Source organism: Pelobates fuscus, chromosome 7 (genome assembly GCF_036172605.1).
Source record: "Pelobates fuscus isolate aPelFus1 chromosome 7, aPelFus1.pri, whole genome shotgun sequence".
NCBI classification, from domain to species: domain Eukaryota; kingdom Metazoa; phylum Chordata; class Amphibia; order Anura; family Pelobatidae; genus Pelobates; species Pelobates fuscus.
Genome location: NC_086323.1, coordinates 132,854,645 through 132,926,733, shown reverse-complemented (window position 1 = coordinate 132,926,733; position 72,089 = coordinate 132,854,645). Strand labels below are relative to the sequence as shown.

The 72,089-nt window shown below is 45.2% G+C and overlaps 1 protein-coding gene across 2 annotated transcripts; it reads left to right on the top strand.

Moving 5' to 3' along the window:
- The first annotated feature begins 42,720 nt into the window (after positions 1-42,720).
- Positions 42,721-64,257, top strand: CRBN (cereblon). Of its 2 annotated transcripts, none has more exons than XM_063426655.1 (11): positions 42,721-42,813; positions 50,783-50,877; positions 52,388-52,590; positions 53,098-53,247; positions 53,753-53,918; positions 57,466-57,528; positions 58,938-59,022; positions 59,650-59,765; positions 59,842-59,906; positions 62,607-62,738; positions 63,423-64,257. In XM_063426655.1, the coding sequence occupies exons 1-11, from the start codon at positions 42,744-42,746 to the stop codon at positions 63,607-63,609; spliced, it is 1,332 nt and encodes a 443-aa protein (XP_063282725.1). In that variant the 5' UTR covers positions 42,721-42,743; the 3' UTR covers positions 63,610-64,257. The 2 variants fall into 2 exon arrangements, with proteins under 2 accessions (XP_063282725.1, XP_063282724.1); XM_063426654.1 differs by having other exon boundaries at positions 50,780-50,877.
- Positions 64,258-72,089: the final 7,832 nt, after the last annotated feature.

The window sequence follows — 72,089 nt, the reverse complement described above, 5'->3', positions numbered from 1 at the left end:
GAAGTGCAACTGGGGAGGATGGCAGGACCGTTCTTGGCGCCGCCATTGCCCGATTTGCGAATATCCCCGCTGGGCGTGGTCCCCAAGAAAGAAGTAGGCAAGTTCAGGTTGATTCATCATTTATCTTACCCGAAAGGGGCTTCGGTGAATGATGATATCGACACGGCCCACAGCTCCGTCTCTTATACGTCATTTGACAAGGCAGTCGAGTTGGTCAGGAGGCTGGGGCGTGGGGCGCTGATGGCGAAGGTAGATGTGGAAGCAGCGTTTCGTCTGCTCCCGATACACCCGGACTGCCATCATTTGCTCGGATGCTGTTTCGAAGGGGAAATTTTTGTTGACCTGTGCCTACCAATGGGGTGTTCGATCTCGTGCGCCTATTTCGAGAAGTTTAGTACCTTCTTGGAGTGGGTTGTGCGGACGGAATCGGCAGGGGGCGCTGTGGTGCACTACCTTGACGATTTTCTCTGCGTGGGCCCGCGGGACTCGGACCGTTGTAAGCAGGTGTTGGACGTGTTTCAATGGGTGGCGTACAAATTCGGGGTTCCCCTGGCAGAGGACAAGACGGTTGGGCCCACGACGTGCCTTAGTTTTTTGGGTTTAGAAGTTGATTCCGAAAAATGGGAATGCCGGCTGCCGGGGGACAAATTATCATGGCTGCGGGAGTTGGTTGCCACGGTGGGGAGGGCCAAGAAGGTGACACTGCGGGGGCTCCAATCGCTGGTAGGGAGCCTTAATTTCGCGTGCCGGGTCATACCCATGGGGAGGGTTTTTTGTAGGCGCCTTGCGCAAGCAACGAGCAAAGTGCGGCTGCCGCCACATTACATCAGGGTTTCGGCGGATATGAAGGCGGACTTAATGGTGTGGGACCGGTTCTTACAGGATTTTAATGGGACGGTGATTTTTAGAGAACAGGCGGCGACAGGGGAGGTTGTGGGACTGTATACCGACGCTTCTGTTAGCATAGGCTTTGGGGCTTACTTGGGGGGTCACTGGTGCGCCGAGCCATGGCCTGAGGCTTGGAAGCAGAGCACGCTGAAGCGTTTTTGGAGCTATTCCCGGTGGTGGTGGCGGTAAGTTTGTGGGGGCCGGTGTTAGCAAACAAGCAAATTGTATTTCACTCAGATAACATGGCGGTGGTACAGGCGGTCAATAGTTTGTCGGCGTCATCCCCCCCTGTTTTATGTTTGCTGCAGCGTTTTGTCCTTCTCTGCATGTCTTTCAACTTGGTGTTTAGGGCTAGACACATCCCTGGTATGTTGAACGTGGTGGCTGATGCGCTTTCTCGTTTTCAGTGGGAACGATTTCGGGAAGCGGCGCCGGACGCTATGGAACAGGGGCAGGCCTGCCCGGGCGAGATGTGGCAGCTCGGGACCGCATGCTTGGGGAGTGTATAAGGAATTCTCTGGCGCCGAGCACTTGGTCGGGTTACGTCAAGGTTTGGAAGGAATGGGAAGAGGCGGTACATCAGGTAGGGGGCGACAGTTCGCAGGGGCAGAGGGTGGACGTGCTGTTGTGGGTACTGTGTCGCTTGTTCGCTAAACAGGCGTCACCGGCCGTGATAGATAGGTGCATGTCTGCCCTGGCGTTTTTGTTCAAGTTCAACGGGTGGGAGGACATTACGAAGAATTTCGTAATTCGCCAGGCGTTGAAGGGTTTTAAGAGGGGTAAGAAGCTCACGTACCCGAGGCGGCCAGTGTCGTTCTCGGTTTTGCTAAAACTGTTAGGGGTGTTGATAGAGCTGTGTAATTCCCCTTTCGAAGTAACGCTATTTTCTGGGGCGTTTGTCTGGGCGTTCTTTGGTGCTTTTCGCATTGGCGAGCTGGTGAGTGCCAACAGGTTAGGGAACGGCGGATTAATGTTTGAGGACGTGGTCATATGTAGTGACAGGGTGCAGATATGGCTGCGCTGGTCTAAAACGGACGTTTGCGGCAAAGGATGTGCGGTGGTGTTGTATGAGTTACCAGGGTCAGGGGCTTGCCCGGTGGCTTGCGGCGCGAGGTACAGTGAGGTTCGTCCAGAAGGGAAGGGTTGTTTCTTTTTGCACGCCGATGGCTCGGCGTTGTCACGATTTCAGTTTCTGCGGGTCTTTCGGATGGGATTGCAGAAGCAGGGCCTGGAACCAAGCCAATTTGGGACGCACTCTTTTCGCATTGGGGCAGCGACAGAGGCTGCGCGTTTAGGTTTGGGGGACGAGAGGATCAAACGGATAGGGAGGTGGGAATCCATGCGATTCCGCTCGTACGTAAGGCCGGATAAGTTGGTGTAAATGACTGGGTCCAGGAATTTGGGAAGGGGACGTTGCCTTTTTTCTGCCACTAATTTTGTCTCTTTTCAGGTTTGGAAGTTTGGTTGCTGGGCCACTCGTATGTGTACTGGGCGGAGAAGAGAGCCGCAGTTCGCAGAAGCGGATCACAGCTGGGCTTTCCATTGGAACGAGTGACTCTATATTGGTTTGGTTTTAGGGGCGATAGTTGGCAGAGTTTATGCAGTTTCTTGTTTCAAAAAGTGGTTGGTGGGTCGGTCCCGGATGTGGTGTTGGTTCACGGAGGAGGGAACGACTTAGGTGGGATTCCCCAAAGGGAGTTGGTGAGGAGGATGAAAAGGGATGTGGATCGGCTGAGGGAGCTGGTTCCTGGCGTGGTGGTGGTGTGGTCCGAGATGGTGCCGCGCTTTGCGTGGAGACACGCCAGGGACCCGGCTGCAATGGCTCGATCAAGGGGTAAAGTTAATAAGATTATGGCAGTTTTTATTAGACGTTCTGGGGGCGTAGTGGTGCGTCACAGAGAGTTGGAGGGCATGTTACCTGGGTATTTTAGGAGGGACGGTGTACACCTGTCAGACGTGGGGAATGATTTGTTGAACCTAGGCTTTCACGATGGTATAGAACAATAGGTGTGGTGGGGGTCGCACATGCGCTTAAGGAGGTCAAGCTATGTGCTGTGGCGGAACAGGGCATAGTGAAAATTGGAATTTGGTGTGGAGTTTGAACTGGACAGGCCGAGGTGTAGGCCTGATGGAATTAAGGACTGGTTGGTTCTAGCTCTTCGGTGGCGACGAACCTGGGGGTGTAGGGGTGTCTGAGGTACACCCCTACAGTTAACAGTATGATGTGGGGCCTCTTTGGAAGGCCGGGTTTCAAGTGAATTGTTATTTGGTTATTTATTGTTCAATTGGTAGGGTCATTGTCAGGGGTACTGTGTGGGGGGTATAGTAACTTTATGTATAGTTGGACAATGACCCTAAATTATGTTAATTATGTTAATTTATGATAATGTAAGTAATTTAATTAATAATTGAATTAATAAAAGCTGTGGACTTTGTACTCCAACAGAATTAACTGTGTCTGTGTCTTATTTAGTATAAAGTTATAGTACATGACGAATAACGTCTGTGCAAAGGTTTATATAAGGTTTTAGCACATGCCGAATAACGTCTGTGCAAATGTCATGAAGCCCATGGAACAACGCAGTGGGAGGAGTGGGCCTTGACAGAGCCAGGGAGTGGGCAGGTGCTAGTGTTTGGGGGTTGGGTTAGGGTAATGGTGCTTGGGGGTGGAGACAGGGAGTATAAAGAGCAGCCATTTTAGAATAGGGGCCATTTTAACCAGAGCCTCTCTTACCTGTAAATTGTCCCACCCACCCTCCCTAACTTTAGCAGTTCCGTTTATTCACAGCGGCGGAACAGGGCGTAGTGAAAATTGGAATTTGGTGTGGAGTTTGAACTGGACAGGCCGAGGTGTAGGCCTGATGGAATTAAGGACTGGTTGGTTCTAGCTCTTCGGTGGCGACGAACCTGGGGGTGTAGGGGTGTCTGAGGTACACCCCTACAGTTAACAGTATGATGTGGGGCCTCTTTGGTAGGCCGGGTTTCAAGTGAATTGTTATTTGGTTATTTATTGTTCAATTGGTAGGGTCATTGTCAGGGGTACTGTGTGGGGGGTATAGTAACTTTATGTATAGTTGGACAATGACCCTAAATTATGTTAATTATGTTAATTTATGATAATGTAAGTAATTTAATTAATAATTGAATTAATAAAAGCTGTGGACTTTGTACTCCAACAGAATTAACTGTGTCTGTGTCTTATTTAGTATAAAGTTATAGTACATGACGAATAACGTCTGTGCAAAGGTTTATATAAGGTTTTAGCACATGCCGAATAACGTCTGTGCAAATGTCATGAAGCCCATGGAACAACGCAGTGGGAGGAGTGGGCCTTGACAGAGCCAGGGAGTGGGCAGGTGCTAGTGTTTGGGGGTTGGGTTAGGGTAATGGTGCTTGGGGGTGGAGACAGGGAGTATAAAGAGCAGCCATTTTAGAATAGGGGCCATTTTAACCAGAGCCTCTCTTACCTGTAAATTGTCCCACCCACCCTCCCTAACTTTAGCAGTTCCGTTTATTCACAGCGGCGGAACAGGGCGTAGTGAAAATTGGAATTTGGTGTGGAGTTTGAACTGGACAGGCCGAGGTGTAGGCCTGATGGAATTAAGGACTGGTTGGTTCTAGCTCTTCGGTGGCGACGAACCTGGGGGTGTAGGGGTGTCTGAGGTACACCCCTACAGTTAACAGTATGATGTGGGGCCTCTTTGGTAGGCCGGGTTTCAAGTGAATTGTTATTTGGTTATTTATTGTTCAATTGGTAGGGTCATTGTCAGGGGTACTGTGTGGGGGGTATAGTAACTTTATGTATAGTTGGACAATGACCCTAAATTATGTTAATTATGTTAATTTATGATAATTTAAGTAATAATTTAATTAATAATTTAATTAATAAACGCTGTGGACTTTGTACTCCAACAGAATTAACTGTGTCTGTGTCTTATTTAGTATAAAGTTATAGTACATGACGAATAACGTCTGTGCAAAGGTTTATATAAGGTTTTAGCACATGCCGAATAACGTCTGTGCAAATGTCATGCCAAAAAGACTTCTTTATGAAATGCATGTACAAAGTCTCAGCCCAAATTCACAACCTATCTGCAGACACGTAGACAACTATAAACAGGTAGTGATATAACCTTACTATATGTCTCCTCTCCTTCTAATGCAGGTTGTTTCATAGCTTATATCACTGAGTACTGTCAATGGCTGAGATCTAGTGCATACATTTTTTAAGGAAGTATTTTTGGAATGAGGGGGCTTGGCCAAGGAGGCAGACTTATGGTGTAACATTTTTTTGCAAAGAACCAGGGCTCGAGTCCTGCAGGAACGCGTGGGAACGGCGTTCCTGCACTTTTTTCACAGCAGGAACGCCGTTCCCCCTGCAGGCACTCAGGGGGCGGCAAAAAATGCCGCCCCCAAATGCCCTCTGTTCCCCCTGTCATGGGGGGGCAACCTGATTGCCCCCCCTCCTCACCCCCGGCGGGCGGCTCTCTCCCTGTCACACGCGGCGAGGGAGCTGTGTCCTCTCTGCTCCCTCTCGCCGCGTGGGTTGTCTGCTGATGCCGGGAGCCGGAATATGACGTCATATTCCGGCTCCCTGCATCAGAAAACGGCGCGCGGCGAGAGGGAGCAGAGAGGACACAGCTCCCTCGCCGCGTGTGACAGGGAGAGAGCCGCCCGCCGGGGGGGAGGAGGGGGGCAATCAGGTGGCCCCCCCATGCCAGCCTCACTGCAGCCCCACTGGACCCCAGGGACCCATCCATGCCAGCTTTCCTGAAAGGTAGGGAGGCTGGGTGGGTGGGCAATGTTTATTTGAATAATTTGAATATATGTATGTCTGTTAGTGTATGTGTATGTATGTCTGTTAGTGTATGTGTATGTATGTCTGTTAGTGTATGTGTATGTATGTGTGTGTGTATGTCTGTTAGTGTATGTGTATGTCTGTTAGTGTATGTGTGTTAGTCTATGTATGTGTGTGTGTATGTCTGTTAGTGTATGTGTATGTATGTGTGTATGTCTGTTAGTGTATGTCTGTTAGTGTATGTGTGTGTGTGTATGTCTGTTAGTGTGTGTGTGTGTGTGTATGTCTGTTAGTGTGTGTGTGTGTGTGTGTGTGTATGTCTGTTAGTGTGTGTGTGTGTATGTCTGTTAGTGTGTGTGTGTGTGTGTCTGTTAGTGTGTGTATGTCTGTTAGTGTATGTGTGTATGTCTGTTAGTGTGTGCGTGTGTGTGTGTATGTCTGTTTGTGTGTGTATGTATGTCTGTTAGTCTATGTGTGTGTATGTTAGTTCATGTCTGTTGGTGTATGTATGTGTGTGTTTGTGTCAGTGTGTGTGTGTGTGTATGAGTGTATTTACGTCTGTTATCATATGTACGTGTGTGTGAGTGTATGTGCTTCTGTTAGTGTATGCATGTTTGCGTGTATGTGCTTCTGTTAGTGTATGCATGTGTGTGTGCGTATGAGTGTATGTGCTTCTGTTAGTGTATGCATGTTTGCGTGTATGTGCTTCTGTTAGTGTATGCATGTGTGTGTGCGTATGAGTGTATGTGCTTCTGTTAGTGTATGCACATGTTTGCCTGTATGTGCTTCTGTTAGTGTATGTTTGTAAGTGTCTGTCAAATCAGTGAGAGTCTGTTTGTCATTTAGTGTGTGTGTGACTATTAGTGTGTGTCTGTCAGTGTGTTTGTGTGTCTCTCTGTCAATGAATGAGTGTGTGTCAGTGAATGTGTGTGTGTGTCAAATCAGTGACGTCTGTGTGTTTGTCACGTAGTGTGTGTGTTACTGTCAGTGTGTATCTGCCAGTGTGGGTGTCTGTCAGAGAGTGTGCTTAGAGGGACACTATAGGCACCCAGACAATTTCAGCTCATTGAAGTGGTCTGGGTGCAGTGTCCCAGTCCCCTTAAACCTGCAAGTGTAATTATTGCGGTTTCTCAGAAACTGCAATAATTACCTTGAGGGGTAACTCCACCTCTAGTGGCTGTCTATCAGACACTAGAGGCAGTGGTGTATCCTGGTTTTGTGCTGCCCTAGGAAGGACAAAACTCAGGCGCCCCCCTCCCACCCACGCCACCCTCCCACCCACGCCACCCTCACCCAACCCTCCCCCCCCCACCCGCGCCACCCCCACCGAACCCTTCCCCCGTCCCGCCTTCTAAATACACACACACACACATTCACTGACAAATACGCATACACTAGGTAACAGAAACACACTCACTAGCAGACACACACACAGTCTAACAGACACACACACAGTCTAACAGACACACACTTACAGACACACACACTGACATACACACACACTAACACACACACACACACAGACCCACACACATACAGACATACACACACACACATACAGACATACACACACACACACACATACAGACATACAGACATACACACACACACTAACAGACACACACACAGACCCACTAACAGACATACACACACTTACAGACATACACTTACAGACATACACACACACACACACACTAACAGACATACACACACACACTAACAGACATACACAGACATACAAACACACTCAATCACTCACATATTTAATACATTTTTTTTTTTTTTAATTTAACCCCCCCCAGCCTCCTTACCTTTGGGAAAGCTGGGGGGGGGATATCTGTCTCCCTGGTGGTCCAGTGGCTGCTGGGAAGTGCGGGTAGGTGGGTGGGCGGCCGGCGAGGGAGCACTTCCTCTGAGCTGTCTGCTCAGCTCCCTCGCGCGCCGCACAGTGATGCTGGGAGGCGGAGCCGGAATATGACGTCATATTCCGGCTCCCAGCCTCACTCTGCGGCGCGCGAGGGAGCTGAGCAGACCGCTCAGAGGAAGTGCTCCCTCGCCGGCCGCCCACCCACCTACCCGCACTTCCCAGCAGCCCGCCGGCCGCCCAGCATGCCTTGTTAGCCGCAAGGCTAACAAGGCATTTGCCCTGGGCATTTGGGGGCGGCTTTTTTTGCCGCCCCCTGAAAAATGCCGCCCAAGGCAAATGCCTTGTTTGCCTCGCGGCAAATACACCCCTGACTAGAGGGACTTTCGGGTGGTTAGGTGACCAAAAGTCGCCTAACTGATGCTGGACGTCCTCACCCCTGTGCATGAGGACATCCAGCATCTGCTAAATACCCATAGGATTTTAACCCCATCAGTGTCGAATGAGGGAGGGGGGGCACTACAGGGAATTATAGTGCCAGGAAAACAGCTTTGTTTTCCTGGCACTATAGTATTTCTTTAAAAGGAGCAGGAAAAGGTGGAGTCTAAAGAGGAAGGGGTGGGTTCTTAATCAGGAAGCGGTGCGCCCTTGACAGGAAGGGGTGGTAAATTTAGATTAGGGGGTGCTCCGGTATAGTCATGCCTAGGGCAGCACAAAATTAAAATACACCACTGTGTGAGTGTCTGAGTATGTGTGTGCGTCTGTGAGTGTATGAGTGCATGTGTGTGTCTGTGAGTGTATGTGTGTGCACGCGTTTATATATGCATACGAGTGGGTTTTTTTTTGGTGGGGGAGAGTTCCCACACTTTTTTCCCCAGGACTTGACCCCTGCAAAGAACTATAAATATTTGATCATGCCAAAAAATAAAGAATACAGCACATTAATGAGGTCCCCATTTATCAAATGCATTACGGTTATATCAGTGCTCTGAGTGTCCCTCAAATATAGGCATGCTTTTATTATACAGGGATATGTTGCAAAGCAACCAAAATATAATTGTCTGATCTGTTTTCTGTTTCTAAGACAGCTCTTAACCCCTTAAGGATCAAACTTCTGGAATAAAAGGGAATCATGACATGTCACACATGTCATGTGTCCTTAAGGGGTTAAAGGGATCCTATAGTGCCAGGAAAACAAACCCGTTTTCCGGGCACTAAAGGGTCAATAGGTCCCTCCTTTCTTCTGGGCTAAAGGGGTTAAAACCCCTTCAGCCAATTACCTTAATCCAGCGATGGGCTCCCTCGGTGCTGGTGACCTCTCCTCCCCATGCCGACGTCAGCTCCCGAGTGGAGATGGATGCGCATGTGCGGCCAGAGGTGCGCGCACATTCAAACCTGCCTACTTAATGCTTTCCTATGGGGATCTTATTTGACGCTGGACGTCCAGCGTCATTTCAGTGCAATTTACTCACTGAGAATCGCGGAAGCGGGCTCTAGTCGCTGTCAGGTAGACAGCCACTAGAGGCTGAATTAACTTTGCAATGTAAACATAGCAGTTTCTCTGAAACTGCTATGTTTTCAGCTGCAGGGTTAAAACTAGGGGGACCTGGTACTCAGACCACTTCATTGAGCTGAAGTAGTCTGGGTGCCTATAGTAGTCCTTTAAATCCAGAACAGCTCTTAACAGCTCCTGTAACATTGTGTCAGCATCAAGCAACCAAACTTCTAGATTGTCTCGAACTAAGTTGTCCTACAAATGTCTCTTGTTGATGGATCACAAGGCTTCCCTCATAGTAGACCATATGCTAAATATAGTGTTGGGAGTAAAGTTTAAAATGGAACTATTGCTTCAGATGTTTTAACATTATGCTTACATAGCTCCTGTATTAAGCATGTGTGTTTGTGAGGTATGAAAAATATATTTAAAGGAATAAACCCACACTGCTGTACATACTCTTTATCCTGGAACTGTGTGACTCCATCTTGGCTCCCTGTCAACTGTTACTATTAGCTCTGCCCTTATGTAAATTAGCCTAATATGTGGAGGAGGATACACAGAAACAATTTTTCTATTTCTCCTGCTCCAATGCAACAACGTGCCCTAACTGTGCCTGGGTTTGGCACCCCCCTTCTAAAAAACAAACAACAACAAAAAACACCTACTAAATTTTTAAAATGTGTTCTTTTTTTACATTTTAAAAAAAATGTATTGAACAAATGTGTAAACTTTTTAAAACCCCTGCCCCCTTCTACAAAATCCCTGCACTCCCTCACACACAGTTACAGGCAGACAGTCACACACAGGTACAAGCAGACAGACACAGGCAGACAGTCACACATATAGTCACAGGCAGTCATACACACAGTTACAGGTAGAGAGTTAGAGAGTTACACACACATACAGTCAGTTACAAGCAGTTACAAACAGTCACGCACACTGTTACAGGCAGACAGTCACATATACAGTCACAGGCAGACAGTCATACACATGGTTACAGACACACACACACAGTTACAGACACAGTCACACACACACAGTTACAGACAGACATTCACACACACACACACACACACACACACACAGACAGACATACATTCACACACACAGTTACAGACAGTCACACACACAGTTATCGACAGACATTCACACACACACAGACATTCACACACACACACACACAGACAGTCACACACACACACACACACACACACACAGTTACAGACAGACATTCACACACACACACACACACACACACACAGTCACACACACAGTTACAGAAGACATTCACACTCACACACACACACAGACAGTCACACACACACACACACACACACACACAGTTATAGACAGATATTCACACACAGAGACATTCACACACACACACAGACAGTCACACACACACACACACACACAGTTATAGACAGATATTCACACACAGAGACATTCACACACACAGACAGTCACACACACACACACACACACACAGTTACAGACAGACATTCACACACACACACAGTCACACACACAGTTACAGACAGACATTCACACTCACACACACACACACACACACACACAGACAGTCACACACACACACACACACACACACAGTTACAGACAGACATTCACACACACAAACACACACTCTTACTTACAGACAGTGTGGGCTGGAGATGTGGATTCCCTGAAGTCCTTCCCTGGAGGCTGGAGCTGGTAATTGGAGGAGCAGAGCTTTCTTCTTGCTGCACCACAATGTGCAGCAGTTACAGCAGCTTGTAAGGGCTGTGTTAAGCCCCGCCCCTGCTCATGTTTAGGCTCCGCCTCTAAATGGCAGCAGCTCCGCCCCCTTCTTCCTCCCGTGCGGCCGGTTAAGCTTGCTGGTCTCCGTGTGAGCTGTGTGACACCCCAGCTGCCATGGGGCGCAGCTCACACAGCCCCCATTAGCCCTCAGACCAGGGTCATGGCACCCCCCTACCAGGTGGCACCCGGGGTGGACCGCCCCCCCTTAGTCTGCCACTGAGGGACACTGTAGGCACCCAGACCACTTCAGCTCTTTGAAGTAGTCTGGGTGCTGTGACCCTTTTGCACTTAGTGCTGCAATGTAAAAATTGCAGTTCCAGAGAACTGCAATGTTTGCATTGCAGCTCTGAGTCTGCCCTCTGTGGCTGTCTAACAGACAGCCACTAGAGGGCTTCCGGAATCCAAATCAACCTTTGATCGGTTATCTGACGCTGGACTTCCTCACGGACCTACAGCGTCATATTTTCCCCACAGGACAGCATTGAATAAGGAGGAGGAGCGTGGGCAGAGCCTGACCCGACGCAGAGGGACATCGACTCTGGATTCAGGTAAGTGGCTGAAGGGGTTTTAATCCCTTCAGCTCGCAGGAGGGGGGCAGGAGGAAGGGGGTTGGGGTCCTATTAAACCTTTAGTGCCAAGAAAACGACTTTGTTTTCCTGGCACTATAGGATCCCTTTAATATACATTTAACCCCTTAAGGACACATGACGTGTGTGACACGTCATGATTCCCTTTTATTCCAGAAGTTTGGTCCTTAAGGGGTTAAAGGGTTAATCCAACCACCATGACAACTTTAGTGATTTGAAGTGGTCATGGTGGTAGGAGTGTGTATGTGCATTTATTCTGTTTACAACGCTGCATATACTGAGCTATCTATTATTTTGGCAGTCCAAAACTCCAAATATGTGTGGGTGGCATAGTGCCCAATAGGGCATTTTAAACAGAAAAATGCCTCCTCCCCCCAAACAAAAGGGTTAGAGTAACCCTTTAAAAGAAAATGGAGCCTCACACAAAATATTGAGTATTTTCAGTGTTTTAAACAACATTGTTGTTGCCTTAGTAGTGATAGTTCCCCTTTTATCCGCAAAGCATACCTCACAAAGCATGTGAGGTATGGACAATGGGGGACACTAATTTTATGAGTGTGAGTAAGTGTGTGGCTTAAGGGTAGGACTGATCTGAGAAAGAAGACTTACTAATTGCAAATTTTGGAACAATGTATCTTATTTACACAGACTGATTTTTAAACATAATTATTGCAGTTTAAAGACTGTTGAAAGAGCATTATTGATTATTATTGCTGTGGAGCTCTGTTATATGCTTGGGCAGAAAAGCTATATGGAACTCCTAACAAGGAGAAGCAGAGGAATTTAGGTCCAAAACATGTACTGTTGCTCCAAAATAGGGATAATGTGGAGGTATTAGTGCTAGCTATGGGGAACATGATCACTTCCCCTTTGGAACCCTTTGGAACCATTTTGTCTTTTAATCAATAAAATGAGGGACTTATTGCATGATTTAATGACTAGGGGAAGACATATCGAGAAAAAATAGGCACTTTTCTAGGCAGGGGATTAAATGAGGAGCGAATATCATGGTAATCAACAGAATGTCTTTTAACATTCAGCACTTTGCACCCAAAATAGCACGTTTTGCCTTAAAGGACCACTATAGTGCCAGGAAAACATACTCGTTTTCCTGGCACTATAGTGCCCTGAGGGTGCCCCCACCCTCAGGGTCCCCCTCCCGCCCGGCTCTGGAAAGGGGAAAAGGGGTAAAACTTTTTTCCAGCGCTGGGCGGGGAGCTCTCTGCCTCCGATCCTCCTCCGTTCCGCCCTGTCGGCTGAATGCGCACGCGCGGCAAGAGCTGCGCGCGCATTCAGCCGGTCGCATAGGAAAGCATTATCAATGCTTTCCTATGGACGCTTGCGTGCTCTCACTGTGATTTTCACAGTGAGAATCACGCAAGCGCCTCTAGCGGCTGTCAATGAGACAGCCGCTAGAGGCTTTGGGGGAAGGCTTAACCCATTTATAAACATAGCAGTTTCTCTGAAACTGCTATGTTTATAAAAAAAATGGGTTAACCCTAGATGGACCTGGCACCCAGACCACTTCATTAAGCTGAAGTGGTCTGGGTGCCTAGAGTGGTCCTTTAATAAATCTTCTCCTAGGTGTCTTTTTTGTTTAATATTGAGTCAAATTCTACTTCAAGAGAAGATGTAAATCTAATGTCCGGTTCATAAGACGGTGATAAATGCCATCTTTGTCAGTATTAGTCAGGTATGTGCAGAACAGAGTTTTTCTGTCAGGTGCTATGCAGCTATTTAAGCATTTCAAACATGACTTGGATTCACCTTAGATAACATATAAAATCCTTTCACCCCACCCCTATCTATCTCTCCTTATTTTTTCTATACTTTACTCATTTAAAGCAGGCTTCCCCAAACTCCAGCCCTCCAGATGTGCTGAACTACAACTCCCATGATTCTATGAATGAAACAGGCTGGAGGCCCGGGGTTTGGGGAAGCCTGATTTAAAGAAACGCTTAAAGCACCATAACCACTACATACCGTTTTAGAATGGTTTGACTTCTTACCTGGGATCCATATTTGACATTATTGAATTAATATTTTCTGATATTTATCTTAACATTGCCTTGTGATATAAAAATCTTCAGTAACATTTTAAATACAAACAAACCTCAAAGGGCCTATGAAAGGGCAGCGTGTGTTTAGATAGCATGATCCTAAAAGCCGATAATTCTGTTTTAATAAAAACTGACTCTAAACGCAGTGGACCTAATCATCAATAATATCACAACATCCCAATTATGTTCTATCATAGAAAATATTACAGAATTGTTTCTAGATACACAGGGGAGGATGTACATAAGTGTTTCTTGGAGAAAAGCAGAGCAACTGGGAGGAAATTAGTATCTGTGATTATGTATACAATATTATTGCCACAAATAGGTAACAGTGCTGTAGTCATCAATTAAAAAAATAGAAAAGCAAATTAATTATGATTTAAGAATATATACATATTTGAACGTCACATGTTGTAGGACCTCAGGGCAGTTTCACAACATACAGGCCTATATATGCCTTAGATTAGTGTGAGTTTTTTTGTCAACCTTTATTTACTGAGGTACATTTTGGCGAAAAAAATAAAACCGAATGTGACACAGTAAAACAACCTCTTTTTGAAATATAAAGAGAGGTAATTCAAGCCCAAGAGTATCTAGTTTCTTTCAGCCGATTAAGCTAGGGCTATAATACACGCGTTCAGAGATTAAATAAAATGAAATAACACACTATTTGAAGACTCGGAACTGCTGACAGAGGAAAAATTAATTCCTTGATTGTACACAAAGCGCACAAATAAACATAGAGTAATGTCAACCATAGGACCAAGTGTGGTAAATAACCAGCAGTAAGTAAAGAGCATTAGGCATGTGCATGGGAAAAACTTTCGGTTCGGCATCCCGAAATTCGGAACTTCGACAAATCGGGAATTCGGTACTTCGACACTTCGACACTTCGAAAATTCAGTAATTTCGTAACTTCGGGACCTCGGCAATTTGGCAACTTCGGGACTTCAGAACGTCTCTTGCAGCCGCTTGGTAGATAACTCCCTAATTCCCACGGTATTAGGGAGTTATCTGCCAAAAGGCTGAAAGACCTAAATTGCTATTTCAGCCAAATTTACTAATACTAAGTAAAAATTACTTAGTATTAGTAAAGAGTGCCCCTACTCGCTATACCGCGAGTAGGGGCATGTCTATTAAACAGTGAGCAGCCAGTGGCTGCTCACTGTTAAAAATGTTTTTTTTTTTAAAAACTGGGTCCCCCCTCCCGAGCCCCCACCTTTTAAACTAAAAGGGGGGGCGCAATTGCCCCCCCAGCCCCCACCCCTAAACAGCGGGTGGGGACCCTAAAGTAAAATAATGGGGGGGGACCTATTGTCCTCCCCCCGGCCCCCACCCCTGAGCGGTGGGTGGGGGCCCTAAAATACTAATTAGGGGGGAAGACCTAATGTCCTCCCCCCTGGCCCCCACCCCTGAGTGGTGGGGCCCTAAAATACTAATTAGAGGGGGGGACCTAATTAGGGGGGGGACCTAATGTCCTCCCCCCTGGCCCCCACCCCTGAGCGGTGGATGGGGGCCCTAAAATACTAATTAAGGGGGGAACCTAATGTCCTCCCCCCTGGCCCCCACCCCTGAGTGGTGGGTGGGGGCCCTATATAAAAAAAATAAGCCCCCTCCCCCGGGTAACTAGGGGTCCCCAAACCCCTAGTCACCCCCTCCCCCAAAATATTAACCCCTACCTACCCCCCTCACCCTAAAAATAATGAGGGGGGACCATTTAACTAAGTACCTGAGAAAAACAAAAAACAAACTTACCATTTGATGTTTTCTTTCTTCTAAAATCTTCTTTTTTCAGCCTCAAAAAAGGCCAAATAAAAAAACATAATAACCGCCGAAATAAAAAAATATAAAAAAAAAAAAAAACCGAGTGCAAAAAAAAATAATCCTTCTTCACCCATGGAGGGCTCCGCGCAGACTGGATTAAGTAACCAATCAGAGAGTTATGAGTCAAATTACAGAGCATGGGAAAATTCCAAAGAACTTTCCCACGCTGTGTAAAATGACACAGAGCACTCTGATTGGTGGATTTCAAACCAACCAATCAGAGTGCTGTGACAGGTAAATGTAGAGACTTACCTGTCAGTGTCTTCATTTACCTGTCAGAGCACTCTGATTGGATGGCTTAAACCCACCAATCAGAGTGCTCTGAGCCTAATTGCAGGGCGGGGCAAGGCTGCGCGGAGCCCTCCATGGGTGAAGAAGGATTATATTTTTTGCGCTCGATTTTTTTTTAATTGCGTCGGTTATTATGGTTTTTTATTTGGCCTTTTTTGGGGCTGAAAAGAGAAGATTTTAGAAGAAAGAAAACATCGAATGGTAAGTTTTATTTATTTATTTTCAGGTACTTAATTAAATGGTCCCCCCTCATTATTTTTAGGGTGAGGGGGGTAGGTAGAGGTTAATTTCTTTGGGGAGGGGGGTGACTAGGGGTTTGGGGACCCCTAGTCACCCGGGGGAGGGGGGGTTATTTTTTTTTTTACTTAGGGCCCCCACCCACCGCTCCTGGGTGGGGGCCAGGGGGGAGGACATTAGGTCCCCCCCATTACTTTACTTTAGGGCCCCCACCCACCGCTCAGGGGTGGGGGCCAGGGGGGAGGACATTAGGTCCTCCCCCCTCATTCTAACTTAGGGCCCCCACCCACCGCTCATGGGTGGGGGCCAGGGGGGAGGACATTAGGTCCCCCCCATTACTTTACTTTAAGGCCCCCACCCACCTTTCAGGGGTGGGGGGGGGGTGAATAGGCCCCTCCTTCAGGTTAGGAAGGGGAGGGGGGACGTTTTTTTTTTTTTTTTTTTACTCGCGGTATAGCGAGTAGGGGCATAATTTACTAATACTAAGTAATCTTTAAGTAAACACCTGGTGCAGTCACCGTAGAAACCATGGAATGTTCCTACTGAATGTTCCACTTTTACCACTTTGCACTAGAATTACTTGTTGGTACCTCCACTCTCATATCTCCTATTATCTCACGCCTTATGTATTTCCATGTGAAAATAATTCTAATTAAAAACCATGCTGTGAATTAATTGCAGTGTCACACAGAGAAAGGTAATGTCTCACGATAAAACCTGATATCTCATTATGACTTAATTAAGCACCAGCCAACAGGACAGTGTGCCACTCCGTGCATAACCAGTGCAACCATAAAGGTAACTGTTCTAATTCTACATTTAAATGTAGTTTTTCAAACAAACATGGACTTATGTGTATTGTATGCCTAATCTCTGAGTTATTAAAATGCTTGTGAGGTGGACCTTTTAATTTGAACCACTAAAAGCTTAGATCTTTGTGGGATGTGACACAATATAGGGTAGCTAAGCATTCTGGGAGTTGCTGTTTACCCACACACTGTTGCCTGCCCTGACACTGACTAGGCCTCAGCTTGCATTGAGCCAACGCTTTGCAGACGGACCACGTTTTCCTTCTGAATTATGCTTTGTGATCCTCGGTGGAAAGCTTCGTCTGAAAGCTTCAAATCTGTCTTCACATCTTTCACAGTTGTTTCTTGCTGACAGAGCTTAATGATGTCTCAATTTGTAGCAGTTCCAATCCATAGCTTTATTAATAAAGTCATTTTCCTGAGCTGGCTCACAGACACACATTTAATGCCTAAAGATTGACTTATACTTTGTATACTTAACCTCACTAAGCGAATTCTTCAGAAAGGATGCATATTTAATTACAAGTCAATTGCTTGTATCAAGCATGAAAGTTTGGCTTGTGTGCAGACAGACACTTCAATTTTTTTTCTTATTGTTGCTTGAGAAGTCAGGATTTAATGCTGACACACCTCTCAGTAAACAGTTTTAACAAGTAGATTTAATTTTAATTTCACGGGGGAAGAGGAGTAAAGCTTTAAGAAGTTAACTGAAGGATGCCTAGCCCTTCTGTCTCTTAATGGAATAAGCACTGCATACAATTTCCCACTTCGGAAAGCAGCAAATCTTTAGGTAAACCTGACTCCATCGATTGTCTTGGCAGCTTGTGTGGGGTCAGCGGGTTTAGAAATAGCTGGCACCAGCCTTTGGAAGAAAAACTCAGCATTCTGAAGAATCTCTTGTGACGGCTGATCCAGACAGAGCACAGTAATTAGGGATAATGAGAGGAAAGGAGGCAGTGTTGTGTGCCTGACCAGCATGGAAAAGGATGCAGAGAAAGGAAAGGGGGAGCATTTAGAAGCAGTAATCAAGCTGCGATAGAAGAGAACGAACAGAACGGAGTGTTTGCAATGAGGAGCTGCAAATCTTGCCAGGAGAAATAAGGGTGTAAACAAAAGTGTAGCAAGCGAAGGTTACATTGAATTTAGGTGAATTCAAATTTAAGACCAAAGTAACCGAACTGAAAGAATAGCTGACTTGGAGAACTTTTCCACTTCGACCACTTTAACCTTAAATTTGAAATTCACTCTAAATTGACCTTGAAATGTCACTTTAGTGAATTACCCTGTACATCTTTCATTCAAGGGTAGACTGGGGTGGTGGTGCACAATGTTGCAGCAAAACAGCAGATAATTATGGGAAAGTTAGACAGAGAGAATTTTGGGATGGGGAAAGAGCATCCAGCATGTGCAAGTGTAATAAGTGATGAGCTGTGTATGGTTGGAGGACACGGTTGAGAATCAGTAGCTAATATCCTGGTGGGTAGAAAAGCATGGACAATCAGTTTATTTGACAGCAGGTGATGGGGATGTTTAGCTATTTGTGTTAATTTCTAGACAAGTGCAATTCGTTTTGTTCCAAATGTGAATTCGGACAAGTTTCGGGCAGTTCGGACGATTTCAGTAACAGAGGTGTCGTAACTGTTGGCTGGCTGCATGATTTCTCTAGCCCTGGAGCAAATGAAAGAGAGCTAGGTCTGATAGCCACAAGTGTCTCTGTAAAGACAAGAGCTTTCACATTAAAGGTAGAGGGGCATACCTGCCAGGAAGGAAAGCTGCAGCGGAATAGGCAGAGGGGGCCATACCTACCTGGAAGGAGGGCTGCAGAGGAATAGACAAGAGACAATACCTGCCTGGAAGAGGAGCTGCAGCCTAGTTGGGTGGAAAAGCTCCAGAGAGACCCCAATCAAGTCTTGGCAAATGGGGTTGAAGTGCTCCAGGGTCCCATCAAGTGGCTTGGAAGCAAACTGGGCGGAGGTACTTGGTCAGAGTACAGGAGCCCTGCTACACTGTCAAGTTTTCCCCAGCGGGTGTATCTAGCCTATATTTTCCATAACCAAGACTTCCTCAAGGGATAAAATCCATATAGTATCCTTTGTGCTACAAACACAAAAAATATGTATAACTTAGAAAATGTATAGATGGGGTACTTGGGAGATCCAGTGGAATACACATCTAGGATCTATGAAGTAGTAGAACACACAAGACCTGTAATAATCACCATTTAATGTCAACATAAAAATATTCTTTTGGCGATGAACTGGCCAAGTGAAAACACTCAAAATGTTCCATGTTAAAAGGCTCAAATTGTGTTCTTTTACAAAATCAAATGCATTGATGACGGTAAGGTGGGGGCTACTTTTTTGACTCAAAAGTGACACGGGTACATTAAATCAATGCATGAAATTTGTACATTTGAAAACTAACAGGTTTATTCACTAAAGTGAGAATTCAAAGTGAATTTTAAATTTAGGGCTAAAATGGCCAAAGTGAAAGCATAGCTGACACAGAATTTGTGCAGTTCGGTTATTTTTTTTTTATTCTTTATTTTTGTTGAGGCATGTGATTATAGGGGTACAGAAAAAAGAGAGGGAGACTTTCAAGAGTTGTACAGGATAGGGTCGTCATAACATATTGTCAATACTGTACTCTCTCGCATTTATACTGTTATCTCTCGCTTTAATATTATTATCTCTCGCTTTAATACTGTTATTTCTCGCTTCAATACTGTTATTTCTCGCTTTAAGACTGTTATCTCTAGCTCTAATACTGTTATCTCTAGCCTTCATACTGATATCTCTCGCTTAAATACTGTTGTCTCTCGCTTTAATACTGTTATCATTCGCTGTAATACTGTTATCGCTAAATCTGAAAGTACCAGTGCAAGATATAAGTTGCTTGGACACAAAGCATAACATAAAATCAGTATCAACAATTAGATTTTGCTGCGCTCGTTTACAAAAGTCCACCCCATGTTAACCGGGCAAGGATCCATTTCGGCGTGCTGGTTGGCCCTTCTGTGCATAGTGCCGCCTGTGACAATGGGATGAGAGGTTTGAGGATTCTGGCTGTAGCTTTTGGGCATCTGAGTGGGGAGGCGATGGCTGCGTCTTGGGGCAATTACATTCTCGGCTGGTGTCTGGCTTGGATGAAGGGAAAGTCCCAATATGGTTACCTTAGGCTGTTGGGCCTTCGTTTACTGCTCCCCTGTGGGAGGCTGAGCAGTGTGGCAGGGTGGTTCCAGGCCTTGCTGCCTCGATTCATCTCTGGGCAGAACCCTCAGGTGTTGAGGGTGTTGGTGCTGCTTTTCCCTGGCTTGCCGGGTCCTGCTCAGGCAGGGATTAGTACCTCTCTGTGTGGTATCAGATAGGGATCCAGGTTGCACGCCATGTGGTCTCCGCCATCTTGAAAGCGGGTTCCCGCCGTTGCCGCGGCGCTGCTTTAGATCACAGGGTGGGGGCCGGGATCACCCCCGCCGGCCCACAGGGGGGGGGGAAACAGGGCCGGACCCGCCCAGCCTCACGGTTCTGCCGTTCCGTCGGTGGGCAGGATAGCTGTGCAGCGGCCGTCAGCCCAACTCACCGCCCGGGCGGTCTCCATCTTGCGGGACGGGGATCGCCCCACCGAGGGACTAAAACCTCTCGGCAAGCCTCTCCTCGGGACCGGGGTTGTTGGTTTGCACCGGGGCACCGCTGTTGGTTGTCGGTTAAGCTTTTTGCCGGGTAGTTGGGGCTAAAACGGAGCAGCCTTTCAGGAGCTGCTCCTCCGTGCGTCCGCTCAGCATGGCGATCCGGCCCCGCCCCCGCAGTTCGGTTATTTTTACCTTAAATTTGAAATTCACTTTAAATTCTCACATTAGTGAATAACCCATTTAAACTGGGATGTCTGTAATTTATAACTTCACAAAAATCTGGCAAAGATCTAGCTGATAATATATTGCTCTACTTGAGGGCAGTAGCAGGAATATAAATCTGGGATCTTTACAGCAGGGGGACACATGATCTGAAAATTAACCATGATGTGCGGACTAATAAGTGAATCTATTTTGAAGTCTATTTATTTTAGTTGCACTAATTGTGAAGATACTACCATAATATTGTAAAGTGCTACGGAATCTGTTGGCGCTATATAAATGGCAATAATAATAATAATAATAATCAAGACTATGGAAAAAAAAGTTTTGTCTTTTTTTTCCTTCAATTTTGATGTTCATTGCTTAGAGTAGACTATGATAAATAATTCATATTAACCAATTACTTTTTTTTTTTTTTTCCAAACAGGTGCTTTGAAGGCTGAATGTTTTTGGAGAGGGCACTAAAATATTAGGTGGAGATTTTAATAATGTGATGGACCTGCACTGGACAGCACATTGTCACGGTTCTCACCACAACATCCAGACGAGGTCGCCCCAGAAGTGCCCAATAAGGCATATGAACCTGGGTACTTTGCTGTCCTGGGCCTGCTGTTTCTCCTCTGAGCCACCATACAGCTCATGTAATAGCCTGAAGTCTAATCTTGCCTTGTATCCAGCACGGGGGGTTGGAATTTCCCTGTGACTGCTCCTGTCAATCATGGTCCACCTGTATAGGATGCCTAATTAGACAGGTAAAAGACACTGCCTCTCCCTGAGAGCAGTGTCAGTTCATTGACTCTGGTTATGCTGTCTGGTTCCTGTTTTTGAGTTTCCAGATCGTTTATTCCTGGCTCCTGACCTTGGCTTATTCGCATTGTGTATCTTGATTTCTGGCGTCCTCTGACCTTGGCTTTCTTACCGTGTATTCTGACTTCTGGCATCCTCTGACTTTGGCTTACCCTTGACGATTCTCCTGCTTATGTCCTTACCTGTATTGTGACTTGGAGCAACATCTTGCACAGCCCCCGTGCACAGACTCACAGGCCAGGTGAATTCTTACCTGACCACCTTGGCCTGTGTTTAATTGCAAGGGTGAGCATAAATCTCTGCCTACTGGACTCCCAACTAAGGTAACCCGTGACACACATCTAAAAATAAATTAAATCACTATGATCCATCAACATCTACATGAACACTCCCACCAACTTGTGGGTTGCTAACGCATTCTACATCCTTCAGTTAGGAATTCCACCTTTTCCTGTACATTTCTCTACCATAAGATTCCCCAACAAACGGCGAGCGCCAAACTTAAGTTATGACTCACGTTTGCAATGTTTACGAAGACTAAGGTTTCCGTATGATGGTTTGTAATTTACTTGGCCTCCTTATTAGCCTGACAGCGATTGTATATTTGTTGAGTCGATTGTAAAATGATGTAAATCCTAGAAAGGGGTAATGTGAAGTTGTAAAATTTACAAAATACCTCAATGGCTGGCAGGTGCCAACGGTTTGGAAAAGAGAGTTGGGGCTCATAATGTTTCGATTGTCACACTGTATTATGCCACAATGTCGACAAAGTTGGCTTCTGCGTAAGCCCGTAAGTTGATGTGCACTTGTTATTGCTATTGAGTAAAAAATAAAGAATTAAAAAAAAATAAAGGAATTCCACCTTTTACTCACCCCACTCAGGCCTAAACTAGACTGGAAATGTTTTGTCAGAAATTTTCAAAGATATGGGAACCTTCAGCTAGGTATTTTAAGACTCCTCCGTAAAACTTGGAAAATTAGTTTAGGCTATATTTGGCTTAGTGCTATCCGGTGACCAACGAATATTGCTAACAGTAACCAACTTTTTTTTCCATCCTTTGTTCCATTGTTTTGACATATCTTGTAAAATTATACTCATTATTGCCTTTCATATTATCCATTACTGCATGGGCGTAGGAACCCCCAAAAATCTGGGGGGATAGCATTTTTACTCGCCGGGTATATTCTTATTCCGTAAACTAGAAGTTGTTTATCCCATTGTACAGCGCTACGGAATTTGCAGTCGCTATATAAATGATTAAATAATAACATTAAAGGTTCACTACAGGGAAGGGGTTTTACTTACCCCAATACAGCGCCGGGATCCTCCTGATTAGAACCACCCCTACCCTTCCCATGAATATTAGAACCACCCCTACCCCTTCCATGCACAAAAGAACCCCACCTACCCCTTCCACGCATATTAACCCCCTACCCCTTCCATGCATATTAGTACCCCCCTAACCCCTTCCATGCATATTAGTACCCCCTAACCCCTTCCATGCATATTAGAACCCACCCTACCTCTTCCATTCATATTAGTACTCCCTAACCCCTTCCAATAATTTTTCTACCTCCCCCTCCTTCCATCCATATTAGTAGCCCCCCTAAACCCTTCCAATTATTTTTCTACCTACCCCTCTCCCCCTATCCTTATTAGTAGCCCCCCTAACCCTTTCCAATTATTTTCTGCCATGTTAACTAACGCCAGTGCTGGAGTGCCGCCGTGTTTACATTAAAAGGCAGGGACAGGCTATAGACACCAGAACCACCACATTAAGCTGCAGTGGTTCTGGGGACTATAGTGTTTCTTTAATGTGAGGTAAATTAGAGATTAGTGCCACGAATAATATGCTAGATTGCCTACTTACAACCAGATGATGATGATGATGGGCTCTAGCTGCAGTCTGGCTCCACTGGTCTGGTGTAGAACAGGCTCTTTGGAGGCTGTTTGTAACTGTGGTCACAAAAATCAATGTTCTGGGAGAACGGGAAGCAGCTCCATTTTTGGGGGGCCCTTTACACAGCTCAAGGTCTGGGTCCCAGGGTCCACCTTCATGTTCCACCAATGAGTTTGTTCACAGGGGGTGGAGTGTGTAGGGGATGTCCTGATATGTGTGTAAGGAATGCATTGTGTGAATCTGTGTTTGTATGTGTAAGGGCTGCAATGTGTGTTTTTGTGTATGTACGGGCAGGGCCGGCCTTAGGGGTGTGCGAGCTGTGCGGCCGCACAGGGCGCCATGGAGCAGGGGGCGCCGTGCGGCCGCACAGCCGATTTAAAAAAAAAAAAAAAAAAAAAAAAAAAAAAATTTTTTTTTTTACATTTGCAGCGGGGGCGGAGCTTACCGTGCGGCGGGGGCGGAGCTAAAAGCGCCGGAAAACTGCTGCAGGGGAAGCAGGAAGGAGTCCCTGCTTCCCCACCAAACAGTCACCAGGAGCTGCACTGCCTCCACAATTAACTCCACAGGTAACTGTGTGATTGTCAGGTGAGTGTGACTCTCTGCCTATGTGTATGACTGTCTGCCTCTGTGTGTGTGTGTGTTACTGTCTGTGTGTGTGTGTGTGTTACTGTCTGTGTGTGTGTGTGTGTGTGTGTGTGTGTGTATGACTGTGTGCCTCTGTGTGTCTGTGTGTATGACTGTCTGCCTCTGTGTGTGTGTCTGTGTGTATGACTGTCTGCCTCTGTGTGTATGACTATCTGCCTGTGTGTGTGTGTGTGTGTATATGACTGTCTGCCACTGTGTGTCTGTGTGTATTACTGTCTGCCTCTGTGTGTTTGTCTGTGTGTATTACTCTCTGCCTCTGTGTGTGTGACTATCTGCCTGTGTGTTTGTCTGTGTGTGCGTGTGTGTGTGTATGACTGTCTGCGTGTGTGTGTGTATGACTGTCTGCGTGTGTGTGTGTGTATGACTGTCTGCGTGTGTGTGTATGACTGTCTGCGTGTGTGTGTATGACTGTCTGCGTGTGTGTGTATGACTGTCTGTGTGTGTGTGTGTGTATGACTGTGTGTGTGTGTGTGTATGACTGTCTGCGTGTGTGTGTATGACTGTCTGCATGTGTGTGTGTGTGTGTGTATGACTGTCTGCGTGTGTGTGTGTGTGTATATGACTGTCTGCCACTGTGTGTCTGTGTGTATTACTGTCTGCCTCTGTGTGTTTGTCTGTGTGTATTACTGTCTGCCTCTGTGTGTGTGACTGTGTATGACTGCATCTGTGTGTATGACTGTCTGCCTCTGTGTGTATGACTGTCTGCCTCTGTGTGTATGACTGTCTGCGTGTGTGTGTGTGTGTGTGTGTGTGTATGACTGTCTGCCTCTGTGTGTATGACTGTGTGTGTCTGTGTGTATGACTGTCTGCGTGCGTGTGTGTGTGTGTGTATGACTGTCTGCCTCTGTGTGTGTGTGTCTGTGTGTATTACTGTCTGTGTGTGTATGTGTGTATGACTGACTGTCTGCCTGTGTGTGTCTGTGTGTGTGTGTATGACTATCTGCTTGTGTGTGTGTGTGGATGTCTTCCTGTGTGTGTGTGTGGATGTCTTCCTGTGTGTGTATGGCCGTCTGACTCTGTGTGTGTGTGTGTGTGTGTGTGTGTGTCACATCCAACCAATACACGCATATCACACACTGTTAATATACCCATTACAAATATCACACATAGCATACATATCACACACAGTCATCACACGTACTATTAGATACACAGACAACACAAACATAACAGCATACATGGATGACGGGGGGGGGGGGGGCGCTGTGAAGATTTTTCGCACAGGGTGTCTAAATGCCTAAGGCCGGCCCTGTGTACGGGATGCAGTGTGTGCGTCTGCAAGGGGTGCATTGAGTGTGTGTACACATTGAGTGTGTTCACAGGGGGTGGAGTGTGTAGGGGATGTCCTGATATGTGTGTAAGGAATGCATTGTGTGAATCTGTGTTTGTATGTGTAAGGGCTGCAATGTGTGTTTTTGTGTATGTACAGTACGGGATGCAGTGTGTGCGTCTGCAAGGGGTGCATTGAGTGTGTGTACGGGGAGCATTGAGTGTGTGTAAGGAATGCATTGTGTGTTTCTGTGTGTGTAAGAGTTGCATGATTGTGTGATTGTGTGTGTGTGTGTGCACGGGGTGCATTGAAAGTGTGCAAGGAATGCATTGTGTGTTTCTGTGTGTGTAAGGGTTGCATGATTGTGTGTGTGTGTGATGAATGTCAATCTCTCTCCCTCCCTTGTCACTTTCTTACTCCCCATCCCTCCCTTGATACTCTCTTACTCCCCCTCCTTCCCTCCCTTGTCACTCTCTTTCTCCCCCTCCCTCCTTCCCTCCCTTGTCACTCTCTTTCTCCCCCTCCCTCCTTCCCTCCCTTGTCACTCTCTTTCTCCCCCTCCCTCCTTCCCTCCCTTGTCACTCTCTTTATCCCCCTCCCTCCATCCCTCCCTTGTCACTCTCTTTCTCCCCCTCCCTCCATCCCTCCCTTGTCACTCTCTTTCTCCCCCTCCCTCCTTCCCTCCCTTGTCACTCTCTTTCTCCCCCTCCCTCCTTCCCTCCCTTGTCACTCTCTTTCTCCCCCTCCCTCCTTCCCTCCCTTGTCACTCTCTTTCTCCCCCTCCCTCCTTCCCTCCCTTGTCACTCTCTTTCTCCCCCTCCCTCCTTCCCTCCCTTGTCACTCTCTTTCTCCCCCTCCCTCCTTCCCTCCCTTGTCACTCTCTTTCTCCCCCTCCCTCCTTCCCTCCCTTGTCACTCTCTTTCTCCCCCTCCCTCCTTCCCTCCCTTGTCACTCTCTTTCTCCCCCTCCCTCCTTCCCTCCCTTGTCACTCTCTTTCTCCCCCTCCCTCCTTCCCTCCCTCGTCACTCTCTTTCTCCCCCTCCCTCCTTCCCTCCCTTGTCACTCTCTTTCTCCCCCTCCCTCCTTCCCTCCCCCTCCCTCCTTCCCTCCCCCTCCCTCCTTCCCTCCCTTGTCACTCTCTTTCTCCCCCTCCCTCCTTCCCTCCCTCCTTCTCCCCCTCCCTCCTTCCCTCCCCCCCCTCCTTCCCTCCCTTGTCACTCTCTTTCTCCCCCTCCCTCCCTTGTCACTCTCTTTCTCCCCCTCCCTCCCTTGTCACTCTCTTTCTCCCCCTCCCTCCCTTGTCACTCTCTTTCTCCCCCTCCCTCCCTTGTCACTCTCTTTCTCCCCCTCCCTCCCTTGTCACTCTCTTTCTCCCCCTCCCTCCCTTGTCACTCTCTTTCTCCCCCTCCCTCCCTTGTCACTCTCTTTCTCCCCCTCCCTCCCTTGTCACTCTCTTTCTCCCCCTCCCTCCCTTGTCACTCTCTTTCTCCCCCTCCCTCCCTTGTCACTCTCTTTCTCCCCCTCCCTCCCTTGTCACTCTCTTTCTCCCCCTCCCTCCCTTGTCACTCTCTTTCTCCCCCTCCCTCCCTTGTCATTCTCTTTCTCCCCCTCCCTCCCTTGTCATTCTCTTTCTCCCCCTCCCTCCCTTGTCATTCTCTTCCTCCCCCCTCCCCTACCTCTGTTGTAGCGTGGCCGAGCCCTGTATGGTCCGCGTGTACAGGGAGATTTTGTTTCCTGTACCCGGCCGGACTAAAAGGAAGTGCACACTCACAGGGCTCGGCCACGCTACAGTGAGGGAGTGACAGGAGGGAGCGCTGAGCGCTTTCCTCCTGTCGGCCCCTCTCCTCATGCTGCGCACGAGCGGTGCGCCGTCATGGACGCACCAGCCCGGACAAAGCTGCAGCCGCCTGAGGCTCTCTGCAGAGCGGCTGCAGCATGAGGGGGGCCGGCGGAGCTCGGGGGGATTTCCCCATAACCTGTCCCCCCCACATGATTTGCTGGGGGGGATGCGTCTCCCCCCTCCCCCCCCGGTTCCTACGCCCATGCATAACTATATTACTGGCTTGCACGACAGAGTATGTATTGCAGTACTTTAATAAATGTTATTAAAAAAAATATTTTAAATAGCGAATTGCCCTTGGCTTTAATATGTTAACAAGAGAAGACAGACCTGCTGCAGAGCACATAAATAAGCAACAGGAACACATGATATGAATGTTGTAAACTGCTTTAAGAACAACCTGGCTTATGCAGGTGAAGAATACCCAGTACACAGAAAATGCTCCATAGAATACCAACTCATCAAAACAAGAAGATGCACAGCTGCAAATTTTGCATTCACCTCGAAAGAGCTATAAATAGGGCCAGAGAAAGCATCTATGGTCTCAGTGGGAAAATTAGCACTGCTTGGAGCAAGCAGAAACCACTGTAAGAGAATTACACCTTAATACCAATTCTTCTAGGCAGTTGGCAGATTAACTTAACGGTGAGCTGCGGAAGGGTTGGGTTCACAATCAAGTGGTCAAATTTAGAATGTGCTTTAATTTACAATCTTGCCTGTTTTAATTTACATTTTACAGCTTTGTTGGCAATACACAAGAAATCAGAATATGTTAAATAAACCCCTTGGAGATTGACATACATGATACATTTAAACCAATTTTGGGCTTTTGAGAATAACTAAGCTATAAAAGCTGTACTTCCTAGGCATTTTGTTGTGACATAGGAATGAAGGGATGTAAATCTTAGGGATGGCTCAAGACAACCGGGGTTTTTCATTATATTTAGATAATCTTCTGGGAGAATTGACAATGGAACTGAACTTAAGATTTATTCCTATAGGAAAATACATCCTCTAGAATGCACCCAGGAAAAAGTAGATAAAATAATACAAACAAACAAAACACACTCACTTTGTATCTAGTGCTCCCAGCTGATAAATCTTATTCTTCGGCTCCACAAATTTGCCCCACGTTGATATCCTCTATTCTTCTGCTCCAGTAACCTACCCCCCAAATTGATATCACCCATACCATCATCAGGTCCCTCTTCACCTCTCGTCTCTGTCAACACTACTTTGTATGTTAATACTTGTTGTTTTATATCCCTAATGTATTATAGTAAAGTGCATTATATGTCGGAGCTATATAAATGCTAATAGTAATAGTCATAATAATACCCTTCCCCAGGGCCAGATTAAGAGCCTCGTGCTGACATTTATGAGGGGCCTAAGTACAGAATCCTATTGACCAAAAACACTAAAACAGTCATACCTCTCAAGGGTTATGTATCTGGTGGAGAAGTTGCTGGAGGGAAACTCATAGGATGCAGCTATAAGAAAACTCAGATTTTCTTAAAATAATCTCTCTCTAATTAATGCTTTCATCTTTGAAGTAAATCCATATCCCCTAACAGCAGTGTCCAGTGACGCAGGAAGCCAATGGACGGTATAAAAGGGTGGGCCACTGATGTGGATTATGTAACCAGAACTTCCGAAAGGGACAAACATGCCCAAAAAGGAGGCGTGTCTGCCCAAAGAATTGGAAGGCTAGCCTGGCATGAATGCATGTCAGGCTGCCTGCCAATTATGCATGCTAGCCATCAGCATCCTGAGCTTGGCATAAATGCGTCTAATGATACACTCGCTCCATGCTTTCGAAGGACTGTCCCCTAGCATTCACATGTCCACTTGTCTCCTTACCTTCTTACTAGCAGGTAGAAGCTCCTGGTATACAGTCTGAGACAGAGAAAAGGTGGATGTAGTGAGTGTAGAAGAAAGGGAACATGCCACAGTGTTAGAGAGACCAAATTCAGCATTACCTTAACTAATTTCATTTCAGCTAGTCCACACAAATGTTGTTTCCATATATCCCTCTTAAGTTTCCATACTTAAGCAAAAGTATGTGAAGAGTAGTTACGGTTGCCACCTTTCTTGGAAAAAAATACAGGCTTCACTAATTTGCATAACTAATAATGTAAGCGTGACATCACAAAGGAGTATCATAAGAGAAAATTCTGTAAAATCACCAACAAACTACTTACAGTTTGATTCTGCTGTATAGATGGATTGCTCCCAGTGTCTCCAAGGTCTCCCAGTGTCTCCAAGGTCTCCCAGTGTCCCCATGTCGCCCAGTGTCCCCTAGTGTCTGTGTCCCCACATCACCCAGTGTCCCCATGTCACTAGGGGACACTGTGAGACATGGGGACACTGAACCACTTGGGGACACTGGGAGACTTGGGGACACTGGGACTATGTACCACAGTGACCCTATGCATCACAGTGTCTCAGTGCCCCATGTCTCCCAGTGTCACCAACTCTGTGTCCCCATGTCGCCCAGTGTCCCCTAGTGCCTCTGACCCCATGTCTCCCAGTATCCCCGTGTCACTAGGGGACACAGAGACATGGGGACAATGGGAGACATGAGGACACAGACACTGGAAGACATGTGGACAATGGGAGACGTGGGCATACTGAGACACTAGGGACACTGGGAGACATGGGGACACTGAGAGACATGGGCACACAGACACTAGGGACACTGGGAGACATGGGAACACTGAGACACTAGAACACTGGGATACATGGGGACACTGAGACACCAGGGTCACTGGCTGGGAGACAAGGGGACACTGAGACACTTGGGGACAATGTGTCCCTAGTCTCCCAGTGTCCCCATGTCTCTCAGTGTCCCCATGTGTGTCTGTATCCCCAAGTGTCTGTGTCCCAAAGGTCTTCCAGTGTCCCCTAGTGTCTCAGTGTTCTCAGGTCTCAGTGTCCCCTAGTGTCTCAGTGTCCCCAAGTGTGTCTGTGTCCCTGTGTCCACAAGTGTCTCAGCATCCCCAGAGGTCTCCCTGTGTCTCCATGTCTCACAGTGTCCCCTAGTGTCTCAGTGTCCCCATGTCTCCCTGCAGCCTTTACCCCATCCCTCACTTCCCTGAGCTGTAGGCTGTCTCTGCAGGCTGGGTGCTGCTGTCTGGACTCTCGCGGATCTGCACGTAGAGAGATTCCGGTATATGCTGTAACTTCCTATCCATGCCTCTCTCCACACACACAGTGACTCATACTGGCCGGTGCTGGTATTGCAGAATGATCTCTGTTTATACTGAGAAAAATACTGGCATTTGTATTGTCAGTATTACTGCAATATCGGCACCGGACAGGCAGCCTCAAATCAATAAATTAATAAATACTGGCCAGGTGGCAACCCTAAGAGTAGTGTGTAAAAAAAATAAAAGAAAAAAAAGTAACTGGGCTTAAAAAGTAACTCCTACTGGGCCCCTTTGTTAATCTGGCCTTGCCCTTTCCCAGTAATATATCCCTAGTTAATTCACCCAATTCTTCAGCCCCAGTTAATATTGCTTGAGCTCCTGTCCCCATCCATGAACAGACCTGCTGGAGTGTTCTCTTATTGTCACGGCTCCCGGCTTGCCGCGATGCGCATCTGTGCCCGAGCGGCACGACCACGCCAGCATACTGAGCTTACCTGCTCAGCGGCGAGCTGAGAACCGCTCCTCCACGCCGCTCGGGAAAAACCAAGATTATAATGAAATAAAGGAACACTATAGTCAGGGCCGGCGCTACCATTAAGGCGAATAAGGCATTCGCCTGGGGCGCCGGCCTCTGGGGGGCGCCCACCGGGAGGTTTTCTGGTGGGCTGCTGCTGTCTGGGGATGCTGTGCTGGGCGAGCGGCTTCTTAGCCACCCCCCAGCGCAGCCATTCAACTGCTTGCCTGCTCGGGAGAGGGGTATGCTGTAAACCCAGCAGAGCTCGTTGCTTCCTGCAGGCAGGGGAAGCGGGACATGACTTAATATCCCAGCTGCCCCCTGCCTGTGAACACCGGAAGCACTCTGAGGGGAACAGGAAGTAGCCTGTGCTCACAGTGCACGGCTCTCCTGCTCCCCCACCAGGAACAGCACCAGCTACCTGCAGGATGGACCCCTCTGCTCCATTCACAGCACTTATGAATGATCCATCTGAAGGTAAGTGGAACTGATTATGAGTATGAGTGTATGATGGTAAATTGGTCTGTGTGTATTGAATTGCTGTGTTTGTGGGTGTAAATACATTGTGACTATATGTAAAGTGGTATGAGTTTGTGCTTGAGTGACAGTGTGTGTGTGTGTGTGTGATACTGTGTGTGTTAGTGACTGTGTAAATGACACTGTGCATGTCAGTGAGAATGTGTGAGTGACACTGTATGTCAGTCAGTGTGTGTGTGTGTGTAAGTGAAGCTGTGTGTATGTCAGTGACAGTGTGTATGTCAGTGAATGTGTAAGTGACACTGTATGTCAGTGAGAGTGTGTGTTAGTGAAAGTGTGTAAGCAACACTGTGTATGTCAGTGAGAGTGTGTGTTAGTGAGAATGTGTATGTGACATTGCATGTCAGTGAAAGTGTTGGTGAAAATGTGTATGTATGTCAGAGTGACCATGTAATTAGATACTTGTATATTAAATTATATTTAAAATATATATTAATAGAATTCTATATTAAACCGAAAAAATGTTTGTAGTAACATAAATTAAATCTCAATATTATTAAAAATTAAACAGCACCAAATACATTGAAAAAGAGTGTGTGGATATATTTATTAGGCAGTATGTGTCTATTGATGTATGCATTAGGCAGTACATGTGTACTGATCTATGCATTCGGCAGTATGAGTGTATGAATGTATTTATTAGGCGGTGTGTGTGTGTGAGGATTTATGAAATGTGCATATGGTTGATTGTATGTATTAGGCAGTGTGCTTATATGGATGCATATACTGGATGAGTGTTTCTATGCAGTGTGTTCATTGCAATTCAGAATTTAGTGAATAAACATGTGATAGAATGTAGTTGCCTTTATGAGGGGGCGGCAAAATGGATGGCTGCCTAGGGCGGCAAGAATCCTTGCACCGGCCCTGACTATAGTGATATTAATACTAACATGTAATCCTATTGCTACAGTGTCCTGAGACTTATATAGCAATATAGGTGCCTCCCTGCTGACGTGAGGGCTTCAAAGGTCGCTTTTAAATGCCTTTCTGTCCTTGCCATGATGCTCTCCTTCATGCCACTATGCCTTTTTCGCTAAGTTAATCAATGTTGATGATCTCCGCTCCGCCAATCCAGTGCTTCCCCATTAAGATACATTGGGAGACTAGTGCACCTGTGTGGCAAAATGCTGCACTGTGCCAATCAAATACTGCTCTATTAGCAGCATAAGTTCTATAAGTTTTACTCAGTTGCAGCAAAGGAAGAGCCTCTAGTGGGTCTCTTCCTGACAAACAAGTGTGTTAACCCTATAATATAAACATTGTCAATCCTACAGGATGGCAATGTTTTACAGTGCAGGCTTCAAAAGACAGGGGCACCGCAACCAGACCACTTCATTTCAACAAAGGTGACCTTTGAATGCCTTTAGTGTAACACCAGCTACTTTAGCAAGTAAAGGCTGGTCGATAAAAATTACCAACTACATTGCAAACAAGCCCAGAATCTTTTATTTTAAATTATAATTAGAAATGATGGTTTTCCTTTAATTGCTTTAGGAGATTTTAATTATATACTTCCTTCTCTAACATTGACCTTCGGTAATCATTTTAGCTTACACGACTCTGTATTTTTATTTAATGTAAACTTGTATTGACAACTACAGATACTGTTTAAGGCTGGAAAACCATTGTGGGAGTTGTGGTTGTGCAGGAACTAGTGATCAACATTTTGGGGGTCCCTGTATACTTTTGTAGAAGCCAGATACATTTACAAACTCATTTACACTATGAGTCTTGAGGCAGAGCACACCATCTGGTGGACATCTGTGTCAAGTGCATATATTATCATAGCAGGCTAATACGGGTCACTAGTTGGACATGATTATAGTTTTACCTAGAGACAGAGCAAGCTGGCTCAAGTGGGCAGAGAGAAATGTTATCTGTCAGAGTGTGGTTCTAACAAGCACATTTCTGTAACCATCACACCTTTCATTTTTTAGATTAACTGTGTCAGGCCTCTAAAGGGCTATGGAGTTTATTTTATTATATATTGGATGTATATACAGTGTAGATGGGATTAGCTGTATTAGTCCCATAGACAATATGCCAAAATACCAGAGTATTGCAGTATGCAATGATACCTTTTTTTATTGGACTAACATAATATTTAAAATACAAGCTTTTGAGAGTTTTCCTCTCTTCCTCAGGTCTGAAGCAATACAAATCCACCTGTATTGCTTCAGAACTGAGGAAGAGAGGAAAACTCTTGAAAGCTTGTCTTTGAAATATTATGTTAGTACAATAAAAAAGATATACTCTGGTATTTTGCCATAGTGTATATATATATATATATATATATATATATATATATATATACACACACACATCCAGGTCCGGCCTTGATAAAAAAAAATAAAAATTTGCGGCGGGGGCGGAGCTTACGGTGCGGGGTGGCGGGGCTATAAGTGCAGTGTAACTGCTGCAGGGGAAGCAGGAAGGAGTCCCTGCTTCCCCCAACAACCAGAATCCAGGAGCTGCACTGCCTGTCTGCCTCCACAAGGAACAGAGGTAATGTGTGATTGTCTGCCTGTGTGTGTGTGTGTGTGTGTGACTGTCTGTGTGTTTGACTGTCTGCCTATGTGGGTGTGTGAGTGCCTGTGTGTTTGACTGTCTGCCTGTGTGTGAGGCTATCTGCCTGTGTGTGTGTGACTGCCTGTGTGTGTGACTGTCTGGGCAGACTAGATGGGCCGAATGGTTCTTATCTGCCATCACATTCTATGTTTCTATGTCTGCCTGTGTGTTTGTGTGTGGCTGTCTGCCTGTGTGTGCCTGTCTGCCTGTGTGTTTGTGTGTGGCTCTCTGCATGTGTGTTTGTGTGTGGCTCTCTGCATGTGTGTTTGTGTGTGGCTCTCTGCATGTGTGTTTGTGTGTGGCTATCTGCATGTGTGTTTGTGTGTGACTGCCTATGTGTGGCTGTCTGGGCAGACAAGATGGGCTGAATGATTCTTATCTGCCGTCACATTCTATGTCTGTGTGTCCATTAAATTGGAATAAGGGGGGGGACCTAGTGTCCTTCCCCCTGGCCCCCATTTCTGAGTGGTGGGTGGGGGCCCTAATGTAAAATAATGGGGGGGGGGCTATTGTCCTCCCCCCGGGCATCCACCCCTGAGCGGCAGGTGGGGGCCCTAAATCAGAATAAGGGGGGGACCTAATGTCCTCCCCCCTGGCCCCCACCCCTGAGCGGTGGGTGGGGGCCCTAATGTAAAATAATGGGGGGGGACCTATTGTCCTCCCCCCGGGTCCCCACCCCTGAGTGGTGGGTGGGGGCCCTAAATCAGAATAAGGGGGTGGGGACCTAATGTCCTCCCCCCTGAGCAGTGGGTAGGGGCCCTAAATTATAATAAAGGGGGGACCTAATGTCCTCCCCCCTGAGCGGTGGGTGGGGGCCCTACAGTAAAATAAGGGTGGGGGCCCTAATTCAGAATAAGGGGGGAGGCCTAATGTCCTCCCCCTGGCCCCCAGCCCTGAGCGGTGGGTGGGGGCCCTAATGTAAAATAATGGGGGGGGACCTATTGTTCTCCCCCCGGGTCCCGACCCCTGAGCGGTGGGTGGGGGCCCTAAATCAGAATAAGGGGGTGGGGACCTAATGTACTCCCCCCTGAGCAGTGGGTAGGGGCCCTAAATTATAATAAAGGGGGGACCTAATGTCCTCCCCCCTGAGCGGTGGGTGGGGACCCTACAGTAAAATAAGGGGGGGGGGCCTAGTGTCCTTCCCCCTGGCCCCCACCCCTGAGCGGTGGGTGGGGGCCCTAATGTAAAATAATGGGGGGACCTATTGTCCTCCCCCCTGGTCCCCACCCCTGAGCGGTGGGTAGGGGCCCTAAATTATAATAAAGGAGGGACCTAATGTCCTCCCCCTGGCCCCCAACCCTTGCGCCGTGGGGCCCTAAATACTAATAAGGTGGGACCTAATGTCCTCCCCCTGGCCCCCCACCTCTGAGCGGTGGGTGGGGGCCCTACAGTATAATAAGGGGGGGACCTAATGACCTCCCCCCTGGCCCCCACCCCTGAGCGGCAGGTGGGGGCCCTAAATTGGAATAAGGGGGGGGGCTAGTGTCCTCTCCCCTAAATACTAATAAGGGGGACCCCCTCCCCCCTGGCCCCCACCCCTGAGCGGTGGGTGGGGGCCCTAAAACAATGTCGTCCCCCCTCCAGGTGACTAGGGGTCCCCAAACCCCTAGTCACCTCTCCCCCACCCAATAAAAATTATCCCCCTACCTACCCCCCTCACCCTAAAAATAATGAGGGGGGACCCTTTAACTAAGTACCTGTAAAAAAAAAAAAAACTTACCATTCGATGTTTTCTTTCTTCTAAAATCTTCTTTTTTCAGACCCAAAAAGGGCTAAATAAAAAACCATAATAACCGACCCAATTATAAAAAAAGAAAAAAATGAGCGCCCAAAAAAAATAATCCTTCTTCACCCATGGAGGGCTCCCCGCAGACTGAGCTTTGCAGAGCGTGGGGAAGGCTTATAAAGCTTTGCCCCGCCCTGCAATTAGGCTCAGAGCACTCTGATTGGTGGGTTTAAGCCATCCAATCAGAGTGCTCTGACAGGTAAATGAAGAGACTGACAGGTAAGTCTCTACATTTACCTGTCACAGCACTCTGATTGGTTGGTTTGAAATCCACCAGAGTGCTGTGTGTCATTTTACACAGCGTGGGAAAGTTCTTTTGAATTTTCCCACGCTGTGTAATTTGACTCATAACTCTCTGATTGGTGGATCAAGTAACCAATCAGAGAGTTATGAGTCAAATAACCATTGACCTATTGTGGGACTGGTGAGGTGGTTAAATTACTGCTGTGCCCAGCCACTGGCAGTGCTACTTACAACAAGCTGTATTCACTGATTTAAATTATTGCACTGATTTGGGATTTGCAGTGTGCTTCTTAAAAACAGATATGGAGAAAAGGTAGATTAACATTCTTCAATCATTGCATATGCGTGTGTCAAAATAAAATGTGTCTCTTTAATTTTGTATTCGGTATCAATTCTGCAGGGCCAATCCACCTCATTTGTGGCTGTTTGAAGAAGTTTTCTTGAGAGTAACTAGGGCAGATAAAAAAATAAGTCAGATTAAGTTGAAAAAAAAAAAAAGACAAAATTTTTTCAGCAGATTTTGCACATGCTTAGTCTCCTTTAAGGAGGAATTTCAGCGGACTCCCAATGAGTTGCCATTCGGGCAGCTGCCCATGAATGGAGTCATGGAATTGGCCTCTCTATTCAGGAACCACCATTGGCTCATAGCACCAGGATGTGGAGTTACAGTGCTCACAGGAGAGAGAAGCAAAAAGTCCTCTTGGTAGTAGAAGAGAATGGGCACAGCAGTAGCAGCTTCTGGCCCCTACCAAATGCATACCATCCATCGTAGACTGAATACATTCCGGCAGTAACAGCGATCATCATTAATGATCCTTTTGGAACTAATGTGCAGACAACACGCTCTCATAGAAATGAATGTAACTTAAAAGACTTTAGTTACATTAAGGAAGAATTATTAATAATAGAAGCATCAAATAGTTAATTCCCTTGTTATGGTAAATCAGTGGGGATGGTGGCCTATGTGTACCTGATACGAACATATGCATTTGGTCTTAAGCTATATCCTAGTTCCCAATGGCAACACATGCACTGGTGATATTGTAGCCTTATTGGCATAAGACATTTGAAACATACCTTCCCCACTCCAATTACAATTACGGAATGGAGTGTCTTAGATTATTTTGATTGTCGCACATACAATATGGGCAGAGATTTCAGCCATTGGGATGCACCTAGAACATGATAGGCAGGCATGAATTTGCTTTAAAAAAAAAAAAACAGTTACCAGAATATATGACTTCAGTTACCAGTACAAGTTGGTAACCAAGGTCATATATTCTTTATAGGAAGTGTTAGGAAAAACAGTTGTATCTTAATAGGTCTCTGTATTTTACCTCCTGTCTGCTAGCATACAACGAGCGATTATTTATTATACAAAGCTGTATAGCCCTTATAGGCATAGACACCAAAAACCAGCTGGTGTCTCAAGCATGTCTCTACTCTCTACCTCTTGACTGAGTGATATGCTGCGGTGTATTTTAAAATGATGCTGCCCTAGGCATGACAAATCTTGGGAACCCCCTAATTTAAATGTACCCACCCCTTCCTGCCAAGACAAGGCACACACTCACTCAAATTCCCTGATACACACTCACTCACTTCCTCACATTCACTGACAAACACACACACATTTCCCCCCCAACACTCACAATTATTATATATAAAAAAAAAAAATTCAATAAAATCTTTGGGATAGCTGGGTGGATTTTTTTACCTGGGGTCCAGTGGGGCTGCTGGGCAGGAAGGCGGCTGGACGAGCAGGTGCTCTACGTTTTCAGCGAGGGAGCACTTTCCCCTGAGCTCTCTCTGCTCAGCTCCCTCGCACGCCACAGAGTGATGCCGGGAGCCGGAATATGACGTCATAATCCGGCTCCCGTCATTACTGCTGGTTGCGCATGGAAGCTGAGAGAGCTCAGATGAAAGTGCTCCTTCGCTGCCCGCCTGAGAAACAACTGGCTGCCTGCCCTGGGGGAGCCCAAAGGTGGCCAGCCGACCAGCTCTTGGGCTCCCATAAAACAAGGTATTTGCCTGGGCATTTGGGGGCGGCGTTTTTTGCCGCCCCCTGTAAATTGCCACCCAAGGCAAATGCTTTGTTTGCCTCACGGTAGATATATCCCTGGTGATATGCTATCATTTTGGTGATCACACAATAACACAATCATTACGATAACCAAGTATCAGCCCTCTACCTCACCCTATGACCTCCATTTCCATTTAGACTGGAATTCTATATGGGCAGTTGAGCCCTATGCCGTCACACAGGTGTCTCATCTGCTGATTTGTATTAAAAGCAGTGTTTTTACCTATGACCTTTTATTCTTGTTTCACATGCTCTCACTCACAACAAAGTAAAAAAAAAAAAAAAACAATATTGATACAAATTGCTACTTGCTCTAAATTTGTTCCAAACAAACTGGAGTTGTTCCTTTCTGCTTGTGTATTAGTAACACTGTATATAACTGTTACCAATTTAATATATTTATTCAAGAATGTGACATCAGTTTGCCAAGTTCTTATATTTGAGTACATACCTAGTTTCTTTTATATTTGACAAGTAGTTGACATACAGAAAATAAAAATAGACAAGAGGTGAAAAAGGCCCTGCTCAAGCAAACCTACAATATAAGAGCAGTACTTAACTAGGTGCATTTTTGCGCTACTTTTGTTTGTCCGAATTCTTCCTGAAACATTCACATGGATGAAATTTGTCCAAACTCCACGTGGTCGAATTTCGATTCATTCAAACAAAATTTTGTTTGGATGAATTGAATTGGAAAAATATAAATGTTGCTATTTTTATGTATTTTTTTTTTTTATATACTCTGTGTCAGCCAGGGAGCAGTGCAACATTTATAAATATTCCACATGGAATCTTGACAGACACCACAGATATTTAAAGGGATACTCCAGGCACCTAGACCACTTCTGCCCATTGGAGTGGTCTGGGTGCCAACTCCCACTACCCTTAACCCTGCAAGTGTAATTATTGCAGTTTTCATAAATTGCAATACACCCTGTTCCAAAATTTTATGCAAATGATATTTTTCTCATTTACCTAAATAATTGATGTAAATAACAGTCAGCATAATTCTCATGTTTTCAAGAGTACAATTCAAAATGTATTGAACAAACCTCCTAATGATAACAATATTTGTTTTAAACATAAACTTACAATGCACTGTTCCAAATTATTATGCACAGTAAGTTTCAAAACACTTTATAGCTTGTAAATAACTGAAAATTGTCATTTGTTGTTTTTGCTGCATATTTACTGAAATCAAAAGCTATTTAAATCAAACTTATAACAACATTTTAACTTTTTAAACATTTTAACAGGTCACGTTACATTTTAACATAGGACCCCTTATTTGATAGCAGCTTCACAAGTCTTGCATCCATTGAACTTGTGAGTTTTTGGACAGTTTCTGCTTGAATTTGTTTGCAAGATGTCAGAATAGCCTCCCAGAGCTGCTGTTTGGATGTAAACTGCCTCCCACCCTCATAGATCTTTTTCTTGAGGATGCTCCAAAGATTCTCAATAGGATTGAGGTCAAAGGAGGATGGAGGCCACACCATGACTTTCTCTCCTTTTATCCCCATAGCAGCCATTGATGCAGAGGTATTCTTTGCAGCATGAGATGGTGCATTGTCATGCATGAAGATGATTTTATTACGGAAAGCATAGCTCTTCCTTCTGTACCAGGGAACAAAGTGGTCAGTCAGAAACGCCACATACTTTTCAGAGGTCATCTTTACACCTTCGGGGACCCTAAAGGGGCCGACCAGCTCTCTTCCCATGATTCCGGCCCAAAACATGACTCCACCACCGCCTTGCTGACGTCGCAGCCTTGTTGGAACAGGGTGGCCGTACACCAACCATCCACTACTCCATCCATCTGGACCATCCAGGGTTGCAGGGCACTCATGAGTGAACAGGTCTGTTTGGAAATTAGTCTTCATGTATTTTTCTGCCCAATGCAGCCGTTTCTGCTTGTGAGCATTGGATAGTGGTGGCCGAATAGAAGGTTTATGCACAGTTGCAAGACTCTGGAGGACTCTACACCTTGATGTCCGTGGGACTCCAGAGGCACCAGCAGCTTCAAATATCTGTTTGCTGCTATGTAATGGTATTTTAGCAGCTGCTCTCTTGATCCGATGCATGGATCTGGCAGAATTCTTCCTCAATGTGCCTTTATCTGCACGAAACAGTCTGTGCTCTGAATCAGCCACAAATCTCTTAATAGTGCGATGATCACGCTTAAGTTTTTCGTGAAATATCTAATGTTTTCATACCTCGTCCAAGGCATTCAACTATTTCACTCTTTTCGGAAGCAGAGAGATCCTTTTTCTTCCCCATATTGCATGAAAATGGTGCTCTGCTTAATAATGTGGAACACCCTCCTTTAGTAGTTTTTCCTTAAATTGGGCTCACCTGGCAATCTAATTATTACACTGAAAAACAAAATATTTAATCTTTGTGACACTTAAATAGAACTTGCATAATAATTTGGAACAGGGTGTATTTACATTGCAGGGTTAAGTCCTACTCTAGTGGCTGTCTGCTAGACAGCCACTAGAGGACACTTCCGTGTTTATAGAACACGAAAAGTGGTTTAAAACGACGCTGGACGTCCTCATGCTATGTGAGGACCTCCAGCGTCGCCGAAATCCCCAATGGAAAGCATTATTATATATTGCGCAGTAGTTCTCCCATGCCGGCTAACGTCAGCAGGGGAGGAGCGTAGGCGGAGCCTGACCCAGCGCCGAGGGACATCGCCGCTGGACTCCGGTAAGTCATTGAAAGGGTTTTAACTTGGGATGGGGGGTGGGAGGTGGAGGAGCACTAGAGGGTCCTGCAGTGCCAGGAAAACTAATATGTTTTCCTGGCACTCAGGGCTCGAGTCCTGCAGGAACGCGTGGGAACGGCGTTCCTGCACTTTTTTCACAGGAGGAACGCTGTTCCCCCTGCAGGCACTCAGGGGGCGGCAAAAAATGCCGCCCCCAAATTCCCTGTTTTCCCCCTGTCATGGGGGGCACCTGATTCCCCCCCCCCCCCCGGCGGGCGGCTCTCTCCCTGTCACACGCGGCAGGGAGCTGCGTCCTCTCTGCTCCCTCTCACCGCGCGCCGTTTTCTGATGCAGGGAGCCGGAATATGACGTCATATTCCGGCTCCCTGCATCAGCAGACAACCCACGCGGCGAGAGGGAGCAGAGAGGACACAGCTCCCTCGCCGCGTGTGACAGGGAGAGAGCCCCGCTGTCCACGGAAGCCGGAATATGACGTCCCAGCCCGTGAGGGAGCAGAGGAGACAGACCAGCAGGTGCCTCGCCGCGTGTATCAGCCGCCCGCCGGGCTTTAGCCCCACTGGACCCCAGGGACAAGTCCACGCCAGCTCTCCAGGTAGGGAGGCTGGGTGGACATTTAAGCATTTTGTAGAAATTTATGTTTGTGAGTGTGGGAGTTATGTGTGTGTGTCTGTTAGTGTGTTTGTTTGTCTGTGAGTGTGTGTGTTTGTGTGTGTGTGTCTGTGAGTGTGTTTGTGTGTATATGTCGTTGTCTATGAGTGTATGTATCTTTGTTTGTGAGTGTGTGTCTGGGAGTGTGTGTGTGTGGCTGTTAGTGTGTTTGTCTGTGAGTGTGTGTGTCTAGAAGTGTGTGTGTTTGTCTGTTCGTGTCTGGAAGTGTGAGTGTGTGTATGTGTCTTTGTCTGTGAGTGTATGTATCTTTCTCTGGGAGTGTGTGTGTCTGTGAGTGTGAGCTTGTGTGTGTGTGGCTTAGTGTGTTTGTCTGTGAGTGTGTGTGTCTGGAAGTGTTTGTGTGTCTGTGAGTGTGTGTATGTGTCTTTGTCTGTGAGTGTTTTTCTGTGAGTGTGTGTGTATTTGTGTGTGAGCCTGTCAGAGTGTGTGCGCATGAATGTCATCAGTATGTGTGTGTGCGTGCGTGCGTGCGCGCGTCTATCCATACAAGTGTATCTTTGGGGGGGGGGGGGGGGATCTCGGGTGAGTTCCCACACTTTTCCCCCCAGGACTTGACCCCTGCTGGCACTGGAGAATCCCTTTAATTGGCAAGTGATCACTTCTGAAGCCATTGATGATATTACAAAAGATATTCCCTGATCACAGCATGATAGACATAAAGAATAGTATCTGTACGAAGTATTCAATAAGCAGTGAATCTATAAATACCAGAATTCATAGTGAAGCTGTTACTATAATGGAGTGGAATATTTTTTTTTTTCCAAACTGGCAGGTATGGCCTATATTTACAAAATATGTTGTTAGTATATCTCAACACTTTAAATTTAGAGAGGGGAAAGAGGTTGTGGACTTGGCTGGCCTGTTCAGATAAATTTTATGTGACTCACTAATAAAAATTTAGGTAACTAAAATGTAATTTAGAACAAGAACAATGTATCGTATTTACGAAGACTTATTTCTAAACACATTTCTTGTACTGTAGTTTAAAGATACATTACTGTGAGTATTATTGCTGTTTAGCTCTGGTATACATTTAGACACACTAAAAATACCTATTACAGAAAAGAAGGACAGAGGGATTTGAGCTTAAAATAGTGACTGACTCTCCTAAATATGGACACTCGGGCAGTATGCTTAAGCCTGGCAAAGCAACATTGGGTTATCATTATTATTGGCATTAATAAATATAATATATAGTTATAATGCTCCATCTGCTCTTTGCCACCTCTGTCCTACAGATTATTCCGTTACAGGAAATTACAATTAGCCCTCAATGGGTTCAGCAAGGTGCCCTCCCTGGCGGTGATCTTCTTACTGGGGATATATGAACCAGTCAACCACTCACTGCTCATTTTAAACTGTTGGCAGGGCAGCTACGAAAGCGAGGCTTGACCCGCAGAGCGGGTGTAGCAGCATGGCGGCCATCACGTGTTATCAGAACACAGCTGCTAGTGGACGGCGGGAACCAGTTCCAGCATGCACCGCGAGTAAACAGGGATGGCGGATGAGGAAGGTGAAGAGGATCCCGGCATCCATAACATGGGCAATCAGCTGCAGCTTGTCCCTGGTAATGACGTCCACTGTCCTACTAACTGTGCAGAGTTATGACGTCACAGGGTAATTGCAAGGGGGTGTAACGGGACTAGTGCCCAGGTCACTTGTTAATGCGGCTTGCCAGTCTCTGGCTGCTTTCGCTTTCCAATGTGCGACACTGGCTATAGCGCTGACATGTTAGCAGCGCTGTACAACAGGCACTGGGATAAGTGAAATCCATCAGAACTTAAATGCATGAGGTTGGTCATTGCTGCTCTGGGAATACAGGAGTCAATAAAATATTGAACATCAATTCTAAATTTTATTTAATGTAATGTTTCTTATTCCTTTTTATTTTATTTATTTTCTTTTTTAAAGCATACTTAATATTTTACATTTGACTTCACAATCCAGATGACCCCAGGCACAGCCAAGCCACATATTGCATTAGACTACTTGAGGAAGAGAAAGTGAAACTTTGTAATTGTTTCTATGTTCAGTGACAGGTGCTAAGGGCACTCCTTATACCAGCAATTGACAGCGAGCTAAGATGGGAGGGCTCCTTTCTGAATTAAGCTAAATCCAATGGTGTGGATTTATGCATTTAATTTTATTTCAGTACATCACCAACAATCACTTTTTAAATATATGGGAGAGGTAAATATAATCAATAAATCCTGGAAAGTCACGATTAGCCTTTAAGTATTAGGATTTGCCCATAGGGTTATCTGACCTACCATTTTTCTTGGACACACTTTACCTCTGCATGATAATGGGCAATGCATGCCCCTTGAGTCAAGGGGCTGGTCTAGGGCCTAGACTCTATGGGCATGCATTGTAGTTCCGCTCCACTTGGGAGTTGACGTCGGCGGGGGAGGAGAGGTCACCAGCGCTGAGGGAGACCGGTGCTGGATTAAAGGGACACTGTAGGCACCCAGACCACTTCTGCTCATTGGAGTGGTCTGGGTGCCATCTCCCACTACCCTTAACCCTGCAAGTGTAATTATTGCAGTTTTTTATAAACTGCAATAATTACATTGCAGGGTTAACTCCACCTCTAGTGGCTGTCTATTAGACAGCCACTAGAGGGCACTTCCTAGTTTCTAGCACAGATTTCCTGTGCTAGAGCATCGCTGGACGTCCTCACGCTGTGTGAGGACCTCCAGCGTCGCTCAAAACCCCATAGGAAAGCATTGAAATGATTTTTCAATGCTTTCCTATGGGGAGACGTAATGCGCATGCGCGGCATTTCCGCGCATGCGCATTAGGTCTCCTCGGCCGGTGGGCGAGATTAGTCTCGCCCACAGGCCGACGTAATCACAAGGAGGAGCGTCGCGGAGGCGTAGACAGCGGCGAGGGACATCGCCGCTGTCCCAGGTAAGTCACTGAAGGGGTTTTCACCCCTTCAGTAACCGGGGATTGGGGGGTGGGAGGGAGAGGGACCCTCCAGTGCCAGGAAAACGGATCGTTTTTCTGGCACTGGAGTTTCCCTTTAAGGTAAGTAACTGAAGGGGTTTTAACCCCTTCAGTGCTAAGGGAGGGGGGCCCTGAGGGTGGGGGGGGACCTAAGGGTTATGTATGTCAGGAGTTTGTTTTCCTGACACTATAGTGATCCGTTGATCTATTTCCAGTGCTAAAACTCCCTTGGTGTTTCTGACCACTCTGTCTCCCTTAACGTAATTTTGGACGCATCTCTTCCACCTTGAATGTTCTACCCAATGCTCCTCCGATAGGAGAATTGGATAGAACATTCTCCCAAGAGAGCGTTGAATTCAATGCTTTCCAATGATCTGCATCACTTGATAGAGTTTGATTTGGTTGTTCCAGAGGAAGTACCTCTAGTGGCTGTCTGAAATGACTAGAACACCTAACCCAGCGATGTAAACAACAGTGTGCACAAAACTGCAATGTTTTACATTGCAGGGTAAAAACAACAAGGCCACTGCACCCAGACCACTTCATTGAAGTGGTCTGAATGCATTTAGTGGTCATTTAAGCTATTAAATTGGGTTATTAAAGGGGAACTGTAACTTCAATGGTAATTTATCAGCTAAATAAAACATTGAAAATTACAACTTGTTCTAGCCTTTTTTTATGGAATGCTGTTTTCTTTTAAATGTACATTAAAGATTTAGTAGCTGACATCACAATCTAGTTCAGTCCCGGCTCTGCCAAGTTTTCCAATGCAGAGAAAGAGAACAGAAACATTTTTCCTCTTCTGAATCGCTATGGCCAATGGCAGGAAAGGCCAATAATTAGAATGATGCACCCAGTTCCAGGATATAGAAAAACACAGCAATGTAGAACATTTAAAGGAACACTACAGTGTTATGGATACAAACATGTATTCTTAATCTTATAGTGTTTCAGACCCCTCCCAAACGAACTTAAAAAAAAAAAAAAAAAGCATTTTAGCTATGCTCCTGTGTCCATGCGATTTGTGGTTTAAATAAATAAAAAAAAATCCCCTCTGGTTCAAATCATCAAGCCTGATGACATCAAGGCAGTACAATTGTGGCTTTTAGGTAAGCAGAGGAGGCTAGTGCACATGTATGGCAATTTGCTGCTCTAATCAGCATTTCCTCCTAGAGATTATTTGAGTCCATGCATCTCTGTGGGAAGCGTTCATTGTCTCCATGCAGAGTTCTTTTACACTGCTGAGGCTGCAGGTACAGTCTCTAGGATCCCAAACCACTACATTAAAGGGATTCTCTAGCGCCAGGAAAACAAACCTGTTTTCCTGGCACTGTAGCATCCTGGAGTGCCGACCTCCCTCCCACCCTCCATCCTGCATCGCTGAAAGGGTTAAAACCCCTTCAGACACTTACCTGAATTCAGCACTGATGTCCATCGGTGCTGGGTCAGGCTCCACCCATTCTCCTCACCCGCCGAAGTCCGCCGGCAGGGGAGAACTAATGCGCATGCGTGGCAATGGCCGCGTGCACATTCGACTTTCCCATAGGAAAGCATTATTCAGTGCTTTCCGATGGGGATGCATAGCGTGAGGACGTCCAGTGTCGTTTAGAAAAAGAAAAAGTTGTCTAAGAAGCTGAAAGTCCCTCTAGTGGCTGTCTACCAGGACTTAACTCTCCAAGGTAATTATTGCAATTTATAAAAACTGCAATAATTACACTTGCAGGGTTAAGGGTGATGGAAGTTGTCACCCTGACCACTTCAATGGGCTGAAGTATGGTCTGGGTGCCTACAGTGTCGCTATAAGCTGTAGTGATTCTAGTGCCTACAGTGTCCCTTTCATTTTATTTTTCATATCTCGCAAACAAATATCTTGTGAAGTGACCATTTCTCTTTATGGTAATAACTCTTAAATATGAATATATCTATTCCACATAGGTGGCCATTTGTGTAAGTATTATTGTAGAGGAACTTTCAATTCACATGATTTTTAATATTATATTTACTTTTTCTCATTATCTAAAAAAAAATAGTGTGACTAATAAAATCAAGTGTAGAAATTCACACATTATCCTGCAGCCAACCACCTTCTTCTTATCTCCCAGTCAGTCATTGTTCCTCTACATATTAATTATGTGACTTTTCCTTCCTTCCTTAATTTTTTTTTTTTTTTACCAATTTTCTGTCTAGCGCATTTCATTTAATAATGTTTAAGCACCTTAAAAGTATAACATTTTCTTGCATTCTCTTACACCATTTTTATTGTCATTGAAAGTAAGGCAAATAAATTGCAAATAAATAATAATTATAATTAGTAGTGTCTGAAATGTAACAGTAAAACATGGATTTATAGATTTTACCATTTCATGCTACAACATTGTAAATGTACCGTATTGGTAACATTACTGTTTTGACATTTTGTACATTATTGATGTGCTTTCAGCAAAGGAATACAATTGCATATCTTTTTGCCAACACTTTGAAGCTCCATCACTGTCAGGTATTTTGCAGAAACTCCCGAAGGTGGCATACCCACTTAGTGTGTGGTGGCCTCGGGAGGAAGCAAAAGGGAGGTATAATTGGAAGCTGTCTCTCGGCGTCCAGCTCCATTTACCTTTCAGGGACCTTCTTCAGCTCCTGGAGCTCTTGTCATTGTACTCTCACATATTATACAACTGATTGCTAAGGACGATCACACTAGACGGTGGGATCCTCCAGAGAACTATCTTTCTATGGATGCTGGGAATTTACATTAATTGACATTAATTGTCAACTTTAGCCTAGTCTATGAAACAAATTTATTGAAATTCATATTCCATCAATATTATTACTTAAAAAAGGTGATATATTTAAAGAATGCTGTAAAGTGACAGCTGTTTTCGTACAAATTATTACTTTTAAAAAAAATACTTAAACTGTTTTGTGAGACTTTTTTTAACCTCATGATCGATTGCTCTTCAATTAAAGTACCATACCTCTCAAGTGATTTGGGACCAGCTGTCACGGTTTCCTTTCAGAAACCTGGCTTTCTGGAATAAAGCAGGGGACTTTTTTTTTCCAAATGAGTGGTTCTGGTTATTTTTGCAGCTGTGCAGCCTGAGTAACCGGTGCACTGAGCAGCTGGCTGATACAGCCCTCAGGTGGCCGTGCCATCTAACTTTCCAGTCATATTAAATCTTTAATGATATCCTGCTGACATTTAAAATAACTTTGTCACCCATGGGATTTTGTTTCTCTTTAAATGCACATTTATATCTGTTGATATCTGTGTCGGTGTGTTTTTTTAAATATATGTAGGTTATGATGGCACACACAAAATCAGTCAAACATAAAGGAGGTAACAAAATGCCAGTGTTTGGCAACCTCTTCAGTTTCAGAAAAGAAAAAAGAAGGCAAGTCACAACAGCAAGTACCTTAAGCAAGTTAATTTCTGCAGCAGTAGGTGATGTTTCAGCTCACAGTAAGCCTTTGTCAAACTGAGCCAAAATGGCACCTGCTGGCACAGAAATAGAATTCCTTAACCCCTTAAGGTCACATGACATGTGTGACATGTCATGATTCCCTTTTATTCCAGAAGTTTGGTCCTTAAGGGATTAAAGGACGTCTCTGTGGGCCTAGCCTCCAAATTTTATTGTTTTTCAAATATTGATTGAAAACATTGTGTCCTGAATGAGACTCCTCTTTCCTGTACAACTTCTAACAAAAGTTTTTGTAGTCAATGGGTTGTGAAAAGACAAAGAAAAAAATGTTGCCTGCTCACACTCTAGTGTACAAGATTTATAAATTAAAGGACCACTCTAGTGCCAGGAAAGCATACTCGTTTTCCTGGCACTAGAGTGCCCTGAGGGTGCCCCCACCCTCAGGGACCCCCTCCCGCCCGGCTCTGGAAAGGGGAAAAGGGGTAAAACTTACCTTTTTCCAGCGGTGGGCGGAGAGCTCTCCTCCTCCGATCCTCCTCTTCTCCTCCCCGTCGGCTGAATGCGCACGCGCGGCAAGAGCTGCGCGCGCATTCAGCCGGTCACATAGGAAAGCATTCATAATGCTTTCCTATGGACGCTTGCGTGCTCTCACTGTGATTTTCACAGTGAGAATCACGCAAGCGCCTCTAGCGGCTGTCAGTGAGACAGCCACTAGAGGATTAGGGGGAAGGCTTAACCCATTCACAAACATAGCAGTTTCTCTGAAACTGCTATGTTTCTGAAAAAATGGGTTAACCCTAGAAGGACCTGGCACCCAGACCACTTCATTAAGCTGAAGTGGTCTGGGTGCCTAGAGTGGTCCTTTAAGTCTGTATTCTCTTTTTGTTCTTGTGGAATAAAAAAAGCACTCCGGAGAAACTTGTACCTTGATTTGATGTTGCATTGCATTTCCCAGAATTGTTTTCCAGACAGTTTGTGTAAAAATTAAAGCGACCCTGTAGGCACTATAACCATGTCACCTCTTTGAATTAGCTATAGTGCCTGGAGTCCCCTGACACTTCACTCCACTAAGTGTTGCACCATTTTCAAGCAGTTTAAAACTAAATAAGGGTCATGGCCAGCAAAAGCTGGCTCCTACTGCTGGGATGGCTAAGGGAGAGACTACATTCATTTTTATAGCCTTACCAATTCATACTAGGTTTGGGCAGCTGTGATAGACTGAAAGTGGTCAGCTGACACTCACAGACTATCACAGCCTCCAACCATGGCTCAGGATAATGCTTCCTCATCAGCCCAAACATGAAAGAGGGGATAAAGCAGTTGTAGTGCCTACAGTGTCCCTATAATACACATTTTTATTAACAGAAGGTTTGGGCAAACGGTAAATCGCTGTATGTTGTAGAACTGCAACGTTTATAATGCTTTGACATGCTAAAGGTTGGCACAACCTCCTGGTACTTGTAGTTCTACAACACCTGGGGTTATACCTTTTGCCCAGCTCTCTATTTATTTATAAATATTTGACCTGATATCACATACTTGTAGATGGTAAAGGGAGTTAGTTGATGCAGCAGAGGATCATATTAGAAACACATGACACACAGTGGGTAATGCATAAAGAGTCATTTTTGGGCAGAATTCTAAAAGTCAAGTAGACTAGTTACCATGGAAACCAACTGAATTTCAGAATGTTCCTACTGGTTTTTCCACTTTTAGAACGTCTTTACACATGAACCCCACTAAAACAGATTGTACAACTGTGCATTGTGCAGGGATTTTGTTTAAAGGGATGAGGATGGGGAGTGGAGGGGGCTTAAAACAGCCTGTGACTTGGTAGGAAAAGTGGATCAAGCCAGTGGCTGGACAAAAGTCACCTTGACTATGACTTTCAGGAATAACACTAGCATCTTGACTTTTACTTGATAGGAACTATAACTGCTGCCTGGGTTATGATTTGAGGAACGTGATATTGATGCACTGTGACATTGACAGTAACCGACAGGTGGATGATGTCTGGCTGCATATATCCTAGTATAGAGAAATAGGGTAGGGCTGCACCAACAGAAAATAATAAATAGAATAAAATAGTCCAAGAAAGTCTCACTTAGAGCAGCAATATAAGATGGCATATACAAGGGTAGACTTTTGAATAGAAGTAGGTGCGTCCTAGTGTCTCAGAGTATCCGCTGATATGAAAAACAAGGAGACAGGGGCAGCCAGTAGTGCAATACGTCTAAAATCCAGAGGGTAAAATAATAGTAGAAGGTGAAAAATTCACATTTAAAAGAGTTATGGCCCCCAACCCCACCCAGGGCAACAACAGCACCAACATACAACCCACTACCCACTCAGCACATCCAACGGGGTCCGGGGGAGACCCTGTGAGGGCAGCAATGAACCCCCATACCTCACCACCTATACACCACCTCCCCCTTCCTTCCCAACCCCCCAACAGCCGACAACTGATGATAACAAATCATCACCTAACCCCCCCAGGCACAAGATCAACGCCACCATTATCACGACCAATGGCCACCAAACAAGCACAACCACCTCCTCACATGACCAAAACTGAAGAACCCTACCAAAGCCTAACCTCTCAGGCCACAACACAACCATCCGCACCTAGAACAAAAACGACCCGAGAGGCTTCACTAACGACCAGGTCACAACCCAAGAGCACAACCTGTATGACCACCATCCGTATCCGATTGTGCCACACCCACACCCAACTGAACCACTGTAATGTTATATTGTTATAACCATACCCCTAACCCTACTTTTTTCTCTTCTGTGAAAATGTTTCCTCTTATTTCTTTGAAAAACGAAAAATAAAGAATCTTTAAAAAAAAAAAAAAGAGTTATGGCCAGCTCTGGTGTGAATGGCGTGCAGCAATATGATCCTCGCTTATAGGATATGTGAAAGGAGTGCGTCTGTCAACACCGTCTGGTCAAGGCTCTTCTTTCTTGGACTATTTTATTTTATTCTATCTATTATTTTCTGTTGGCGCAGCCCTACCCCATTTCTCTGTACTTTCCCATTTGTTGAAGGATTCGAGGGGTCTCCTTCGTTTGGGTTGCTGCCTATCTTCATATTGTTTGTTAATTAGCGCTGATTTCCTTCTGTATTTTGTATATATATCCTAGTATAACCTATAGTTGTTTCAGCAGTGAGCGAGGAAGAGGACGAAATGGAGTTGGACGACACTGAGAGTGAAACTCCCAATATCATAAACTTTGACACCAGTTTGCCAACTTCCCATGCGGTGAGTTATTGATCATTTATACCAGGGCTTGACAAATTTCTTTAGAATCTAGGAGCCAGCTAAACGAGTTAGGAGACAGTCATTTTCAATGAGAAAATGCAATACTTACAGGGACACTATAGTCCTAGAGAGTCCTGGGTCACTGCTGCACCACGTGCAGCACCCAGGTTCAGTATCTCCAAGCTCTGCATGGAGGTGCTGAATGTTCCTCGTAGAGATTAATTAATTTAATGCATCTCTATGAAGAGATGCGGATTGGTACATTTGCTGTGCATGCACAGAGCATTGGCTTAGCTGAGATCATAAAGATTGATAATCTCAGCCATGGGGAAACTGGCACGGCGTGAGAAAATGGGGGAAAAAAGGTGATTAAAAATTATTTGGAGGGGACAGGTACCTAAACGCGCACACTCATGCTGACAACAGGCTTGCACGCACAAACTCTTGACCGGCACGTGCGCGCGCACACACACACACTCGACAGGCACATACGCACTCTTGACAGACTCGCTCGCACACACACAGTCTCTTGACAGGCTCACACACACTCTTAAGCTGACAACAGACTTGCGCACACACACACACACACACACACACACTCTGACAGGCTCGCACACTCTCACAGGCTCACACACACATACATACACACTGGCAGGCTCGCACACACACACTGGCATGCTCACACACACACATTTTAGTTTTAATTGAAACACACTCAGTCTCCCTACCTGGAGAGCTGAGAGGGTCTTTCCTGGGGTCCAGTGGGGCTGCACTCTGTGTGCGAGGGAGCAGTACTCTGCTTCTCGCTTTGTAATGATGCCGGGGCTGGAATGACGTCATATCCCGACATCATTATATTGCGCAAGGGAGCAGCTGCAGGCAGAGTACTGCTCCCTCGCGAGCCGCACACAATGCTCCCGCTGTCGGCCGCCCGCCTCCATGCTGCCTCAGGGCGGCCGCCCGCCTCCATGCTGCCTCAGGGCGGCCGCCCGCCTCCATGCTGCCTCAGGGCAAAAAAATTTGCCCTGGCGCCTGGGATGTGCCAGCTCATATGTGCCAGATATTGCAGGCGGCCGCCCTGAGGCAGCATGAAGGCGGGCGGCCGCCTGCAATATCTGGCACATATGAGCTGGCACATCCCAGGAGCCAGGGCGAATTTTTTTTGTCGACATGGCGACCTGGCGCCTGGGATTTGTCGAGCCCTGATTTATACACTGAATAGCCATTTTCATGGGTTCTGGTGAAGTGTCTGTGTGGATTTCTAGAAAGAGAAAATCACTTTCATCTTGGGTCCTTTCTGGGAGATTTTTTTTCTTTTGTGGTGTTTGAGCTTTTACCCTGTTTGCACTTACTATAGGGCTGTAGTGAGTATTTTCCTCTCTCTGGTGTTGAGTGGATGTGGGTTGAAACCATAATTCTTTCTTAAATGGCTTGTGTCTAAGTTCACGTGTGTGAGCTTGAAATTATATGCATTCATGCTATAATATTCTTATCCTTTTTATGTCCACAGTATTTGGGAGTGGACATGGAAGAGTTCCATGGCCGAACAGTGCACGACGATGACAGCTGCCAGACGATTCCAGTGTTACCACATGTGCAGATGATGCTAATTCCAGGTCAGACACTGCCTCTGAACCTCTCCCGGCCCCAAGAAGTCAGCATGGTGCGTGGCATCATCCAGAGGGACAGAACATTTGCTGTGCTGACATACAGGTGTGCAAGGAGGGTGTTTCCATAAGGGAATGTGTGTGCATGATGGATCTAGAGGTGTGAGAATGAAATACCAGGATAATCATATTGTAAAAAGTAGCTGCTGCTTCAGCCATACATCAGACAAGGTCTCAGATGTGGAGAGTAGAATTTTTAAAATATAATCTTTAGGTGTTTACCACGTATTAGTTCTTACAACTCCTGCCATGTGTAGTTAATCTCTGAGAATGCTAGACATTGTAGTGCAACAGCTATTAAGCCGCCACTGGCAAAGATTAAGGACCGCATATTTGAGCAAGAATCAATAACTCATAACTCTATTAATACACATTTTTACAGTTTTGAAGTAATCAAACAGAATGCTACGGCTGTACCTCCTGCGTGTGTGCTTAAGTACCGGTATGTCTGACTTGAGTCAGGCAAAAGTCTCATTACATTTAAATGATCTATATGGGAAAATGAGGTTTTAACTACTCTTAACTGTTCTGTTATTTCCTATATTTTTTGCAGTGAAGGACTGCAGAGAGAAGCTCGCTTTGGAACTACTGCAGAGATCTACGCATATCGAGAAGAGCAGGAATATGGAATCGAAACTGTGAAAGTTAAAGCAGTCGGAAGGCAGAGATTCAGAGTTTTGGATACAAGAACTCAATCAGATGGGTAAGAGGAAGAATACCAAAGGGATAAAGTCAAGTTGGCAGGAGAAAAAATATTGAGAATTGTTAGTCGACACTGGTTGTGAAACCAATAGAAATTTTAATGGAGGTGAAGTAGAGGAGTGTGGCTAAAGGGGAGGAAAGAAAATGTGCATGACAAAATAGGATAGGACATAGGGAAAGAGAGGTTATTTTAAAATAAAAAAAAAATAGGGCATGGTAAACCTAAGATAGACACACTGCACTTATGTGTAGCCGAGCAGGGCTTAGCCTTAAACAATGATGGCTGTTTTTGTTATTTCAGAAGGCTTCGAACTACATTGATCATGATGCTTGGCTTTGAATAATAGGAATTGTAATTCAACCATCGTGATGCCAATGTTAGCCGTTGTTGGCCTAAAGGAACAAAGAGGGTGGGATCTATATAGAGAGTGCATGATAGCTTTACTTTTTAACTCATATGTTTTAATTATATTTTTGTGGTTGTATTTTTTTTTATTTTTTTTTAGGATTCAACAGGCACGGGTGCAGATCCTTCCAGAACGTGTCCTACCATGTCCCATGACATCTGTTCAACTGGTGTCTCAGAGTCGACTCCAAATCCTCCCAAATATGAAAACAACAAGTGGCCAGAGCCAGCAGAACATGTGTCAGTGGCTACACAAATACCGCAGGGTACAACTCCCAATCCTTATTAATCTGTTTAAGACTTTGAGCTTATGTGTATATAAACACATGCACATGAGATGTATTTCTATGTGAGTGTGTGCGTATGCATATCTGCCAAACAGGAGCAAAACCCATTGGACTTTCAAATACAGAATAAAATGTATTAATACAAAATAGTGACATATAAGTTCACATTTCAGTCTTCAAGTGGACTATTCTCAAGTCCACTTGAGGACTGAAACGTTAATCTGTATATGTGTATCATTATTTAGGAGACCTGTAACATTGAGAGTTGCGCCTGTTTTATTTGAGACTAGTTGGTATTTTAAATGTACATCCAGTTATATCAATATTAGATGCAATGTATAGGCTAGGCCAGGCTATAATTACTTAATGCTTTGTCAATGTAAAAATTAGTCTTCAGTTTAAAAAAAAAATAAAAATAGTTTTGCTGCATAAGCCAAACCTTTCTGCCTGTTGTTCTCAACTTGCAGTGTTTCTCTTTTTGCTCCAAAATATACTACTGTACAAGATGCTTCTGGTAGTTGTAGTTTTTACTTTAAGCTTTCTATATCAGTAATCTGAAAATTCAACTACAACTCCCAGAAGACATTGATTTCGCAATAATATGCTGTCTAGTTTGGTAATCGCTTATAGGAGAAGCTGCAAAGATTGAGGCTTTGCAGCATTAAGCAGGACATTAAAATGTGATGTATGGGGGGGGCGGAGCCTGAGCGCCGAAGTGAACGGTCGCATGTGCCTGTAGCTCCGTGCTTCACCCGGGGAAAATTTAACGACTGGCCCACACCCCCTCACCCTTAAATCGGCAGGAAAGGTCCCCGAGACTACATGGGACGAAAAACCCAAAAAACTGTACCGGGCAAGCCCACTCCAGGGCTAACGATCGGGGAAATGTGGCGGCAAGCAAGCTACGCCTGTGGGCCCAACATGGCGGCTCTCCATGGCGGTTGCTCCGACTTCTCGGAGGACCTGTCTGAGGACGCAGACGAGGAACGCCTACCTGCTCCTGCCCCAACGCAAACACCTAAACGTAACAAAAAGGGAGCAGATTCTGAGCCGGTCACCACGGCGATCCTCAAGACACTTTTAGCGAACCTGCAGAGAAATATCCTCGCGGATGTAACGGCCCTGCGAAACGACTTACAGGGTCTGACAGGCCGCATCGGCACGCTTGAGGGATCCACACAAGCTCAAGCACAGAGCATCACAGCGTTGCAACAGGCAGTGCACGACCTCCAAATACAGACCCAGAAGCTAGAAAACTGCTCCGCGGCACAAGAGGACTCCAGACGAAGACACAACCTGAAGATTAGAGGGGTCTCTGAGGCAGTGCCGGACAATGAGCTGCCACAAGTCATAAAACGCCTGATTACAACCATCCTGCCGACCAGGCAAGCCAAAGAGATCAACCCTGCAGACCTCTTTCGAATTCCCAAGCCCGCAAAGGCACCAGCCACAGCCACCAGGGACGTCATACTAACGTTCCGGAATGGCCGAGAAAAAGCTGCAATACTCACGGCTCTGCGAGGAAAAACGCCTCTCCTATTTGAATCCATGGAGCTAACGTTCTTCGCGGACTTATCCAGTGGCACCTTAGCCTGGCGTCGGTCGCTCCGACCGCTAACTTCCCTGCTTCAACGCCACAAGGTTGGGTACCGCTGGCGGCTACCTCGAACTCTCCTAATCCAACAGGGGGCAGACACACACCAACTCCACGACATCCAGGAGGCCGCAGCCCTGCTAAAAACTCTGGGCCTACCGCAGGACTCACTCTCACAGGGAGGACCTCTTACCCCTTCTTCTACCACCTGCAGCTGGGACCCAGCGAGGATCACACCATTCTTCCCCTCGGGCATAACGCCGGACTCCTATGCAACGGTAACCACCTAGAGGCAGCAGTCATCCCTGGCAGCTCTTTGGAAGGCCCTTGGACGCCCCAATTAGTAGAGACACAGTAGCCCCATATTTGGACTAAACCACTGCTGGACGGCTTAGTCACCCTGCGATGGGGAGTACGACTCAGCACACATCCACACTTGGGGCCAGCCCAAGGGCATTGGTAGCTAACGGCAGAACAACCCCCTGCAGCTCTGCTATCCACGCTGCACACCTTCTAACTCCGGAGGACACTACCAAGCCCCTGTCGAACTCAAGTAGCCGTTTCCAGATATTGGTGTATATAGATTTTTCCTTTTTGTCTCTCACCTCATTATTTTATTTTATTTCCTTTTACGTTAATAAGCAATCTTATACCGGTCCTTGCTATGGAGCACCTCGGTGGTCCCGGGACCTCCCTGGGCTTCCAGTCGTGTAATCCTGTGCAAAGTCTGGTTAACATGTTTGCTCATTTACCTAGCAAGTAATGTAATGTAAGATGTCCTGCCCTGGAGCACAGGGGCTTAACAGATATATAATGCATGTTCAAAGTTTACCACACATCAGTGGCAGTCAGCATGTTGGCTTACTACTGCTCTCTGATGTGGACCACGGGACCCCCTGTTTAGAGATACAGCTCTGTTTAAATGTTATATTGGTTGCAAGTTTGGTTGATCTAAAGCTTTTCCGCTCTCTTTTCTACCATGTATACCTTATTAAGAATATGTCTAATTTCTGACACTCCTAACACCACCAACATGATGTACTCTGTTACGCACACGACCGATAGGGGCCTTGCCTAACATAGCACAGATTATTTTTAATTTAGTTTGGTTTGTCAAAATTTCACCTAACTTCTGATACACCTAGTCACGCCTAGTTCCACTGGCAGGTCATGTTGAGCTGCAAATACGACTTGTAAGAGCTCAGCCTAGCCAAATCATACCACGACATACAGGATATGGCCTAACATTGCCCGTGGTTAGCATAACATGCTGCACCAAACTCTAGTCTCACTCTCGCTGTAATTAAAATACTCGGGTCTCAACTAGCCCACACTAGAGCTTCTCGCCCGGTATACACCTGACACGCAGGCCAACTATGCCACACAACATGGCGCACTATCGCACTATGGCTATTTTAACATCACTAAGGTATCCAGCATACCACTAATGAGCGTAGAGTTTTGCTCCTTTTTAATTTTCTTTGCTTCACTTTATGTTTATCATCTTATTACTACGACAAGCTGGTGATTTAGCACAGACTCACCTTATAACCTTAAATATGACGAGAAAAGCAATGTCAACTCTTGTTATGTCTACTTCAGATTATCTTACTTGGTTACATCACCGTTTATTATAATATAAAATTTGTGCACCTTATCTTGCCACCGACTACCGTGGAAGCAACTTGTGTTACGCTGTTGTGGCGCTTGTATGAACTGCTGTATGTACCTGCACTACAAAAATAAAGAATTAAAAAAAAAAAAAGAAAAAATGTGATGTATGTTTTATTTATATTTTATTTATCTATAGAATGCATTAAAATAGATTGGATCAACACAAGCCTTGAGTTTTCTGCTTAATTATTATACAACTTTTCTATTAATGTATACTTATTTAAACCTGTCTGACTTCAATTTAATATATTTCCACAGAGAAGGTTTGTTGGTGCTAGTCTGACGTCTTGGCCCTCCTGGCTCTACGCATTATATGATGCGGTGAGTGTCACATCATCAGAGATTACATGCAGTGGGTAGTAAGTGAGTGTGTGTGCAGTTTATATGCAGTCATTGGAAATTCGATGTCTATGGGATGGCAGTAAATTTTATGGTTTGATAAGACTCTGCCAGCACATGAGTGCTGATTTATTATGACCATATTTGATTTGCAGGGTTTGAGTGTAAGCTCTGTGTATATAGGATCTGATAAAGTAGATGCGTCAGCAAGTGTGTAAGCTAAATGAGTTGGATGGTTATATTGATTCGTTTCTCCAATTTTACTTAAATATACTATTCCTATTATTATCAAAGTAAGTGCTTCCTCCAAAGTTGGATTCATAACCTCTTCAATGTCAAATTAAATAGGGACAGAACCGCAATTGTATGCACAGATGTACAAATTTAGTAAATTAACCAATTTTACTTGGCTTTTTAGTGTTCATATTTTACAGAAAATGTTTGATGGATAATGTTTTTCAGTGTCCCAGTAGCCTTAGAAATGCTAAATATTCCACTTGTGTATGGAGTTAAATTCATAAGGCATCACCCTATTCTGTTACGTTGTTCCAGGATTTAGTGTTTCACTTGCCCATTAGCCAATAATTGGTGGAAATTCAGCCCTGGCAAGTGTCATGAACACCACTGCCTATAAGAATTGTCAGTGTTATTTGAAAGTAGCAGCATTTTAACTATGGCCATGTGACTGATATATGCATCCATCAAAATGACAATAGAGATTGCCACCGGATGTTGAAAAAAGATTTAGAGCACTATTCTGGGTGTACAAATGCTGCAACAGTCTGTACACATCCCAGAAAGGCTAACATAGTCCCCTCTCTTCCTCATGCTTGCAGATGTACATGGACACTTAGAGAGAAGGATTGATGATGTATAGGTTCCCTAACTTCACTTCAATAATATTTAAATCAGAGATCTTGTTGAACAATGGCTGCACATGCTGCTACAGTGTCCATTCCCAGAGATTCCATTGTGTTGTTACGTTTTAGGTCTGGCTAGTAGCATAGGAAATTATGATATCTGATTGTACAATCAGTAGTTGAAACATATACATAACTGAAGAAAGGATGAGAGCCATCTCAACCTAACGTTGTTTCTAGAAATTGGGCACATCCCCAAAAGATTAAGTGCATTGTATAAAGAAGGTACTATATTTTTTTCTAAAACACTGATTGTGTCCTATATTCCAAGTGTCACTGGTCAAACCTCAAGGCCACGGTACCATAGGAGGTATGAGTTTCAAAAGAGCAAGAGACACAAGGGTGCGTGTGTGTGTGTGTGTGTGGGGGTGGGAGGGGAGGGGGGGGGGTTTCAAAGAGAGGCAAGGGGGATAAGATATGATAACATTGGGGTGGCATGAATTGTGGGTGACCTCTTTATTTCCATTTTAGGATTCACTTATGGAGCGAGTGAAGCGACAGCTGCATGAATGGGATGAGAATCTGCGAGATGATTCACTCCCAGCCAATCCTGTTGGTGAGATTTAGGATCCTTCCAATCAATTCTCTAATTTCTTTTCCCCTCATGATAGATCTTTTTTTTTTTTTTAATTCTGACCCATCTTTTATGTTACACATGATATGCAAATCCAAAGTCACAGCTCTAGAGCTGTTGTTAAACTTGTTCATTGTTTGTCCTCCCTTTTTCCCTCTTCACTCTAAATGACTTTGATTTATACCTATCCTGCTGTTCTAACCTTCTACCCCTCCGAATAAACTGCTTGCTCTACCTGAACTCACCCCTCCTGTGCTGCACATAGTATGATGTGTATTTTTAAAAAATGAGAAACCAGGAGTAGATAAAATGTAGCTTTATATTAATAGGAGGTCAAACCATGACACCTCACTTAAAAGACAGCAGTACATCCATTGTGTTTCCTCACACAAATCTACATGAAGTGCTGCTACCAAGGATTGTGTAAAGATGGATTCCCCAGCCACGAGATTACTCTAAAATGTATTTACTTCTATATTTGTATTTTAAAATTGTAATTGTTTTTGTTTAATTCAGAATCTTTACCCAATGCTATGAGTGAGTATTCTTCATTTAATGCCCCCCTCCCCCCCCCCCCCCACCTCACTCCTGCCTTTTCCCTGCTGTCAGATTTCTCATACAGAGTAGCTGCCTGTCTGCCCATTGATGATGCTCTGCGTATGCAGCTGCTGCAGATCGGGAACGCCATTCAACGGCTACGCTGTGAGCTGGACATCATGAGCAAAGTGAGTCAGTTTCTTCTGATAATCAACTTAGTTTCTCCTGGATGTCCCCTGCATATGAATGTTTCTCTCTCCTCAGTGTACGTCCCTCTGTTGTAAGCACTGTCACGACACCGAGATCACAACCAAGAATGAGATCTTCAGGTAAGGGTTGATGACGCACACTCTTTTATCCGCAGAGAGTATAAAGGCATGTGTGATTTCTAAAGATACATGTGATGTTAATGTATGGTGCTCTGCAAAGTCAGACAGTGGCAGTTATACAGCCATGCTGTCCCTAAATGAGGTTGAACATTCCATTAGGATTTTTTGAAATCTTAATGAAACATACCAGGTTGACCCCAATTTTTTAAATGCATCATATCGATCTGGGGCAGGCAACCTTTGGAACTCCATATTTTGTGGGCTACATGTCCTATAAGAAAGTAGTCCAGAACATCTGGAGTGCCAACAGTTGCCTACTTCTGATATAGAAAATTAATTAAAAACATGCAAATACATTTTTATATAGGTATCGATTTCAACTTTCTACCAGTCTGCATTTTCCTGTTTTTCCCAGTGAGTGCAGAACATATCCTATAAACTCCAACCACAGTTGTGGGTTTATGAGATAAGGTTCTGTTAATCAGGTAAGATAAATGTTACTGCTGACTAAGCAGACAACAATTGCACAGTAGTAACTCTGCCCTTGGTACCAACCTCCACATCTGGTGGTCATGTCCCCGCATAGTTCCGTATTGGCAACTGATACATTCCAAGATCAAGGAAATTGCAGACCCTGATCTTCCACTACAACCACTGCCAATGCTCCTACACCACACACCCATACCTACCCAACGGTACAAAAAATCACTCACGATACACCTGCTCTCTGCCGCGAAAAGCCTCATCCCACTGAACTGGAAAAGCCAGACAGTGCCCACCTACAAACAATGGGTGGACAAGGTAGAGGAAATACACAATATGGAAATGCTGACCGCGTCCCTGCAGGAACGTTCGGACAAATGTGCCCTGCTGTGGTACCCCTGGACGTCCTATATCGCCCGGGGACGGGCTTGACCCGCTTGCTCGACCTCCGATAGTCCCTTGGCGACTATACCTGCCACCCCGTCCCCTATCCCACTGGGAAGTCCTTGGTCCCAGATTCCCCCCCCCCCCCCTCTTTTCCCTCCCTTATACCCGAGACAAGCCACGACTGACCGAGGCCCGTGCTCTGACAACACTCCAGGTCGAGAACCCTCTCTCCACATAGGGTGACCACCCCCGACAAACTTTGACGCACGGCCACACCCCCCTGTTCACCACAGACCAGCCTACTCCATGTGTCACTCACGTTAACCACAACCCAGACCTCCAACGGAGTTCCGCCCACGCGGACTAACTGCAGGCTGACTGCTCATAAGCCATAACTGTATTACCGTAATCGCTTCCGACCTCCTATTGAGTCAGACACACTGTTAATGCATATACTGTACGATGTAACATGATGCTTGATACCCTTCCCTCCCCCCCTTCTCTTTTTTCTGTCTCCCTCCCTGCCTTGAAAAATTCTACAAATAAAGAATGTCAAAAACAATTGCACAGTAGTAAGTATTATAGGCTGTGGTATGGTTTTACAGGATATCAATCTACATTACAGCACTTACAGTCAACATAAAATGAAGATAGAACTCCTGCTCAAGGGTAGAAGCTGTATCGAGACTGATTTCAGCTTACATATAGCTCACAAAAAAATTAAGTATAAATGTTAGACCAAACAAGTGGAGCGCTCTAAACAGTAGAGGGGTTTACTCACCCTTTAGTACAGTGACAGTCTAGCCGTCAGGAACTCCATTGGGAAGAGTGCTATTCCCCCTTAAAAGTAGCACATTGTTTATCAACCTCAGAGCCGGGATTTCAGGGCTCTGGAGAAGGTGAGTGCAACTATTTACACTTTTGATATTAATATAGTATGTGCTATTCTACACAGTTGCTTTTCTGCTTTCTTTCTCGTTGTATATTCCTGGAGGGATACTGCCTGGGATAAAGGGGTGCTTGCTGCCCAAAGAGCACAAAGGATCCTTTTATGGAGCCAATATTGCGTAGGCTCCTGTCCATGTGAGTGGTTTCAGTCATTTATTACCATCAATTGTCTATTTTGGGAAACCGTCTGCACTATATTTCTTGTTTTCTCGTTCCCTTTTATATGTACATTCAAGTTTTTCAAGACTGTCACTGTACTAAAGGGGTGAGTAAACCCCTCTACTGTTTAGAGCGCTCCACTTGTTTGGTATAACATTTATACCTTATTTTTTTGTGTATTTGTCTTTTATTGTGGGTAAGGGGTATTCCACTTTTAGTGTTGAGCAGATTTTACTTTTCGAGCACTGTAAAGTAACACTCTATCTATTTTTAGAGAGTTTTCTACATTGATTTACATATAGCTCAGTTCGTATATTTTATAAATAGAAATATAGATCTAGCTATGGCAGATTCTTCCTGAAGATGACTCCAGCATTACATGGCAAGTTCAGCCTATCCTCTGAATAAAAATAAGGAAGCTTTTCCTCTAGTAGAGGTTTATTATCCATTGTGTTTACTGCTTCTTTAAAGAGTTGGAGTAATTTGAGAACGTTGTTTGAATGAACATGAGCGACTGTAATGTGTGGCTTCCTGGAAGCTGCTGTTCTAGAGACCAGCTTATTTGTGAGTGAGATGCATGGGATTGTTGTTGGTCGTTATGTGTGATTCTGGTGCCCTGTCCGTACTTGCGTAAATCAAGACAAGGCATTACTTCTGTCTTTATAATCTGCAGGTGACATCATTTTGTATGGTTTCTCAGTCTTCTCATCTGTGTTCTTCCAGCCTCTCACTCTGTGGTCCAATGGCTGCGTATGTGAATCCTCATGGTTATGTTCATGAAACACTGACTGTCTACAGAGCCTTCAACCTGACATTGGTGGGCCGAGCCTCCACAGAGAACACCTGGTTTCCAGGGTGAGTATAAGATCACGCACATATCACCGCAACAGCTGTGGGTCCCAATGTGAAAACTTTGGTATTTGGACTCTAACAAGCAGATATCCGTTTTGATACACTAAAAGTTAATTTACTTTGGACTAAATTGTATAATCTTTCTTTACCTGGTGTGAATGGTACAAATGTGAATGGTAACACAAATCATGACTCTAATGGTATATTGTTGTTTTCACCCATCTAAGTGAAACACGAAAGGACATCACAAAATTAAACAACTAATTTACCGAACTAAAAACCAATGTAAAATAAAAATGGGTGTAGATTAAGTCAAAGTTGGTGGAATACACCATCTCATAATTATGCCATCTGATAATTTTTTCCATCATTATTGCCATCTGATAATTTGGAGTGATGGCAAATATGCATGTTTATGTAAAAGGGATTTTATTTACTGTTCCACTTATTTATTTGTGGTGCTGGTGTGCTGTTCACCAGTTGCCATGAATACTGTCACCTAGTGGAGAAATTATGGCCATGCCACCACATTTCCCTAAACATTGCTTGCAGCGCCCAGAAATCCTCCTGGATACGGTCAATAAATTATGTAGTGTGGAGAAGAAGAAAAAACACCCACTTTTATTACATATTGTAACATATAAAAAGCATGAGGTTGGGGATTAAATGTTATTCTTACCCACCCAGATTTGCTTGGACAATCGCACAGTGTAGTATCTGCGGGAGCCACATGGGCTGGAAGTTCTCCGCAGTCCGGAAGGATCTGTCTCCCCAGAAGTTTTGGGGCCTGACCCGATCAGCACTGCTGCCTCGAATCCCAGAGGCAGAAGATGAGGAGGACAGGCAAGATAAATCACCAGTCCTTTGCCTGTGAATCCACTACCAGGGAGCACAGACTGTACTCACTGCTCTGCTTTCGTTTCCTGTCTTGCCAGTTCTTAGCAACTCCTATGCACACAGCTGGATATTGTGCAGGGAGCTTTCTGCCTGTGCCACGCCATGATGTGAAATTTTCCTGAAAGTTTCAGCACTGGTCTTGGGGAGAAGTAATATCTATTCATGTTTAAAAAAAAAAAAAAAAAAAAAAAAATCCATATCTGTAAATTGCTGCATAAAATCATTCTATGCTGATCTCAGATGCAAATAGAGAATTATTTATCACATTATTAGATTGTATGTGGTTACCTGGTTACCCATCTGTCCACCCAAATGCAATACTTTACTACAACATAAACCCTGTTCTTTCCTCACATTAGTCCCTCTTTGCTACACTTTTCTGGAAAATTTATCTTTTTCATTGTTTTATGGCATCTGTCAAATATTCCTGTCACTGGAAGCAATTACTTAAAATTAGCGGTCTTGTTATTAATGTAACAAATCAACAAGATTTCTTACTGTGGCTCAAATCCTGCATCCCCTCTTAAGGGTGCGCATGCTGGAGCAGGTCATAAAATAGCCTGATAAGCATGTGCCCTAGGGATTACTATATGATACAAAACTGCAAATCATTCTGCACCCAGATCCGGGCTTTTATGGGGTTTTATGTGTTTTTAAAGGTACTTTTTGGGGTTTCATAAAATTGTATGCTTTTCTGTGCTTGGAGATAATTGGGTTAGATTAGTACAGTTCCTGATTCAATTATCTTCCAAGCACAGAGGAGGGATTCTATTGTTTGTGTATGGGAGTGTCTCACTGTATGACTGTTTGTTTTTATTGGTTTATTCACTTTGTGTCCCTGTGCCCAACAAGGTCCACCTGGGTGTCACTCTTTTTGGGAAACTTGCATAAAAGGCCAGTGTGCTTCCATTAAAATTCTGTTTCTGCTTAACCCTCAACACGTAGCCTGGTCTTGTGATTGGAGGGGAACTGCTATACTCCCCTGGATTCTAATCACTAGCTCTTGTAAGAGCTGTTCCTGCTACACTCTCTGGCGTAGGAGAGGTCTTTCACACAAGGTGCTGGATATCAGAGGTTGGTCCAGGGTGGGAGGAAGACTGCGAGATCCCAGCTAAGCTACGGCGGTTGTGGAGTCTGCGGTGCTTGTGGTGTCCGGTGCTTACGGTCCTCAGCATCAGCTAGGAAGCATCTGTTGGTGGAGGTGTCCAGTCGGGGTGCCAATGTCCCTCCGTTACATTGGTGGCAAGCGGTGGGATGACTTCCTAGTGAGAGGAACAGGATCCTGGAGACACCGGAATCATTACGGATTGATATGGAGGGATAGAGCCAGCCACCGTGCAGCGTCCCTATCTACAGCAGTATGGAACCAGCTAGTTCCCGGACAGCGTTCCTATACGAGGAGGAGAATTACCTGGATTGGAGGGATGCAATCCGGAAAAAAAGTTTGGTATAAGGCCCTGGAGGGCGCAGGGCGAAAGTCTTCCCAGTAAAGAGCAGCGGCGACAGATGCAAGTGGCCTTGCGAATGCATTTCTTGGGAGAGCAGCCCCTGGACAAGTAGCCTGTTAAGAAAGGAGATTTGGCTGGAGGACGCCTACCAGGCCCTATGGTGGTATATGGTCCGGCATACCCCCTGGACGGCTGAGCACGACAGGCGAGAGGGTGATGATTACAATGACCCTGGTGTACATGATATTGCCAAAATCTGGCAATCTTGGGCAGAACAGTTTGAAAAGACTGTCTTGGCCAAGCTTGAGGAAAGGAATCAGGTTCAGGGTGATAGGAGTGAAAGCAGACATGGATTTGTGCACTCTGATGCTGATCCGAATTGTGATAGTGAGAGAGAAGCTCAGAGTAATGGGAGTGAAAGTGATTGCACTGTCCACTCTGAAGGCCATGTGACTGCTATGCCATCTGCACTGTTAAACAGACCTAATCCCTATTCAGCAGATAGATCGCAAAGACGTTTAGCTAAAAGCAGGGAAACTAGGAGAAAAAAAAAGTCAAAAATCAATTACTCCTGTCTATGAAACTCCTAAGATAAAATTCCTCAAAGAGACAGTCCCACAATTTTCTAGAAGTTCAGGAAACATATCTGAGCACCTAGAAAATTATGAAAGAGCCAGGAATTAATTGGGCATGTATGATGACATCCTTAAGAAATGGTACATGACATGGACCTTTGATTCAATGTGCCGTATCCATCTGGAAAGTCTTCAAGCTATGCAGCTAATGTCCTGGTCAAAGATGAAATCTGAGATAATCATGGAAAATGGTAAGTATAAAACCATTATTTCTGCTAAGAAAGCGCTTTAGAACTTAAAGTGCCGTACAGATCAAAGCCCCAGATAATTTTTAATAATTCTTAAAAATGCATATTCCGTGGCCCAAAGGAAACCCAGGTATGAAAGAGATGAGGAACAGTGTTCCACAGGTGTTCTCAGATTTGCTCGCATCTATCCTTTCAGACTGTTTTGGGAAAATCTGGTCTGGTGTGGGAAAATCATAAAAAAAGGGGATTTACAGGTAGCCCTTTCTTGTGTTTTTGTGCAACTTTTTGGTACACAGTGATGACTACTAACCTCACTGTCTGATTTTTGACTCTCCTTCTCGTATTCTTCCAATTGCTTTTTAAGCTGAATTATTTCCTGTGCACATTTATCTTTCATAGCTTTCAGTTCTTTTTCGTGATCAGCCTGATGGGTATTATGCTCAGCAATTAAATCTTGGTATTTCCCATTTTGAATACCCAGATTGTCTCTGCATGTGTCCAATCTGGTATTCAGTACACCGTTTTCTTGTAACATCTTTAGAAGTCCTAACATAAAGAAAGGCCAAGAGTGTATTATGTACCCTATTTTTCCCTCTGTTGTTTTGGTCTCCAATTAATTTAAGAGAGGTCTTATTATGGATGAATCATTTAGAATGGTAGAATTAGCCTGCTCTTCTATCTCATTCAACCATTCCTCATAGTCTATATCAATCTTCATATATTTATGAATTTTGACTAAAGCATGAAGTTTCAAGTCTTCAATTATTTGGACATTGTCTGATACAGATGTATCACTGGACTCAACCATATTTCTATACACTGAATTAATCTCCGTACAAAACTCTTTTCTATATCAAGATTAATATTGCATGAATTACACAAATAGTAATGCTTCTGAATTACTGTGTGAAATAGAATTTCAACTAATGATCTCAGCAGTCTGCCTCCACATTGTGAGGATATTTATGGGGTGATAAATATTAAAAGAATATTTTCATAAAAAAATATCAAAAAATATTTTTTATTAAATCAAAATTGATATATTGGCACTGTTTCCCCGATTTATAATTTAAAGGACCACTATAGGCACCCATACCACTTCAGCTTAATGAAGTGATCTGGGTGCCAGGTCCCTCTAGGGTTAACCCTGCCTGCTGTAAACATAGCAGTTTCAGAGAAACTGCTATGTTTACAAATGAGTTAATCCAGCCTCTAGTGGCTGTCTCATTGACAGCCGCTAGAGGCGCTTCTCACTGTGATTTTCACAGTGTTTGTTTTCCTGGCACTATAGTGGTCCTTTAAAGCTGAGAACTACCCACTTTCATTAGAGGATTTTTATTTCACACAATCACAAATTAATTATAAAAATATAATTTATTGTGACAATAATAATAACAATAATCAGTGAATTTATGTATTACTTAATTATACAATATGGAAGTGATTTAACACAAATTATAGATGGCTAAATAGCAACGTTATATCGACCTGTATGCAGTTTTCAACAAGATTTACGACAGGACACTTTGAAATCAGGTTGCTACATATTCCTTTAACACAGAATACAGCATTTCACAGCGTAAAGCAATAGAAAGTTTGGCTGACAGTCAAATCACACTGAATTAACTTGCTGCTGGCTGCAATTCTCATAGGCAAGATATCCTTTTATAGTGCAATTTTACAAATACAATATTTCTCATACTAGATCATTGACCATTCCTATGTCCATCCAATAAGAATAATTCTAACCAGATTTTACGTTTGCAGAATTTTAACTTTCCTACTTAAGATTTACGATTTCTAAATTACATAAGCTAATATATCTGGATAATTGCCTGGTATTCAATTTTTTTTTTTTTTTTGAATTCTTTATTTTTGCACTCGACAGGAAAGGCAGAAGCAATACGACATGTAAGCTTGCGCAGAAGCCAAATTATACAGGAACATATAATCAAAGACAAATACATAACACCTTTGGCACCCACAACAATTCACTGTATGCAGTCTGTAATACCTGCCCCCTATCGAGGGATTTTTTTTTTTTTGTGTGTAACGTCAATTAAGTTCCTTACTGTTACACAGGAGAGGCATAGCGAGAAAAAGCGGTAAGGCAAATCCTGTGCAATAATATACAATGTTAGATAACCCCTGCCAGAGCTCTTATCGTAACAAATACCAGTCCGATAGACAATCCTCCTCTGGAATTCCAGGCTATCCGCCTCTCTGCAAGTATATTGTACTACTAGACAGGTCCTGTACCTTAATCAATAGCCCAGAGGCCACCCAAAGTAGGAAGAGCCCCAGGGATCCCCGTCTCTCCAACATGTCCCATGTCTGTGCTAGGAAGGAACCACTTCCAATTGAACTGAGACAACACAAATGAAAGAATAACAGAATAAAAGAGAAAACCCCTATATATATCAAGGGTTTTGTAGAAGTATAAAAAGAAGAGAAGAAGAGAGAAGAAAGAGATAGAAACAAGGATTAAGGAATAAAGAGGGGGGGGGGGGGAGGGAGGGCTGACAAGCTTGGGACCCCCCGAAGTAGTGTGCGTGGTCCCATCCCATTAAGTATCCCCAGTGCCCGGGGCGCTATTGTCCCACGGTTCCCATACTTTTTGGAAGGCCGCCTCGGTCCCTCGCATCCTGGCAGTAAGATCCTCCATAATTCTGCTGTCCCTTATTCTAGAGATCACCCCCCCGAACTCCGGTCCTCCAGGGGTTAGCCAAGCCGCTGCTATAGTTCTACGCGCACTTAAGGTGATTGTCCTCGCCAATCTCTGTTCTTTCCTGGACCATCCCTCTATAGTTCTATTTAAAAGATAGATCCATGGGTCTAGGGGGAGGGGCCTGCCAAACGTCTGTCTCATTAGGTTTTCAACAGCCTTCCAGAAACCCTGGAGCGCCGGGCATTCCCACCACATATGGAGATACGTACCCCGGAAACCGCAACTCCTCCAACAATCGTCGGAGTCTAGTTTGTGCATTTTGTGTAAAATGACCGGGGTAGTATACCATCTGAGCATGGTTTTTCATGCCTGTTCTTGTTGTGTGACGCATATGGAGGCGCTCTTGGTGGCTTCCCAGATTTCCTGCCATTCGATACCTTCGAGTACTTCCCCTAAGTCCTGTTCCCATTTGTCGATGTACGCCAGTCTACCCCATTCTCTAGTTTCTGTACTAAGGTGAGCGTATATGAGGGTGATCATCCCCTTAGGGGCAGATGCGTCTCTACAAAGTTTCTCGTAGAAGGTAAACTGCCCCTTGGCCGCGGCTATAATATCTGGTTTCCTAGCGAAGTCCCTCACCTGGAGGTATCGAAAATAATCTGTGGGAGTCAGGTGGGTGATTTGTTGGAGGTCTTGGAAAGGGATCACGGTCCCCCCTCGATAGAGTTGGTAATACCGTTGAACCCCGGTTTTTTCTATATTGCGAAAATTCCTCGGGGCCATACCAGGTGGAAATGCTCGATTCCTAAGTATCGGAGTCATGGGGGAGGGGGATGAGGTGAGCCCGAATTTGGTGCTGTTCACATCCCATAATCGTAGAGAATTAAGGATGGCCGGGCAGGTTACTCTGACCATGGGCCTATGTTCTCTCGGGACCCACATAGTGAATTGGGGAACATCAAGACCGACCATCAAAGATTCTAGTTCCACCCATCTCCTGTCACCCACAGGGGAATGCCACATAATCACCTGGGACAGCTGGGCCGCCAAATAATAATAGTACAGGTTTGGAAGCCCCAATCCCCCTCTATCTTTACGCCTATACAAAACTTGTCTGGCTATTCTATGCCGCTTATTCCGCCATACGAAGTTACATATCGCCCTTTGTAGCGGCTGTAATTGAGATTTCGTGACGCGGATGGGGAGGGCTTGAAACAGGAATAGAATACGAGGGAGGATGTTCATCTTGGCGGAGTGAATACGTCCCAGCCAAGAGATAGATTTATCGGTCCATTTGTCCATGTCATTCATTAAAGCCCGTAGCATGGGTTCATAATTACTAGAGTACAGTCGGTCCGGGTCTGCCGTCAAATGAACTCCCAGGTATTTGAGGGAGTGTGGTTCCATTCGCATGTGGTAAGCGGTCTGTATCTGAGCCACATCTTCAGCTGTCATGCCGATTGGCATCGCGCTGGATTTTGGAATGTTTGCTTTGTATCCAGATAGGTCCCCGTATTCTCCTATAACTCTCTGCAATGCTGTCATCGACTCGAGCGGGTTCGTAACGGTGAGGAGAACATCATCTGCGTAGGCAGATACGGTGAATTCTACCCCTCCGACTTCTACTCCATGAATGTTCGGATGTCTGCGAATCGCCTGTAGAAGAGGCTCGAGGGCCAGCACAAAGAGGAGGGGAGAGAGAGGGCACCCCTGCCTGGTTCCATTATGTAGGTGGAAAGGAGTAAGCGGGGCCCCTGAGATCTGTATCTGAGCCCTTACATCATGGTACATTGCCCTCGTGATGTGCACGAACTCTTCCGGAAATCCCAGGTGGGACAATACAGCGAATAGGAAATTCCATTTGACCCTGTCGAAGGCCTTTTCAGCATCGATAGATATTACCAGGGAGGGCGTATTCGTCGCCACCTGTTTCCAGATCAGATCAACCGTTCGCCTTGTATTTTCGAACAATTGTCGGCCTTGTATGAACCCCACCTGATCGGCATGTATAAGAGTAGTCAGAAGTGGGTTCAGCCTGTCTGCCTGTATTTTGGCCAAGATCTTCACATCATGGTTAATCAAAGATATAGGCCTGTAGTTTTCAGGTAGGTGTGCATCCTTATCCGGTTTGGGTAGTAATATGATCGTAGCCAATGACATGTCAGGGCCCAGTCTTCCTCCCTGTCTTAAGGAATTAAACAGCGTGGCCAGGTGAGGTGCTAGCTCCTCCCTGAAGGCCTTGTAGTATGATCCATCATATCCATCAGGGCCAGGTGCCTTGTTCCCTTTAAGGCTCGATATGGCCTTGTCCACCTCCTCAGTACTGATCTCCGCCGCTAGGTTCCCGGCAGCGTCCCCTGACAATTTGGGCAAGTCTAGTCCCTCGAGAAATCGTTTTATGCTTCGGTCCTCCTGGCCTCCCATCAAGTGACCGTTCGGGGAGTGATTATACAATTGTTTATAATATTCTTCAAATACCTTAGCGATGTCTGTCGGTTTTGTTTTCGTCGTGCCATCTGGGTGTCTGATGGCCGTGATGTGGGGCCGTTGTTGCCTGGGCCTAAGCGTCCTGGCCAATAGCGTATCCATTTTATTGGCTTTATCGAAATAGGTTCGTCTGGACCATGTCATGGCCTTAGCCGTGTCATCTAGCAGAAGTGTGCGTATGTCCCTTCTGACTGTCTCCAGTCTACCGTGTATTTCAGCGTCCGGGGTAGCCTGGTGTTGCTGCTCAAGGTTCCTCAGCCGTTTAAGCAGAGTTTCCAGGTGAAGGTGTTTTAGTCGTTTCTTTCTTGTGGCCAGTTTAATCAATTCCCCTCTTATGACTGCCTTGTGTGCAGCCCAAATCGTGCTGTTACTTACGTCAGGTGTGGTGTTGACCTGAAAGTAATCCGTAATAGCCTTCCGAATGCTGTCTAGAATCGACTCATCTCTCAGCAGCGATGAATTTAGTTTCCAGGACCATGGGCTCGCCATGCAAAGATTACCTAAGACTATAGATGCGTCAGCGTGGTCAGACCAGGATATACTTCCCACCTCTGAGCTCGAGAGCCTGGAAAGGCTAGCTGCATTTATTAAAAATAGGTCTATTCTAGAATAGGTGCCATGGGGAGCAGAGTAAAAAGTATAATCTCTGTCCATAGGGTGTTGCGCCCTCCAAGCATCCACCAGTCCTGTTTCCGCAATAAAGGTCTTAAGCTGGCGGTCCTGTCCCCCGCGTCCCTGCGATCTCGGACCTCCAGCCCTGGAGCTCCTATCCATCGCCGGACAGGGTGTAGCATTAAAATCTCCCCCCATAAGGACCATTCCGTGTGGCAATGCGGCAACCTTATCACGCAGTGTGGACCAAAACCCAGCATCTGGCTGATTCGGGGCGTAAATGTTGATCAGGTGTACAACGTGGGAGTGGAGAGTCCCGGTAACTATAATGTATCGCCCCTCCGGATCCGCATCCTGGGCAGACAGCTGGAAGGGGCAAGAGCGTTTGATAACTATAGCGACTCCGTTCCGTTTGCGAT

Bases quoted from the DNA above. Each gene is read 5' to 3' on its own strand.
- CRBN (XM_063426654.1), top strand. From the start codon at position 42,744: ATGGCGGATGAGGAAGGTGAAGAGGATCCCGGCATCCATAACATGGGC. The intron at 52,591-53,097 runs GTGTGCAAGGAG...TATTTTTTGCAG, and splicing joins TTTGCTGTGCTGACATACAG to TGAAGGACTGCAGAGAGAAG. The intron at 59,023-59,649 runs GTGAGATTTAGG...CCCTGCTGTCAG, and splicing joins ACTCCCAGCCAATCCTGTTG to ATTTCTCATACAGAGTAGCT.